The sequence below is a fragment of the Neomonachus schauinslandi genome, chromosome 1 (assembly GCF_002201575.2).
Source record: "Neomonachus schauinslandi chromosome 1, ASM220157v2, whole genome shotgun sequence".
Taxonomy (NCBI): domain Eukaryota; kingdom Metazoa; phylum Chordata; class Mammalia; order Carnivora; family Phocidae; genus Neomonachus; species Neomonachus schauinslandi.
Window position 1 is genome coordinate 204,015,962 of NC_058403.1, and position 72,089 is coordinate 204,088,050.

General features: G+C 39.4%; 3 protein-coding genes and 1 pseudogene across 3 annotated transcripts; 2 read left to right on the forward strand and 2 right to left on the reverse strand.

Annotated features, from left to right (window-relative positions):
* Nucleotides 1-5,974: 5,974 nt before the first annotated feature.
* On the forward strand, nt 5,975-6,904 carry LOC110574518 (olfactory receptor 7A10-like). Its single transcript, XM_021683212.2, has one exon. It carries the CDS (start codon nt 6,071-6,073, stop codon nt 6,902-6,904), a length of 834 nt encoding a protein of 277 aa, XP_021538887.1. The 5' UTR covers nt 5,975-6,070.
* Nucleotides 6,905-35,472: 28,568 nt separating this feature from the next.
* Nucleotides 35,473-40,366, reverse strand: LOC110574519 (annotated as a pseudogene).
* Nucleotides 40,367-54,677: 14,311 nt separating this feature from the next.
* On the forward strand, nt 54,678-55,640 carry LOC110574520 (olfactory receptor 7C1-like). The gene has a single exon (XM_021683214.1). It carries the CDS (start codon nt 54,678-54,680, stop codon nt 55,638-55,640), a length of 963 nt encoding a protein of 320 aa, XP_021538889.1.
* Nucleotides 55,641-65,436: 9,796 nt separating this feature from the next.
* LOC110574521 (olfactory receptor-like protein OLF4) lies at nt 65,437-66,390 on the reverse strand. Its single transcript, XM_021683215.1, has one exon. The coding sequence runs from the start codon at nt 66,388-66,390 to the stop codon at nt 65,437-65,439; it is 954 nt and encodes a 317-aa protein (XP_021538890.1).
* Between the last annotated feature and the right edge of the window lie 5,699 nt (nt 66,391-72,089).

Below are 72,089 nucleotides of genomic sequence, written 5' to 3' on the forward strand. Positions count from 1 at the left end.
GGAGACCTTTTTTGGTGTCATAATGAGCTTAGGAAATGTGGAACTTAGATGGTCACTATAGTCCCTGTGGATGGAACACCAACTCTGTGCCAGGGAATTTCCTGTGAGCTCTAAAATATTACTAACCTCTCAGACCGAATCCTTAGATGGCATTTCTCCAGTTTACAGATAAGGGAACAAAGGCTTGAAAGGTTCATTTTCTGTCATGAGGGAAAAGTGACACCTGTAAACTTGTTTGACCACCTAAGGTCAGATCTGAGGTGGGTGGGGGGTTCTGGGAGAAGAAGAACACACCTGACTCTGACACTGGACCACAGCCTTAACACACAAGGCAACATCAATGACTGGGATCTAGTTACAAACGCAGAATCTCTGGGCCACCCCAGATATGCCAAATTAGCAGCAACACTTCCCATGCTATGACAGTCAAAAATTTCTCCAGATATTTTCAAATGTCCTCTGGAGGCAAAATCATCCCTGGTTGAGAATCCCTGGCTTATCTTGTTGCATTCAAGTCAAAGCACATCAGTTCATAATGACCCAGTTCATAATTCTGGGTCGATCACTCAACCCTTCCAAGTCACATTTCTACAAATGTGCAATGAGGCTCATCATTTTATGGTCATCATAGAATGTCTTTTGCACAAAATAAATGAGGCCATCCATATAAGATTCTAAGCTTAGCCCATGGTCCCTTAAGTGGTCTAAATGCATTGCTTATACTCCCAACTCTTTTAAAAGTGAAGGACTAAATGTCAACTTTTAACCTGTATTAAAATCACTAAGCTCTTAATTGATTTGTCAAAGGAATTATGAACAAAAGGATTGTTGTACCCATGGTTTTATAGCAAAGGAACACACTCTTGCTTGTTGAAGAAGGACGAGCAATTTTCTAGAGCTATCAGGAGTTGTGCTCCCACCGGGAGTCAACGTTTTGGAGACCCAAGGGGCATGGTCAAGACAGGTTCCTCAGTCTTAGATTTGGAAAAAAACTTTCACTCAGGGCTGTGGAAAGTTTCAGTGTTAGAGCTCTGGAAGCCAGGCAAGTTCAGGGAGGTGTAATAAGCATTGGATGCACTTGAATTCTAACCTGGTCTCTTGGGAACAAGAATGTACAGGAAAAAATTCTATTCTGTCCAGATAAGTTCCCATGAGGAGATGTACTCAAGGGTTGGAGTAATAATGGGAAAAGTGCCTAATGAACAGGGACAGGGAACAGATAATAGCAAACATAAGGAGCTGTAAATATCTCTTATGCAGCCCCTGGACATATTCAACCTTGAGCTTGAGGAGATATGGTTTTTGCATTTGGATTCCTACATCTGCTGGGGGACCCATGCTTCACGCCTTCCTGCTGTCTTGTCTGGAAACAGAGCTTTGGTCTCCATCATCAACTATCCAGGGGGATTCAGACCTCCACATGGAGACCTTCCTCTCAGAGACCCCATCCCGGTGAGTCTCAAAGCTCAGCAGGTATTTCAGGAAAGGTTCAGAGAAAATGGAAGAAGAAAGTTTTTACCTGAGGTCACCTGACAGCCTATCCAGCCTAGCTTGGAGCCAAGTGATCATTGTGTTTGTTGGTGTGGTGAACTCATTCATTTCTAGTCAATTTATTTAATATGTTAAAAAAAGAAATCAGAGAAAGGCAATTATCATATGATCTCACTGATACGAGGAATTTGAGGAACAAGATAGAGGATCATGGGGGAAGGGAGGGAAGAATGAAACAAGATGAAACCAGAGAGGGAAACAAACCATAAGAGACTCTTAATCTCGGGAAACAAACTGAGGGTTGCTGGAGGGGACGGGGGTGGGAAGGATGGTGGGGCTGGGTGATGGACATTGGGGAGGGCATGTGCTATGGTGAGCGCTGTGAATTGTGTAAGACTGAAGAATCACAGACTGGTACCCCTGAAACAAATAATACATTATATGTTAATAAAAAAAAAGAAATGTCTGTGAACTTAGCAATACAAGGATTACTGTAGATAATTAGGTGGTGGGAATAAAGTCCAGTTGGATGAGACTAAAGAAGGAATGGGAGGCATTCTCTTTAGGAAAATGTGAACACCTCCAAGGAGATTTGCAGTAAGGGGGAATATGACAATAGACTATTAGGGATGGAGGTGGGTGCAGAGCAGTGAGGGCATTTACGAAATACTTTTACTGGGCTCCTAGGTGGCTCAGTCAGTAAGCTTCCAGCTCTTGGTTTTGACTCAGGTCATGATCTCTGGTTCCAGGGATCAAATCCTGTGCCAGGTCTCTGTTCAGTGGGGGGTCTGTTTGGGATTCTTTTTTTTACCTTTCCCTCTACTCCTCCCCTTGATTGCACTCTCTCTCTGTCCATCTCTCAAATAAATGAGTAAATCTTTAAAAAAATAAAAATAAAAAATATTTAGGATGGGGTATATTGGACCAAATTTGTATTCATTAAAAAGATCCAGTCCAATGGAGGCAGGCACTACTTGCAACTGCTGTTCTTGAGACATACATTTCACAGAATCCTCTCTCACATTAGGTATTCACTTAAAAAGTTTATTTAAAACATAAACAGGCTTATTCTAAAGGGCTTTATTTTGCACTCATTTCATTACCTGGAGGCAGAATATATTCTGGGGTTTATTAGCCATTTACTTTATCTATGGCAAATTATCTGTGCAAGTTCTTTGCTCTATATCCTGGGGTATGAGGGTTCTTATTCTTGTTTTTGTTTGTGTGTTGTTCTTGCTGAATCATTTTTTTCTTTCTTTCTTTCTTCTTTTTTTTTTTTTGATTGCATTCTTTCAACCAAATAATTACAAATGTTTAAGCCAAATTTGCCATTTGCTGTTTAATTCTTGTATGTATGTGCAGATCTATTTGGTAGCTAGTGTGAGAGATTATAAATTCTGAGTGGTCAAATCTATCAGTCAGTCATATGGCTCAAAGAGGAAAACCATGAAATGATTTACTATGCACCCTGGCTGCATATGACGCACTCTGATATTTTCTATTGTGCGTTATTTATTCTACTGTATTATATTCTTGCAAAACCACAGTCTGACCCCACAAATGTTTCCAATCTCAGAATAGGGAAAACATTTCTCTCCCAGGTCCTCCATTCCTGTGCTAGTAGCTTCCTGCTTCTGTTCTCTCTCTCAACACTGAGCACAGATTCTCTCATTCCTTCATGAAAATTTATTTACTCCTATTGTTCCCAACCAAAATATGTCTGGGGTAAAGGGTAGGAGTCTGTATAACATGCCCCAGTGCACTCTCAGTCTAGCAGGGAAATATACATGGAATTAAATAAAAGTTACAAAGTGATAATCCCTGCATCTAAATTATTGCAAGAGAAATTGTCCTTTTTCTGGGGGAATTTCTGGGGCAAAAACAAATTCATGAAGGAGATGACTCTTTGCAGTCTGAAAGAGGCGATGGGATTTTGAAGATAGAGAGGAGGTGAATAATCCCAAATAGATCAGGGCAGCAGGTGTACGGCGGCTCAGCCTGGAGACTGGGGCTTCAGGTGAAGCTACAACTCAGGTTCAATGTTTGTGAGATCGATGTGTGTGAGGCAGCATGAGTGGGAAGCTGGTGGGTGGATCAGGGGAGGCCAGCCAAGAGCTGGAAGCTATGGAATTTGGGGTTCAGGCTCCAGTGGGGAGTCACCTGGAAAGGGTTAAGGTGGAGAGTTGGACAGTAACTTAACTGCAACATAGAAAGAGCTCTCTGGGTAAATGTGAATATTGGCTAGAGGGCGCTCCCCTGTAGTAGGTGTAGAGATGACAAGGGACTGAAATAAGGCTGTGGAACTGGGGACCCAAGAGGCTGGGAAGCGATGGGGACATTGAAAGAAGAAAAATTAGCCAGATCTCATCACCAGTGATAAGCATTCATTATCAACAGGTGGGAACTAGGCTAAGGTCTTTCCATATATTCACTAAATCTGTCAACCACGTTAGGAGGATGGACACCTCAAGACCTCCTATTTGGGGGAGGATATTAACATTTAGGACAGTTTGGTTGGCCCTCCAAATTCAAATAGCAAATATACATAGATCCAAAATTCAAAACCCAAGTTTCTGATTATAAAACTTTTGCATTTTACATCGTTTAGAAAAGTTTTTTTTTTTTAAGCAAATAATCTTTTAAAACCCCCCACTTTTGTTGTAATGTGTGTATTTCTTTTTGTGAATTGTGGGTGTCTTCCCTTTACTTGTTATTCTGGTGGGATGTTCAATGGGTCAGATGTCTTGATAACGTAAAGACATCCCTACTTTTTCTTTTGGAGAAATTGCTTCTTGCTGCTTTATTGTTCTGGGCATCAAGGTGCTGTAACTGGGGTTGGAGTGTTCCCAGAACCAAGGATGTTTGCTCCTCCTCACCATCTCTAGGGGCCACCTGAGCCTATTAGATCTTTCTCCCTCTTTTTCTTCCTCAAAGATTTTGGAACTGATTTTTTGTTTCTTTAACTACTGGACACGAAATGATCCTATTAAAATGGAGACCCATGATTACATGCTCATAGGAGACTTAGCTCCTGGAATTTGGATGACGTTTTACATTTTTTGGGGAAAGACAGTCTGATATCAGCAGCTTGCCTTGTATCCCTGTTTGCTTTATTATTGTGGCTGGAGGCGAGAATAGTGATTTTTCAACCAATAAATGAACAAATGAAAAGCAGAATGGTGAAGGGGAGTGGGAGATATGGCTTCCAGTTAAGGAATGAATGAGTCACAGGAATAAAAGGCACAGCCTAGGGAATATAGTCAGTGATATTATATGACGTTGTGTGGTGACAGATGGGAGCTCCACAGGTGTAATGTTTAAACTTGCTGAATCACTGTGTTGTACACCCAAAACTGATGTAACATTGTGAGTCAACCACACTCAAATTTTTTTAAAAATTAATTTTGAAAAAAGCAAGTCTTTTCTGAGAGCCTTTGCAGGGTTGTTCCCTCTGATGGGCACACACTTCCTCAGATAACCTTGTGTCTCCTTCTGTCTCTTCCTGAGGCCTCTGTGTAAATGTGTGCTGGTTTCACTCATATGTGGAATATAAGAAACAGCACACTGGGGCGCCTGGGTGACTCAGATGGTTAAGCGTCTGCCTTCAGCTCAGGTCATGATCCCAGGGTCCTGGGATCGAGTCCCGCATTGGGCTCTCTGCTCCTTGGGAGCCTGCTTCTCCGTCTGCCTCTCTCTCTCTCTCTGTCTCTCATGAATAAATAAATAAAAAAATCTAAAAAAAAAAAAAAAAGAAACAGTGCATTGGATCATAGGGGAAGGGAGGGAAACCTGAATGGGAAGTCGTCAGAAAGGGAGAAAAACCATGAGAGACTCTTGACTCTAGGAAACAAACTTAGGGTTGCTGGAGGGGAGGTGGGTGGGGGGATGGGGTAATTGGTGATGGGTATTAAGGAGGGCATGTGTTGTGATGAGCACTGGGTGTTATACGCAACTGATAAATTATTGAACACTACATCTGAAACTAATAAGTTGGCTAATTGAATTTAAATAAAAAAATGTGTGCTGGCCTACCCAAGCAACCAGTAAAAAATAACACCTCCATGCACTCTTTCCATTTACTGGCTTTTTCTTCATAGCACAGGTCACCTTCTGATATTCTATCTGATCTTTTATCTGCTTATCTTCTCTCTCACTAAACTGTGCAGACTTGTTTCCTGACACCTATATTCTTTGCCTGCAGGTTAGTCAGTACTCAAGTTTATTCCTCAAACGTGTGACAGAATTTCTCATTAAAAGTATAGAATACATGAGTACTTGGGGGGAAAGACCATGTGTGGGATGCCCATTCCTATTCAGAGCTGGGATGGGGGTTCCTGACAGGGGACAATTTCTATAGAAAACTATGGATATTGACTTTGTGAATGTAAAATAAAAATAGAATTTCAATGATACTTGTAATGTTCATTACTGAGAAAATTAGTCATGTTATTTTTTGTTTCCTGGTAGTCATCTCCACCATGTTGAACCAGGAAATGATTCAGGAATTTCAGAGTTTCTTCTTCTGGGATTATCAGAGAAACCGGAATTGCAGCCAGTCATTTTTGGGCTTTTCCTCTCCATGTACCTGATCGCTGTGTTTGGAAACCTGCTCATCATCCTGGCCATCAGCTCAGACTCCCATCTCCACACCCCCATGTACTTCTTCCTCTCCAACCTGTCCTTTGTAGACATCTGCTTCACCTCCACCACAGTCCCCAAGGTGCTGTGGAGCATCCTGGCTCAGAGCAAAGTCATAACCTATTCAGGCTGCCTCACGCAGATGTACTTTTTCATACTCTTTGCTGGATTCGATGACTTTCTCCTGACTGTAATGGCCTATGACAGGTTTGTGGCCATCTGTCACCCCCTGCACTACACGGTTATCATGAAACCTTCCTACTGTGTACTGCTCGTTCTGGTGGTCTGGGTGATGAGTGTCCTGAATTCCTTATTAGAAAGCTTGACAGTGTTGCGGCTGTCCTTTTGTACAGAGGTGGAAATCTCCCACTTTTTCTGTGAGATCAATCAGGTGGTCCAACTTGCCTGTTCTGACACCTTTCTTAATACCATGGTGATGTATTTTGCAACTGTGCTGCTGGGTGGTGGTCCCCTCGCTGGGATCCTTTACTCTTATTCTAAGATTGTTTCCTCCATACTTGGGATCTCATCAGCTCAGGGCAAGTACAAAGCGTTTTCCACCTGTGCATCTCACCTCTCAGTTGTCTCCTTATTTTATTGCACAATCCTGGGAGTGTACCTTAGCTCTGCTGCTCCCCAGAGCTCCCACTCAGGTGCAGTAGCCTCGGTGATGTACACGGTGGTCACACCCATGCTGAACCCCTTCATCTACAGCCTGAGGAACAGAGACATAAAGAGAGCTCTGAAAAGAATCATTGGGGTTCCAGTGATGTGAGGGCCCATCATCCTGGGGCTGAAGAAGGGTCCACGATTGCAGGCTCACAGCCTCAGAGCCAGGAACTGCTATTTTTCGATCTTACTACGAAAGTGGAATCTGCACCATCTATTTATTTCCTGGAATTTCCAATTGTTTGAATTCAACTTTTCCACACATTTAAGTAACTCACTTTTTAACCTTCTGTTCTATCTGATGTAGACAGTATTCCACTTTGTCTGTTTTCATATGTTCCAATGTTTTCCCCAAACTTCAATTACAAGTGCCTGGAAATTTCTGTATCTTACATGGGGCAAGTTCAATTTCTTCAAACTAATTTCATTTCTTTTTTTTTTCCAGCAACAGCAGATATACTACAATTTTTATTTATTTTTATTTTTTATTTTTTTAAAATTTTATTTTATTATGTTATGTTAGTCACCATATAATACATCATTAGTTTTTGATGTGATGATCCATGATCCATTGTTTTCGTATAACACCCAGTGCTCCATGCAGTACGTGCCCTCCTTAATACCCATCACCGGGCTAATTTCATTTCAAATGACATACCATGCCGAGTAAATTTTCCCTAGATTCCCCAAAAGAATAATCATGAGCTGTATTCTTCATATGGAAGAAACTACCTTGGCCACTAAGCCCTTCACATAACTTTTTTGTAGAGGAAAATATAAAACCCCAGTTTTCACCTTGATTCTGTCAGTCTTTTTACATATCTATCCTCACTCCTCTTCCTGAGAATATGGACTCTAACACTGTTCCCTTTAAGTCTCAGGCTACTGACAGGGATGCTCAGGCTAGGAAAACCTGGACACTCCCCTGCACCCTTGTGCTTGTGGACATTCCCACAGATGCTTCCCGGACCCGAGCCTCTGCTGTGGCTGCACCTGCCCTTGGGTTCTTATTGTGATTGCAAGACATACCTCAGCAATGCCCATCAGAGAACTCTAACAAAACCAGGTTTATTCCTCACATGTCCTGGAGGGCACAGCCAGAAAGTGCAGAGGGTCAGAGATTCAGAACAAGAGAGAGAAAGCCAGAACTGGGGGCCCTGCCTTTATTGAGGTTCATGGGCAGAGTGGCTAGTGGTTCCTAGCTTCACTCTTTATTGACCAGTTTAAAACATGAGTGAAATTCTGGCAGGGAAAGGGAAAGCAGGGTCACTACTGGTTCAGTATCGAGGTTACCCAGATCTTTCTGAAGAGATACTTCATGGGGGTGCCTGGGTGGCTCAGTCGTTAAGCGTCTGCCTTCGGCTCAGGTCATGATCCTAGAGTCCTGGGATCGAGCCCCACGTCGGGCTCCCTGCTCTGCAGGAAGCCTGCTTCTCCCACTCCCCCTGCTTGTGTTCCCTCTCTCACTGTGTCTCTCTCTGTCAAATAAATAAATAAAATCTTAAAAAAAAAAAAAAGAGATACTTCGTGGCTGGGACAGCCTGACTGCTTATCTGGTAATTGTCACACACCTGACAATATGTTTATTCAACATGGTTGTCCTTGAAATGCATGCTTTAGAAATCAAAAGCTTCATGTCAGTCACTTTCTCTACAAATATGCTATTGTGCTTTATAACTAGTCTCCTTGTTTTATTCTATTATTCACCTAGGTGTCCAGAAAGCCTACCATAGACACTGGCAAACACTGATTAGCAAACATATATTTCCCAGTGGAGTCTACATGGAAAGACAAATTTGAATAAACAGATTGACTTGATATGTTCTTAGTGTCAGAGATGACCACAAATATGTGGATGCATTTTTTGGGGAGTAAATACTCAGTAGTGGGATCCCTAGATCATAGAGTAGGTCTATTTTCAATTTTTAGGAACCTCCACTCTGTTTTCTGAGTGGCTGCACCAGTTTGCTTTCCTATCAATAGTACAAAAGCGTTCCCCTTTCTCCACATCCTTGCCCACATCTGTTGTTTCCTGTGCTGTAGATTTTAGTCATTCTGACAGGTCTGAGGTGATATCTCATTGTGATTTTGATTTACATTTCCCTGATGATGAATGTTGTTGAGTGTTTTTCATGTGTCTTTTGGTCATCTGGATGTCTTATATATCATTTGAAAGTATCTTCTTCCATTAAGTAGGTTGTCTTTTTGTTTTGTTGACTGTTTCTTTTGCTGTGCAGGAACTTTTTATTTTGATGTAGCCATTTGCAACATGGATGGATCTAGAAGGTATAATGCTAAGTGAAATAAGTCAAATACCATATGATTTCACTCACATGTGGGATTTAAGAAACAAAACAAAGGAAAAAAGAGGCAAACAAACAAACAAAAAAAACCAGAGGAAAACATATCTTCAATATGGAGAATAAAGTGGTGTTTGCCAGAGGGGAGGTGGGCAGGGGGATGGATGAAATAGGTGAAGGGGTTTAAGGGTACACTTATCAAGGGGCTTATGGGTGGCTCAGTTGGTTTGGCATCTGATTCTTGGTTTCGGCTCAAGTCATGATATCAGGGTTGTGAGCTCAAGCCCCGCATCAAGCTCCTCCTAAACATGGAGTCAGCTTCAGATCCTCTCTCCCTCTGCCCCTCCCCATACTGCCCTTCTCTCAAATAAATAAATAAATAAATAAACAAACAAACAAATACAACCTTAATAAAAAAAAGAGTACACTTATCGTGATGACCAATGAGCAATCTATAGAATTCCTGAATCACTATATTGTACACCTGAAGCTAATATAACACTGTATGCTAATTATACTGGCATTAAAAAAGTAAAAATATTTAAGAACTGTGAGGGTGCAACATTTCAAGCCACCAGCTTTATTACTATCCAAAATATTTCCTTTTCATGGTGTGCATCTATTTATTGAAGCATAGATAATTGGTGTCCACAACTGAGGGGGTTTATTCTTTGAGGTGAAGGATTGCTTAGTGTCTTCTATGTTTTATCACAGAGTTATATTCCTGTTTCTACTTGAAAATTTCCACTGCTACCTGCTAATATGACTCTCTCTATCTTGTTCCACGAAATAACTCCCTTTTCCTAATATTTGTCTCAAATGCTAAGGGATGGTGAATGAACAATATCGACATTAGCCATTTCATACCTCCTTCCTGCTCAGAAATCTCTTCCACCTGCATGATCAGAGGGTGCTTCACAGGAGAGCTGGATGTCCTGCTGATCATGTGGTTCAGGATCACCAGTTCTTCTGCACAAATGTGCATGTCCTTCAAACACTCTGTTACCCAGAAGGGAGCCCACATATAGTCACTTGTTCATAAAGTCATTGGAAGTAAACTTGAATAACAGAATGATCATGACTGCTCTCCTTAAGGTCAAATAAGCCACAAGTAAAAAGGAGCACAAGTTGTAATTGTCTAAGGTCTGTTCACTTGATTATTGTGTCAGTCAGTTCTTGCTGTATAACAGACTGTCCTTCTCAAATGGGATATCATAATACCTTTACAATCAAATGGAATTATATGCTGGGACTTGTTTCTGATCTCCCCTGGGCTTCTCATGGATCTGGAGTCAGGTGTGAATCTCTACACACTTTTTCTAAGGCTGAACCATAGTGTTGTGTATGACTGTAGTGCTCTTTGGTCTCAGCAACTTTATGGGCTCTTATTACTACATTTCCAAATGTAGGCTAATCTTCTATTTATAAAAAATTGGTTTATCATGTGAATTACCTAAATTTAATTCCATTGTTCATACATCCATATTAACACTTGACTTTCTTGCCCATTAGAAGTGCTATCTCCCATCCCTCTTAAGTGAGAGTCAGCTACCTGTGCTCCAGATCCTACCCATAGGCATGTACCATTAGGTTTGTTCCACTGAATTAAATCATTAATGTAAAATTATACACAATAACCTGCATATGTAAGCTGCATACACTTTGGCGAATTAAAGGACCTACACAAAAATGAATAGTACATAGTTCAAGTTTCTATTTGTGTATGATTTAAGCCTATACATAAGTGTTAACTGCTTTGTTAGGTAATTACTAAAAATTTAAGCTTTCTGAGCATCATATTCCTTATTTCTGAAGGTAATGTGGGATTCTAAACATAACTTCACATGAACATTGTGAACATCACTGTGGTTGTTAGCTTGCTGGATTAACTAATGAATACATTTACTTATGATCCTAGAAAGAAAAGTAAACGTTCAAATCAGTCATGCAGGGGAGATTGTTGAGGATTAACTAGTGGAGATGGAAGAGTGGTGATGGGTGGCAGAGAGTGGTCCCAATAAGAGTAGGACACAAGTCCAAGAATCTTTGCGAATAAAGGGAATAGAGATAGAGGGTATTAGCCAGGAGGGATAAGCAGTCAAGGGAGGGCATTCCTTTTATTCTTTTAAGCCAGGGAAAATTTGAGTATGTTCCCATATTGGTGAGAAAGATCCAGACCAATGGATCATAAGATGTACATTTCACAGTCCTTTTCTTTGCTGGACATTCAAATCAATTTTTTAAAAAAATTTAATATGTGAAAGGGGTATATGAAAAAAGCTTTACATTGCAATTATTTCCTTACTGGCCAGGATGAATATATTTGTGAGTTTCTAAGACATTTGCTTTCTCTATTGTAAATTGTCAGTGTCAGTTTTGTGCTTTGTTTGTTGGGTTTGGATTGTTTGTATTCCTGTTGTTGATTGCATTTTTCAAACATAAGAATTGGAGTTTTCCCATCAACTTTGCTATTTGACCTTCAGTTCCTTTATGTATGTGTATGTATTTGAGGGTAGTAGGAAAGTTAATACATTCTTGTGCTCAAACCTATCATTTGGTCATATTTTTCTCCCCCTTCTTGCATGTTTAAGTGTAGAAAGTTCTTCTGCATCTTTTGAATAAATAAATCACCATTTACACATATTTCCAACCTATCTTCACATTTCTTTTATTCCTTATTGTACCTTTTGGCCTTTTGTGATTAGATCTATTTCTCAAAGTCTCGTCACTGGCAGCCCTCATTTGAAAGGTATTCTTTATCATTTGACTAACATTCACCTTTTCTTCCTAAACAAATATGAAGTAATATATCTCTATATGAGATGAAAGCATCACTTTAGATAATGCTGCCTACTCACTTTTTTGTTATATTCTTTTATTTCTAATTTTTGTTTTTTTAAATTAATCTGTAGGCCCAATGTGGGGGTCAAACTTACAAGCCCAAAATTAGGAGCTGTGCTTCTACTGACTGAGCCAGGCAGGCACCCCTGTTTCCAAGTTTTTAGCACTTTAATCTTGAATTAGTGACCCAGGTTGATGTCATTACATTAATACTATTTTATGCCTGTCTAGAAACTTAGTTTTAGATTGTCATTGTGTTTCAGACTGTTGTTTGAGATAGCTCCATGCCTAACCTATTCTTACTCCTACTGCTATCCTTTGTTCCATAAGCTCTTAGTTTCTTTTATTTATTTATTTATTATTATTTTTAAGGTTTTATTTATTTTTTGACAGAGAGAGAGACAGTGAGAGAGGAAACACAAGCAGGAGGAGTGGGAGAGGGAGAACAGGCTTCCCGCTGAGCAGGGAGCCCGATGCGGGGCTCTATCCCAGGACCCTGGGATCATGACCTGAGCCGAAGGCAGATGATTAACGACTGAGCCACCCAGGTGCCCCTTAGTTTCTTTTTTTTTTTTTTTGTAGTGTTCCATGATTCATTGTTTGTGCATAACACCCAGTGCTCCATACAGAATGTGCCCTCCTCAATACCCATCAGCAGGCTAACCCATCCTCCCACCACCCTCCCCTCTAGAACCCTCAGTTTGTTTTTCAGAATCCATCGTCTCTCATGGTTCATCTACCCCTCCGATTTCCCCCCCTTCATTCTTCCCCTCCTGCTACCTTCTTCTTCTTCTTCTTTTTTTTTTTCTTAACATATATTGCATTTTTGTTTCAGAGGTACAGATCTGAGATTCAACAGTCTTGCACAATTCACAGCGCCTACCAGAGCACATACCCTCCCCAGTGTCTATCACCCAGTCAGACCATCCCTCCCACCCGCCCCCCACTCCAGCAACCCTCAGTTTGTTTCCTGCGATTAAGAATTCCTCATATCAGTGAGGTCATATGATACATGTCTTTCTCTGTTTGACTTATTTCGCTCAACATAATACCCTCCAGTTCCATCCAAGTCGTTGCAAATGGCAAGATCTCATTCCTTTTGATGGCTGCATAATATTCCATTGTATATATATACCACATCTTCTTTATCCATTCATCTGTTGATGGACATCTTGGCTCTTTCCACAGTTTGGCTATTGTGGACATTGCTGCTATAAACATCGGGGTGCACGTACCCTTTCGGATCCCTACTTTTGTATCTTTGGGGTAAATACCCAGTAGTGCAATTGCTGGATCATATGGTAGCTCTATTTTCAACTTTTTTGAGGAACCTCCATAAGGTTTTCCAGAGTGGCTGCACCAGCTTGCATTCCCACCAACAGTGTAGGAGGGTTCCCCTTTCTCCACATCCCCGCCAACATCTGTCGTTTCCTGACTTGTTAATTTTAGCCGTTCTGACTGGAGTGAGGTGGTATCTCATTGAGGTTTTGATTTGGATTTCCCTGACGCTGAGCGATATTGAGCACTTTTTCATGTGTCTGTTGGCCATTTGGATGTCTTCTTTGGAAAAATGTCTGTTCATGTCTTCTGCCCATTTCTTGATTGGATTCTTTGTTCTTTGGGTGTTGAGTTTGATGAGTTCTTTATAGATTTTGGATACTAGCCCTTTTCTGATATGTCATTTGCAAATATCTTCTCCCATTTTATCGGCTGTCTTTTGGTTTTGTTGACTGTTTCCTATGCTTTGCAAAAGCTTTTTATCTTGGTGAAGTCCCAATAGTTCATTTTTGCCCTTGCTTCCCTTGCCTTTGGCGATGTTTCTAGGAAGAAGTTGCTTTGGCTGAGGTCAAAGAGGTTGTTGCCTGTGTTCTCCTTTAGGATTTTGATGGACTCCTGTCTCACATTGAGGTCTTTCAACCATTTGGAGTCTATTTTTGTGTGTGGTGTAAGGAAATGGTCCAGTTTCATTCTTCTGCATGTGGCTATCCAATTTTCCCAACACCATTTGTTGAAGAGACTGTCTTTTTTCCATTGGACATTCTTTCCTGCTTTGTCAAAGATGAGTTGATCATAGAGTTGAGGGTCCATTTCTGGGCTCTCTATTCTGTTCCATTGATCTACGTGTCTGTTTTTGTGCCAGTACCATACTGTCTTGATGATGACAGCTTTGTAATAGAGCTGGAAGTCTGGAATTGTGATTCCGCCAGCTTTGCTTTTCTTTTTCAACATTCCTCTGGCTATGCAGGGTCTTTTCTGGTTCCATACAAATTTTAGGATTACTTGTTCCATTTCTTTGAAAAAAGTGGATGGTATTTTGATGGGGATTGCATTAAATGTGTAGATTGCTCTAGGTAGCATTGACATCTTCACAATATTTGTTCTTCCAATCCATGAGCATGGAACGTTTTTCCATTTCTTTGTGTCTTCCTCAATTTCTTTCATGAGTATTTTATAGTTTTCTGAGTACAGATCCTTTGCCTCTTTGGTTAGATTTATTCCTGGGTATCTTATGGTTTTGGGTGCAATTGTAAATGGGATCGACTCCTTAATTGCTCTTTCTTCTGTCTTGTTGTTGGTGTATAGGAATGCCACTGACTTCTGTGCATTGATTTTATATCCTGCCACTTGACTGAATTCCTGTATGAGTTCTAGCAGTTTTGGGGTGGAGTCTTTGGGGTTTTCCACATAAAGTATCATATCATCTGCAAAGAGTGAGAGTTTGACTTCTTCTTTGCCGATTTGGATGCCTTTGATTTCTTTTTGTTGTCTGATTGCTGTGGCTAGGACTTCCAATACTATGTTGAATAGCAGTGGTGATAGTGGACATCCCTGCCGCGTTCCTGACCTTAGGGGGAAAGCTCTCAGTTTTTCCCCATTGAGAATGATATTCGCTGTAGGTTTTTCATAGATGGCTTTTATGATATTGAGGTCTGTACCCTCTATGCCTATAGTCTGAAGAGTTTTGATCAAGAAAGGATGCTGTACTTTGTCAAAAGCTTTTTCTGCCTCTATTGAGAGGATCATCTGATTCTTGTTCTTTCTTTTGTTAATGTATTGTATCACATTGATTGATTTGCGGATGTTGAACCAACCTTGCAGCCCAGGGATAAATCCCACTTGGTCATGGTGAATAATCCTTTTAATGTACTGTTGGATCCTATTGGCTAGTATTTTGGTGAGAATTTTTGCATCCATGTTCATCAGGGATATTGGTCTGTAATTCTCCTTTTTGATGGGGTCTTTGCCTGGTTTGGGGATCACCCCTTAGTTTCTTTTAAAACTTACATTTCTAGGAGTGCCTGGGTGGCTCAGTTGGTTGAGAGTGTGACTCCTTATTTCAGCTCAGGTCATGATATGATGTCAGGGTCATGAGATAGAGCCCTGAGTCGGGTTTTGGGCTGATTGTGGAGCTTGTTTGAGGTTGTCATTCTGCCTCTCCATCTGTCCCTCTTCCACCTAGCTTCTGTACTCTCTCTTTCTCTCAAAAAATACTATGTTTCTATATTATGTGCACACAAATATTCATACACTTAAAAATATTTTATGTATTTTATGTATTTATTTGAGAGAGAGAGACAGAGACAGAGAACGTGTGAGACCACAAGCAGAGTGGAGGGGCAGAGGGAGAGGGATAAACAGACTCCCCACTGAGGAGGGAGTTAGACAGGCGGCTGGATCCCAGCACCCCGGGATTCTGACCTGATCCTAAGATAGACACTTAACTGACTGAGCTACCCACATTTTCCTATTCATACACTTTTATACAAATTCATGAATAGAATCTTATGCATTGTAAATGGTCTTTAGGCTCTGGTGCTGTCTTTTTTTTTACAGCTTGTCTCCCTCGATAATACCTTACAGACTTGCCTCCATCGACTAGTATAATGCTAATTCATTATAATGCTAATTCATTATTTCAGCATAATATTTCAAGGTGTGGCTGGGTCTTTTACACTTTTGATGATTTTTCATATTCTTTCTCATTAAATTGCTATTTTATCAATCAAACAAAAATATTTTGAGATTGAGTTAAAATGCTGTTTCTCCACTGGGGGCTTTTTTGTCCTCCAGGGGACATCGAGCAATGTTCAGAGGCATTTTAGGCTGTCAGATAGGAGAGGTGTCACTAGAGGCCAGGGATGCTCTAGACATCCTACATTGCCCAGGACAAACCCCAGCACAGAGACTGATCTGGGCCTGAATATCAATAGTGCTGAGGTTGAGAAACCCTGAGGTAAATAATACATATCTATATTTTTAATACTTACAGCTGTTTTCAGATTATTTTCCCAAAATGTGATAGCACCTCACATTTCTGTGATGAAAATTAAAGAACACCACTTTGCTACCTGTTTAAGAGTTCCAATCCCAATTGAAGTGACAGCCTTTTAAGATTTTTAATGGGCTGATGGGTGTGGAAGGGATTTCTTGTTGCTTTCATAAACAGTGAGTTTGAGCAAATTCATATATTTGATCACCATTTTGATTTGCCCATTCTTATTATATCCCCGTATATTATATGTCCATTTTCTATAATTGTCAGCATTTCAAATGATTTTTACAGATTTTTGTTTCTCTATTGAATTCTATGGAGATATTTTAGCCATAAAAAATGTTTCATTGGGCGCCTGGGTGGCTCAGTTGGTTGAGCGACTGCCTTCAGCTCAGGTAATGATCCTGGAGTCCCGGGATTGAGTCCCGCATCAGGCTCCCTGCTTAGCAGGGGGTCTGCTTCTCCCTCTGACCCTCTTCCCTCTCGTGCTCTCTGTCTCTCATTCTCTCTCTCTCAAATAAATAAATAAAATCTTTTAAAAAAATGTTTCATTTATTTAATTTAAATTTAATTAGCCAAAGTACAGTACATCATTAGTTTTTGATATAATGTTCAATGATTCATTAGTTGAGTATATCACCCAGTGCTCATCATATCATGTGCCCTTCTTAATGCCCATCACCCAGATACCCCATCCTCCCACTCCCCTCCCTTTACATAACTCTCTGATTTCTTACCATTCCATTTTCCTCCACTACCCCAATGTCCTCTGCACTATTCCTTATGTTCCACATATGAGTGAAACCATATGATAATTGTGTTTCTCTGATTGACTTATATCACTTAGCATAATCCCCTCCAATTCCATCCATGTTGATGTAAATGGTAGATATTCATCCTTTCTAATGGCTGAGTAATATTTCATTGTATATAGGAACCATACCTTCTAAACCATTCATCCGTTGAAGGACATCTCAGCTCCTTCCACAGTTTGGTTATTGTGAACACTTCTGCTATGAACACTGGGGTGAATGTGCTCCTTCTTTTCACTACATCTGTATCTTTGGGGTAAATACCCAGTAGTGCAATTGCTGGGTCATAGGGTAGCTCTATTTTCAACATCTTGAGGAACCTTCATACTGTTTTCCAGAGTGGCTGTACCAGCTTTCATTCCCACCAACAGTGTAAGAGTGTTCCCCTTTCTCCACATCCTCACCAGGATTTGTTGCTCCCTGTCTTGTTATTTTTTCCATTCTGACTGGTATAAGGTGGTATCTCATTGAGGTTTTAATTTGTATTTCCCTGATGCCAAGTGATTTGAGTTTTTCATGTGTCTATTGGTCATTTGTATATCTTCTTTGGAGAATGGTCTCTTCATGCTTTCTACCCATTTATTGACCAGATTCTTTGTTTTTTGGGTGTTGAGTTTGAGAAGTGCTTTATAGATCTTGGATACAAGCCCTTTATCTGAAATGTCATTTGCAAGAATCTTCTCCCATTACATAGGTTGCCTTTTAGTTTTGTTGATTGTTTCCTTTGCTGTGCAAAAGCTTTTAATCTTGATGAAGTCCCAAAAGGTCATTTTTCTTGTTTCCCTTGCCTTTAGAGATGCATCTTGAAAAAAGTTGCTTTGTCCAAGGTCAAATAAGTTTCTGCCTTTGTTCTCCTCTGGGATTTTCATGGATTTCTGTCTCACACTGAGGTCTTTCAACAATTTTGAGTTTATCTTTGGGTATGGTGTAAGAGAATGGTCCAGCTTCATTCTTCTGCATGTGGATATCCAATTTTCCCAGCACCATTTATTGAAGTGTCTGTCTCTTTTCCATTGGACATTCTTTCCTGCTTTGTTTAAGATTAGTTGACCATAGAATTGAGGTTCCATATCTGGGCTCTCTCTTCTGTTCCATTGATCTATGTGTCTGTTTTTGTGCCAATACCATGTTGTCTTGATCACAGCTTCGTAATATAGCTTGAAGTCTGGAATTGTAATGCCACCAGCTTTGGTTCTTTTCAATTTCCCCCTGGTGATTTGGGGTCTTTTCTGATTCCATACAAATTTTAGGATTGTTTGTTCCAGGTCTGTGAAAAATGCCCATGGTATTTCAATAGGGATGACAATGAAAGTGTAGATTGCTGTGGGCAGCATAGACATTTTCACAATAGTTATTCTTCCAATCCATGAGCATGGAATGTTTTTCCATCTCTTTGTGTCTTCCTCCATTTATTTCATAAATGTTCTGTAGTTTCTAGAGTATAGATCCTTTACCTGTTTGGTTAGGTTTATTACTAGGTATATATGGTTTTTGTGTAATTGTAAATGGGATTCATTCCTTAATTTCTCTTTCTTTAGTCACATTGTTTGTGTATAGAAATGCAGCTGGGTTTTTTTTTTAATCAAGATGATGGAGGAGTAGGGGACCATATTCTACTGGTTCCCTGAATTGAACTGATATCTACCAGACCACTCTGAACACCCATGAAATCAGCCTGAGATGTAAGAAGATAGATCTGGATCTCTACAAACAGAATATCATAGGCGGTTGGTTTCGAGGTATGAAGTGGGGAGCTGTGACTCCGTGGGGAGATATTGGAAGATAAACGGAAGGGGAAGGGAGCCTTTGGGATCCTGCACCACAGGTGCGCAATAGCCTCCCACACTGGGGATAGGGCACAGACTTGCAGACCAGTAGCAGTGGGGAAAGGACTTTAGGGCAGCCCTGGCCTGAAACCTGGAGCAGTGGGGCCATGCATGTGAACTGGGGGCAGATGGGTGTTTTAGAAGCACAAAGGGCAGAGACATGCCCCGACTTGGAGGTGAGGACTGGGAGTGCTGCTGAGGGGCTCACAACCCCAAATGCTGCAGTTTTTAGCAGCACAGACAGAAATGGAGGTAATGTGGCCTGGAGAGCTCACTGAAGAACAGATTGTGATCTCTCTGCTCTGAGGCAGAGGGTTGGAAATGGTCTCTTCTGCTGACTCTCGGAAGAGATGCAGAAAGTCACCAGGGAGAGCCACCAGAGAACAAAAGCCCCCCAAATCTGGTTTTCACTGAGCCCATTCCCCACCCCCACCAGGGGGGCAGGGCAATGCTGACCAAACAGGGTTGCCTGAGTAACAGCCTGGCAGGCCCCTCTTCCAGAAGACAGGCTAAGAAAACAAGAGGCCAGCAACCCTAAGTTCCCTAGAAAACAGGTGTATCTTGCTTGGATTATGGTCAATAATTTGGACTCTATACATTCCCTCAACCACCCCTCAACAGAACAAGTAGGAGGAGGAACCCCCAAAATAGGAAAGACTCAGAGACTGTGACTTCTGCCACAAATTTACAAATGGATACAGATATAACCAAGATGTGGGAAATGGACTACAAGGTAACAGTTATAAGAAAATAGTTAGAATGGAGAAATTGATTAATGGCAACATAGAGTCTCTAAGGGCAGAAATGAAAGCTGAATTGGCAGAACTTAAAAATGCTATCAATGAGATCCAATCTAATCTAGATACTCTAACAGCTAGGTTAAGCAAGGCAGAGGAAAGAATTAGTGATCTAGAAGACCAATGGATGGAAAAGAAGGAAAAAGATGAGGCCTGGGAGAAACAGCTGAAAATCCATGAAAACAGAATTAGAGAAATAAGTGACGCCATGAAATGTTCCAATGTCAGAATTATTAGGATCCCGGAGGGGGTGGGGAGAGAGAGAGGACTAGAAGATATATTTGAGCAAACTGTAGCTAAGAACTTCCCTAATCTGGGGAATGAAACAAACATGCGTGTCCTAGGGGCAGAAAGGACCCTTCTCAAGATCAAGGAGAACAGACCAAGGCCCCAGCATGTAAGAGTAAAACTTGCAAATCTTAGAACCAAGGAAGCCATCTTAAGGGCAGTTAGGGGGAAGAGATTCCTTACATACAGAGGATGGAACATTAGAATAACGTCAGACCTATCCACAGAGACCAGGAAAGCCAGAAAGGGCTGGCAAGACATATTCAGGGTATTAAATGAGAAGAATATGCAGCCAAGAATACTTTATCCTGCAAGGTTTCATTTAGAATGGATGGAGAAATGCAGAGCTTCCAAGACTGGCAGAAACTAAGAGAATATGTGACCACTTAGCTGGTCTTGCAAGAAATATTAAGGGGGTTCTATAAGAGGAGAAACACCCCAAGAGTGATATAGAACAGAATTTTACAGAGATTATCTATAGCAACAAGGACTTCACAGGGAACATGATGACAATTAATTCATATCTTTCAGTAATCACTCTCAATGTGAATGGCCTAAATACTCCCATAAAATGGCACAGGGTTGCAGATTGCATAAAAGACAGGACCCATCCATATGCTGTCTACAAGAGACTCATTTTGAACCTAAAGATACATCCAGACTGAAAGTGAAGGGATGGAGATCTATCTTCCATGTCAACGGAACTCAAAAGAAAGCTGGGGTAGCAATTCTTATATCAGACAAATTAGATTTCAAGCTAAAGACTATGGTTAGAGACACAGAAAGACACTATCATTCTTAAAGGGTCTATCCAACAAGATCTAACAACTGTAAATATCTACGTCCCCAACATGGGAGCAGCCATCTACATAAGCCAACTGTTAACCAAAATAAAGAGTCATATTGATAACAATATGTTAATTGTAGGAGACCTCAATACTCCATTCTCAGCAATAGACAGATCATCTAAGCAGAAAATCAACAAAGAAACAGGGGCTTTGAATGACACACTGGACCAGATGGACCTCATAGATATATACAGAACATTTCATCCTAAAACAACAGAATACTCATTCTTCTCGAGTGCACATGGAACTTTCTCCAGAATAGACCACATACTGGGTCACAAATCAGGTCTCAACCGATACCAAAAGATTGAGATTATTCCCTGCATATTCTCAGACCACAATGCTTTAAAACTGGAACTCAATCACAAGAAAAAATTTGGCAGAAATTCAAACATTTGGAAGCTAAAGACCACTCTGCTCAAGAATGTTTGGGTCAACCAGGAAATCAAAGATCTTAAACAATTCATGGAAACCAGTGAGAACGAAAACACATCGGTCCCAAACCTATGGGATACTACAAAGGCGGTCCTAAGGGGGAAATACATAGCCATCCAAGCCTCACTCAAAAAAATAGAAAAATCCCAAATTCACCAACTAACTTTATGCCTTAAAGAACTGGAAAAAAAGCAACAAACGATGCCTAAGCCACAAATTAGAAGAGAAATAACTAAGATTAGAGCAGAGATCAATGAATTAGAAACCAGAAACACAGTAGATCAGATCAATGAAACTTAGAAGTTGGTTCTTTGAAAGAATTAATAAGATCAATAAACCACTGGCCAGACTTATCCAAAAGAAGAGAGAAAGGACCCAAAGTAATAAAATTATGAATGAAAGGGGAGAGATAATGACTAACACCAAGGAAATAGAAACAATTATTAGAAATTATTATGAACAACTATATGCCAATAAACTGAGCAACCTGGAAGAAATGGATGCCTTCCTGGAAACCTATAAACTCCCAAGACTGAAACAGGAAGAAATTAACAACATGAATAGGCCAATAACCAGTAACGAGATTGAAGCAGTGATCAAAAACCTCCCAAAAAACAAGAGTCCAGGGCCTGATGGATTCCCTGGGGAATTCTACCAAACATTCAAAGAAGAAATAATACCTATTCTACTGAAGCTGTTTCAAAAAATAGAAACAAAAGGAAAACTTCCAAACTCATTCTATGAGGCCAGCATTACCTTAATCCCCAAAGCAGGCAAAGACCCCATCAAAAAGGAGAATTTCAGACCGATATCCCTGATGAATATGGATTCCAAAATCCTCAACAAAATCCCAGCTAATAGGATCCAACAATACATTAAAAGGATCATCCACCACAACCAAGAGTGATTTATCCCCGGGATGCAAGGGTGGTTCAACATTTGCAAACCAATCAGTGTGATAGAACACATTAATAAGAGGAGAGAGAACCATATGGTACTTTCAATTGATGCAGAAAAAGCATTTGACAAAATACAGCATCCTTTCCTGATTAAAACTCTTCAGAGTATAAGGATAGAAGGAACATTCCTCAAGTTTATAAAATCCATTTATGAAAAACCCATAGCAAATATCATTCTCAATGTGGAAAAGCTGAGAGCCTTTCCCTTAAGATCAGGAACACGACAAGGATGCCCACTCTCACCACTATTGTTCCATATAGTACTAGAAGTCCTAGCAACAGCAATCAGACAACAAAAAGAAATAAAATGTATTCAAATTGGCAAAGAAGAAGTCAAACTCTCTCTCTTCACAGATAACATGATACTTTATGTGCAAAACCCAAGAGACTCCACCCCCAAATTACTAGAACTCATACAGCAATTCAGTAACGTGGCAGGATACAAAATCAATGCACAGAAATCAGTTGCTTTCTTATACACTAACAATGCAACTATAGAAAGAGAAATTAGAGAAATGATTCTATTTACAATAGCACCAAAAACCATAAGATACTTCGGAATAAACCTAACCAAAGAGGTAAAGGATCTATACTCTAGGAACTACAGAACACTCATGAAAGAAATTGAAGAAGACACAAAAAGATGGAAAAACATTCCATGCTCATGGATTGGAAGAATAAACCTGGTGAAAATGTCTATGCTGCCCAGAGCAATCAATACCTTCAACGACATCCCAATCAAAATTCCAATGACACTTTTCAAAGTGCTGGAACAAACAATCCTAAAATTTGTATGGAATCAGAAAAGACCCCGAATCGCCAAGGAGATGCTGAAAAAGAAAAACAAAGCTGGGGTCATCACATTGCCCGATTTCAAACTATATTACAAAGCAGTGATCACCAAGGCAGCATAGTACTGGCACAAAAACAGACACATAGATGAATGGAACAGAATAGGGAGTCCAGATATGGACCCTCAACTCTATGTCAAATAATCTTCGACAAAGCAGGAAAAAATGTGCAATGGAAAAAAGACAGTTTCTTCAATAAATGGTGTTGGGAAAATTGGCCAGCTATATACAGAAGAATGAAACTCAATCATTCTCTAACACCATATACAAAGATAAACTCAAAATGGATGAAAGACCTCAATGTGAGACAGGAATCCATCAAAACCCTAGAGGAGGACATAGACAGTAACTTCTTCGACATCAGCCACAGCAGCTTCTTTCATGACACCTCTCCAAAGGCAAGGGAAACAAAAGTGAAAATGAACTTTTGGGACTTCATCAAGATAAAAAGCTTCTGCACAGCAAAGGAAACAGTCAACAAACAGTCAACAAAACAAAGAGGCAACTCACAGAATGGGAGAAGATATTTGCAAATGACACTACAGACAAAGCACTGATATCCAAGATATATAAAGAACTTCTCAAACTCAACACCCAAAAAACAAATAATCAAGTCAATAAATGGGCAGAAGATATGAACAGACACTTCTCCAAAGGAGACATACAAATGGCTAACAGACAGATGAAAAAATGTTCATCATCATTAGCCATCAGGGAAATTCAAATCAAAACCACATTGAGATACCACCTTACACCAGTTAGAATGGCAAAAATGGACAAGGCAAGAAACAACAAATGTTGGAAAGGTTGTGGAGAAAGGGGAACCCTCTTACACTGTTGGTGGGAATGCAAGTTGGTACAGCCACTTTGGAAAACAGTGTGGAGGTTCCTCAAAAAATTAAAAATAGAGCTACCCTATGACCCAGCAATTGCACTCCTGGGTATTTACCCCAAAGATACAGGTGTAGTGAAAAGAAGGGCCATATGCACCAATGTTCATAGCAGCAATGTCTACAATAGCCAAACTGTGGAAAGAGCTGAGATGCCCTTCAACAGATGAATGGATAAAGAAGATGTGGTCCATATATACAATGGACTATTACTCAGCCATCTAGAAAAGATGAATACCCAACTTTTCCATCAACATGGATGGGATTGGAGGAGATTATGCTAAGTGAAATAAGTCAAACAGAGAAAGTCAATTATCATATGGTTTCACTTATTTGTGGAACATAAGGAATAACATGGAGGACATTAGGAGAAGGAAGGGAAAAATGAAGGGGGGGAAATCGGAGGGAGAGATGAATCATGAGAAACTATGGACTCTGAAAAACAAACTGAGGGTTCTAGAGGGGAGGGGGTGGGAGGATGGGTTAGCTCAGTGATGGGTATTAAGGAGGGCATGTATTGCATGGAGCACTGGGTGTTATAGGCAAACAATGAATCATGCAACACTACATCAAAAACTAATGATGTACTGTATGGTGACTAACATAACATAATAAAAAGAAAAGAAAAAAATAAACAATTCATTAAAATACAATGACATACAATAAAGTAAACAGATTTAAAATGCAAAATTTGCTGACATAATCATACAAAAATTAAGAGTACATACTGCATTGTCCATTTATATATAATTCAAGAAAGTGCACAAAGGCTTTAAAGATTTATTATACAATTGTAAAAAATGTAATCAACCTGGAACTTCTGTTTCATTATATCTAATTCAGGTGGATATTGTTAGGAATAAATACAGTATTTGAAAATATTTGGTGAGTCCAAGAAGTCATTCATGGGTAAGGAGCATATGTACATATATGTATGTGTGCATTTGTCCATTACTTCATACAAAAACACTCTTACACATTTGTGTACAACACTGACTCAATAATCCCATCTTTTATGTTGAAACGAAATTTGAAAGAAATTTGGAGAGGATAGAAATCAAAAGAGTAAATATTTGAAAAAGCATGAAATTAAAAGAATATACATATTTTGACAAAAAGATATAAAGTGGAATGGGCAAACTTAATTTTAGTAATGAATTAATTTTTTTAATCTCAATTCACAGAGGGCTCAAAGTCAGAATTTATATTTTTTTAAAAAAGAATTTTATTTAAATCTAAAGTCATGGGGTACCTGGCTGGCTCAGGGGAGCAAGCAACTCCCTTTTAAAAAAAATTTTATTTTTAAGTAATCTCTACTTACAACGTGGGGCTCAAACCCACAATCCTGAGATCAAGAGTGGTGCATTCAACCAACTAGCCAGCCAGGCAGCCTGAGCATGCAACTCTTGATCTCTGGGTCATGAGTTCAAGCCCCAAATTGGGAGTTGATTTCTTTAAAAGTAAATAAATAACCAGCTCCTAGTTTTGCTGATCTGTTCTGCTTTTTTTTTTTTTTTATTTCTATATCATTGATTTCTGCTCTAATCTTTATTATTTCTCTTCTCCTTCTGGATTTAGGCTTTATTTGCTGTTTCTTTTCTAGCTCCTTTAGATGTAAGGTTAGATTGTGACATAGATTGGAAGAACAAATAGTGTTAAAATGTCTATGCTACCCAAAGCAATCTACACATTCAATGCAATCCCTATGAAAACTAACTAACTAACTAACAAAGTAACTCACATTTATATTTTAGAAATGGAGAATTCACTTTTTAAAAAATTTTTTATTGTTATGTTAATCCCCATACATTACATCATTAGTTTTAGATGTAGTGTTCCATGATTCATTGTTTGTGCATAACACCCAGTACTCCATGCAGAACATGCCCTCTTTAATACCCATCACCAGGCTAACCCATCCTCCCTCCCCCCTCCCCTCTAGAACCCTCAGTTTGTTTTTCAGAGTCCATCGTCTCTCATGGTTCATCTACCCCTCCAATTTCCCCCCCTTCATTCTTCCCCTCCTGAGAATTCACTTTTTGAATTCCATTTCAACAATGGAGCAGAAGCTCCACTTTATTATTTTTTTATGGTTAAAATTGGATTTCAACACAAAATGCCCTTACCCAAAAGAAGAGAAATGAATTAATTGAGAGACTAAAATTCACTTTCTCCAAAACGATTTTATTGGGTAAATGTCTATACTACATTCTTATTTCTGCTGTAACAAATTACTGCACTACATCCTTCAAAAAACAAACTTATGCTCTTACAATGAATTGTGGATCACTACATTAAGAACTAATGATGTATTGTATGGTGACTAACATAACATAATAAAATAAAAGAAAAGAAAAGAAAAATCATGGGCACATACTGTATGATTCCATTTTCATAGAACTCAAGGTGCACAGTAAGCTCTAACTACTTCATTATGCAATTGTTAGGGTGTAATCCCTCCAGCCTTCATTTTCTTCTGAAGGCAATGTGGAATCATAAACATAACCTCAAAGGATGTTGTAAGGCAAGATGAAATGTGTGGAAATACTTTGTTGGGTCCAAAGACTGTTCAAGACTAAGAGTTATGTGTATGTAAATGTATATATATTCATGTACATTCTTATTTCAAGAAAACATACTGACATGCATGGATGTACATGCACAAGGCTCATACCACTCATTATAACTCATTATAACCTATATTGTGTTGAAATAAAGCTTTAGAGAAACTTGGAGGGTAAAGAAATGAAAAGAATGAACATTTGCTTTCACGTGGAATGCTAGGAATGTAGAAATTTAGACAAAAACATTTAGAGAACAGGTGGCCCTAATTTTCACAACAGATCACTTTTCTTACCTAAGTGCCCAGAGGCCTCAAAGATGGAACCACATTGACATTATGCAAGGAGAACTCCTCTGTACCAGCTAGTAGGACTGAATATCTCCAAACTGACTAGAGTTTTCTTCTACTTAAGGTAGCATTTCTACACAAAATGCCCTTACCCAAAGAAGATAAGTGAATGATTTGAGAGGTTTAAATTCGATTTCTTCAAAGAAAATTTTATTGGAGAAATGTCTTTGTCACTTTGTTATTGCTACTATCACCAAGTACCACACTGAGGGTTTACTAGAAACAGAATTATACTCTTCCAGTCCTGGAGGTCAACACCAAAAATGAGTCTCTTTGGGCTAAAATCAAGATGTTTCTGCAGGACACAGAGTGTGAATTCCTACCTAGTTACGTGATTCTGGGTCACTATTTATCCTCCACAAAAATGCATGTCCTTCCAAACTCTTCTTGGTACCTGAAAAGGATCCTCATTAGAGTCACACTTTTTGTTGAAGATTGATTGATTGATTGATTGATTGATTGATTATGTTATGTTAACCACCATACATTACATCATTAGTTTTTTTTTATGTTATGTTAATCACCATACATTACATCATTAGTTTTTGATGTAGTGTTCCATGATTCATTGTTTGCATGTAACACCCAGTGCTCCATGCAGAACGTGCCCTCTTTAATACCCATCACCAGGCTAACCCATCCTCCCACCCCCTCTCCTCTATAACCCTCAGTTTGTTTTTCAGAGTCCATAGTTTCTTATGGTTCGTCTCCCCCTTCGAATTCCCCCCTCCATTCTTCCCCTCCTGCTATCTTCTTCTTCTTTTTTTTAACATATAATGTATTATTTGTTTCAGAGGTACAGATCTGAGATTCAACAGTCTTGCACAATTCACAGCGCTCACCATAGCACACACCCTCCCCAATGTCTATCACCCAGCCACCCCATCCCTCCCACCCCCTCCCACTCCAGCAACCCTCAGTTTGTTTCCTGAGATTAAGAATTCCTCATATCAGTGAGATCATATGATACATGTCTTTCTCTGATTGACTTATTTCGCTCAGCATAATGCCCTCCAGTTCCATCCATGTCGTTGCAAATGGCAAGATGTCATTCCTTTTGATGGCTGCATAATATTCCATTGTATGTATATACCACATCTTCTTTATTCATTCATCTGTCGATGGACATCTTGGCTCTTTCCATGGTTTGGCTATTGTGGACATTGCTGCTATAAACATCGGGGTGCCCATACCCCTTTGGATCCCTACATTTGTATCTTTTGGGTAAATACCCAGTAGTGCAATTGCTGGATCATATGGTAGCTCTATTTTCAACTTTTTGAGGAACGTCTATACTGTTTTCCAGAGTTGTCTATTTCAGTGAGGGGGGTGTTAAAGTCCTCCACTATTATTGTATTGTTGTCGATGTGCTTCTTTGCTTTTGTTATTAATTGGCTTATATAATTGGCTGCTCCCATGTTAGGGGCATAGATATTTACAATTGTTAGATCTTCTTTTGGATAGACCCTTTAAGTAGGATCTAGTGTCCTTCCTCAACTCTTGTTACAGTCTTTGGTTTAAAATCTAATTAGTCTGATATAAGGATTGCCACCCCAGCTTTCTTTTGGTGTCCATTAGCATGGTAAATGGTTTTCCACCCCTTCACTTTCCATCTGGGGGTGTCTTTGGGTCTAAAATGAGTCTCTTGCAGACAGCATATCGATGGGTTTTGTTTTTTAATCCAATCTGATAGCCTGTGTCTTTTGATTGGGGCATTGAGCCCATTTACATTCAGGGTAACTATTGAAAGATAGGAATTTAGTGCCATTGTGTTGCCTGTAAGTTGACTGTTACTGTATATTGTCTGTGTTCCTTTCTGGACTGTGTTGCTTTTAGGCTCTCTCTTTGTGTAGATGACCCCTTTCAAGATTTCTTGTAGGGCTGGTTTCGTGTTTGCAAATTCCTTTAGTTTTTGTTTGTCCTGGAAGTTTTTTATCTCTCCTTCTCTTTTCAAAGACAGCCTAGCTGGATATAGTATTCTTGGCTGCAAATTTTTCTCATTTAGTGCTCTGAATATATCATACCAGTCCTTTCTGGCCTGCCAGGTCTCTGTGGATAGGCCTATTGTCAATCTAATGTTTCTACCATTGTAGGTTACATATCTCTTCTCCCGAGCTGCTTTCAGGATTTTCTCTTTGTCTATGAGACTCGTAAGTTTTACTATTAGATGTCGGGGTGTTGACCTATGTTTATTGATTTTGAGAGGGGTTCTCTGTGCTTCCTGGATTTTGATGCCTGTTTCCTTCCCCAAATTAGGGAAGTTTTCTGCTATAATTTGCTCCAATATACCTTCTGCCCCCCTCTCTCTTTCTTCTTCTTCTGGGATCCCAATTATTCTAATGTTGTTTTGTCTTATGGTATCGCTTATCTCTCGAATTCTGCCCTTGTGGTCCAGTAGTTGTTTCTCTCTCTTTTTCTCAGCTTCTTTATTTTCCATCATTTGGTCTTCTATATCACTGGTTCTCTCTTCTGCCTCATTTATCCTAGCAGTTAGCGCCCCCAGTTTTGATTGCACCTCATTAATAGCCTTTTTGCTTTTGACTTGGTTAGATTTTAGTTCTTTTATTTCTCCAGAAAGGGTTTCTCTAATAACTTCCATGCTTTTTTCAAGCCCAGCTTGTATCTTTAAAATCATGATTCTGAACTCTAGTTCTGACAAGGTACTAATGTCCATATTGAGTAGGTCCCTGGCAGTCAGTACTGCCTCTTGTTCTTTTTGTTGAGATGAGTTTTTCCATCTTGTCATTGTGTCCAGAGGAAAATAGATGAATGAGAGAACAAAATGCTAACAGGGTAACAACGTCCCCAGAAAATATACCCTAAAAAAATCAGAAAAGACCTGAAACCGGGGGAAAAGAAAGGGAAAGAAAGAAAAAAGAAAAAGATAAAAACAAACAAAAACAGAACAAAACAAAAAGAATATGATCAAATATGATCAGGCTGGTGCATAGATCAGTGCCACACACTAGATATTGGGTGTATTTTGGTCTGTTAGAAGAAAGTGCCTCCCAAAATTTTAAAGAAAGAAAAACTTATATATGTACAAAAATAAGGGTTAATAGGATGAGAGGATGGAATATGACTGTAAAGATGAAAATTATAAAAAAATTTTATAAAAGGAATTGATAAGAAGTTGATTGAAAAAAGAAAGAAGAGGATTGAAAAAAGAAAGAAGAGGATTAAAAAAAGAAAAAAGGGAGAGAATGTGATCAGGCAGGAGACTAGAACAAAGCCATACACTAGAGATTTAGGGTATATTTTGATCTGTTAGAAGAAACTATCTCAAAATTTTAAAGAGAGAACAACTTATATATATGCCAAAAATAAGGGTAACTACTATGAAGGGATAGAATATGACTCTAAAAATGAAAAATAAAAATTTTTTTAAAAAGGGATTGATAAGATGTTGGTTGAAAAGGGGAAAAATAAAAATTAAAAAAAAAAGACAGTTAAAAAAATTAACTTTGAAAGACTAAAGAATCATGGTAAAAAAGCCATGAATTCTTTTTTTTTTTTTTTAAGATTTTATTTATTTATTAGAGAGCAAGCGAGAGAGAAACATCATGAGAAGGGAGAGGGTCAGAGGGAGAAGCAGGCTCCCTGCTGAGCCCAGAGCCCATTGTGGGACTCAATCCCAGGACTCCAGTATCATGACCTGAGCCGAAGGCAGTTGCTTAACCAACTGAGCCACCCAGGCACCTAAAAAAGCCATGAATTCTATGTGCATTATTCCCCTAGCGCTGGAGTTCTGCCATTCTCATTGATCGGTAAACTTGGTCTTGGCTGGCTGTTCCGGCTGATCTTCTGGGGGAGGGGCCTGTTGCCGTGGTTCCCAAATGTCTTTGCCAGAGGCGGAATTGCCCTGCCCTTGCCTGTCCGGGCTAAGTAATGCCTTGGGTTTGCTCTGGGGAGCTTTTGTTCCCTGCAAGCTTTCAGTACAGCTTTGGAGGACGAGAGTGAAATTGGCGGCCTCCCAATCTCTGCCCGGAGGAGCCAAGAACTTGGGCCCTGCTTCTCAGTGCGCCCCCAGAGAAAAGCAGTCAATCACTCCTGCCTCCTCGGTCTCTGGCCGCACTCCGTACTCACCCAGCTGTGACCCAGCATTTCTATCTCTGGCACCCGACCCCGTGTGAGTCTCCAAGCCCAGCAGATCCCTGTGGTGCGCTCCCGTGCCGCTCCTCCTGGGGGAAAAAAGGGGTCTCCCCAGTTCTGCCGCTTGTTGGGTCCCTGCTGGAGGAGCAGTGGCCCGACTGTGCCCCGGATCACGGTTTATGGCAACTCGGGGCTGAGAGCCCACTCCTCAGCTCCGTCTCTGCAGCCGGCTTTCCCACTCCAATACCTGGGAGCTCTGCCACACTCAGGCACCCCCAGTCTTTCTGTGACCCCGAGGGTCCTGAGACCACACTGTCCCGCGAGGTTTCCATTCCCCGCTTAGCCACTGGAGCGAAGTCCCTCAGTGGAGCCGACTTCTAAAAGTTCTGATTTTGTGCTCCGTGGCTCTATCACCTGCCAGAAGTGGCGGACAGAGGCCCCCTCCCCTGGCATCTGTCCTCCCAAATATCGCCTCGGATTCACTTCTCTGCACGTCCTACCTTCCAGAAAGTGGTCGCTTTTCTGTTCAGAGAGTTGTTGCTATTCTTTCCTTCAATCTCCTGTTGAGTTTGTAGGTGTTCAGAATGGTTTGATCCCTATCCAGCTGAATTCCTGGGACCAGATGAAATCCAGGTCTCCTATTCCTCTGCCATCTTGCTCCTTACCCCCACATGGCCCCCAATACAAAGAATTATCTAGCACAGATGTCAACAGTGGAGAGGTTGAGAAACTCTTCTAGACCAGAACTTCTCCAACATTAATGTGTGTTTGAATCACTTGAGGATCCTGTTCAAATTCAGATCTGATTTGGGAGGTTGTAGGTGAGGTTCAGAGATCCTGTAATTGTAACTGTTTCCCAGTTGATACTGATGTCATCAGTCCTGGTTTGTGGACCACTCTTTGAGTATTAAGACTGTGTTTCAGTGTTTGAGTCAGGGATAATTACTGTTAGACCTTCTCTACCAAGAATCCTCATGCTCACCTCAGGTCTGACCTTAGGTGGTCACATGATGGACTCAGTAGGCAAGCTTGTGCAGGCTCAGGTTCATGGGTGCATCTTGAGTATTTCTCCCATTAACTGTGCTTCCTCTGGGTGGGATGATGCCAGATGGAAGAGATGTATAGGTCAAGGTATGAGGAAAGGGTGTGGATCTTCCATGCCTTCTCCAGGTATGCCACTCTACCAGTTCACCAACCTGAAACCTCTCCGCCATTTTGGGTTTCATGGAAGCTTCATGATATAGACATGATTAATTAAATCATTGGCCATTGGTGATTAGAATCCATCTCCAGCCCCTCTCCCATCCCAGGAGGTCAGGTTGTGGGAAGTAAAGTTCCAGTTCTCTAATCACATGGCTGGTCCTCCTGGCAAGCCGCCCTTCTCCATAGATACTTTCCCAAATTCACCCCCCTAACTTAGAAAAAACATCTTTATGGCTTTCATCACTTAGGAAATTTGACATTTTAGAAGCTCTGTGCCAGAAATGGAGCTGAAGACCAAATGTGTGTATGTATGTGTGTGTGTATATATATATTATATACACCCACACACACAATAAAATATATATATAAAATATATATTATATATATTTTAACTGTAAATCACAGTATCACATTTATAACTGTAGTACTGAAAGAAGCTTTGATTGGAATTCTGTCACAGTGCATCTAGTTCTCAAACTCTGGCACAGTGGTTCTCAATAAGACATGATTTTGCCCCTGGGGATATTTGGCCATGTCTGGAGGGATGCTGCTTAACATTTATAATCCCTGAGACAGCACCCAACATAAATATTTATCCAGCCCCAAATATCAACAGTGAGAAGGTGAGAAATATGATTCTAGACCAGCATTTCTCTACCTTCACTGCAAATGCAAATCACAAAAGTTTGTAGTTAAAATGAAAATTCTGATTCATCAGGTCTCATATGGGCCCAGGGACTCTGCATTTCTAAGAAGCTCCCACGTGGTGTTGATGCTGCAGGTCTTGGTGTAAGGGGCACAGTTTGAGAGCAAGGTTGTGTTCCTGTGTTAGAGTCATATGTAGGTAGTTTTTGTTCTTCTCCACCAGGAATGTTCTGTGTTTGTAATTTTGGACGAAAAGGTTTCCACATAACTCTATAGGTGTTGATAAATTCCCTGTTCAAGTCTTTTATATAAAGGATCTTGAATGACATCAAATAAATTATATGAGAAAAAAACTTTGTAGTAGGCAGAATAAGGACTTCCAAAAGATGTCCACATCCTAATCCAAAGAATTTTTGAACACTTTTGTTTATAAAGCAAGGAGAATGCAGCTAGTTGGTGGAATAAGGCTGCTAATCACTGATCTCGATATAAAAAGATTAGCCTGGATCATCCAGAAGGACTAATGTCATAACAATGGTCCTCTAAATGTGGAAGAGGAAGGACAAAGAATTGGAATCTGAGAGACATTTTCAGATTCTGTGCTGCAGGCTTGAAGATTGAAGGAGGGCCATGAGACAAGAAAGGCAGGTAGCCACTGAAAACTGAAATAGGAAAGGGAGTGAATTCTCCTCTGGTGTATCCAGAAGGATCGCAGCCCTGAAGACCTCTTAATTGTAGCCCAAAGAGACCCATTTTATGTTTCTGACTTTCTAGAAACTTAGGATAAATCTTTGTTTTAAGGCACTCCTGTTGTCATATGTTAGAGCTGGAATTGAATACAGACATTTGTTCACAAAATATTGTTTGTAGGAATGGAGTTTGAGCCTTTCAACTCATTCAGTGAACTTCCCTTGGGTTAAGGCATTTGGTATTGAAATCCCACCTTAACTGGGAGGAGATAATTAGTTTTAGTTTGGAGATATTCTGCCTCATTAACTGGACAATGATTTCCCATTGCATAAATATAAATGTGGTTTTGACTCTGAGGACTTTGAAGATTTGAGGTCAAATACAATTCCTTATCAAAATTAAGAAAATCTTTGTGTCAAAACTCTACATCTTTTCTATTTTATGTTGATTGAAATGTTTCTTCTTGTCATTTGTATCCCCTCTAACTTTCAGGTTTTCTTTCAACACAGTAGATGAGATTTAAATAAGTCTCTGTGTGTCTACATAAATGTGTGTGAATGTGTTTATTTGAGGGAAAGATGTATACAAATGTACACACACATAAACATACTCACACTCTTATCCTTGAATATTTCCCTTGGACTCAACAATGTGCTTCTATACATTTATTTCTGATGACTATAATAAAGACAGACTTCATTAGGGTTCCTTCCAGGTAACCAAGAGAGGCTGGAAGGTCATGCCTCTTTGCACAAAAGATGTGACCTGAAGCACATGACTGGACAGAAATTCAATCTCTCTAATGAGTCATTCTCTGATCCTGAGGATATATATTGATGATATACAATGGATGATATTGATATTGTTCAATCATTGCCTATTTCATGGTTATGACAAAATTTAGAAAAGCAGATATTTCATTTAGAGAAGAGGAAAGAGTCCTATTTGTATGTAGCAGAAAGAGATAGATGATTCAATAAAAGTACCATAAGCATGCCATCCAATTCTTCACTTCAATGGGGAAAACCCAACTCTTCTACATGGACATCAATCTCCTAATTCAGTGAGTGGATGGACAGCATAAAATTAAATATTTTGCTCAGTAATACAAAGTATACTTTCAATTTTTCCTCAACATATTTAAGATCTTTCCTGGTTCAAAGGCCATATGAAGTTAATCTATTTATTCTTTTCTTCTTTTGTTTTGGTTTTGTTATTTATTTATTTATTTATTTATATTTAAAATCAATTAGCCAAGTTATAGCACATCATTAGTTTTTGATATAATGTTCAATGATTCACTAGCTGAGTATAATATATTTATTCTAGTACATGTATCTGTGTGGACTCCACTTGGAGACATGTACTTGGTAATCATATTGCCAATTATTGTGGTAGACACAGGTGCATAGGGGGACATGATCATAATAAGGAGAATGAAACTCAGTGACTACCTATAGGATAAACTATAAGTTAGTCTACATTGTCAGGAAGAGCAGTGAGGGCTGTGATGTACAAAGTAGTGATGTACACAAAATTGAATAATTGGGGTCTCATACTTTCTTTCATTGTAAAATTACATAAATGGTTTTGGTTACCAAAAGTAGTTTTTCTATATGAATATAATGACTCATGACTATCCTTTTAGTAATACAAGAGAAAAATTACTTGGGATGATATTTGTTGTTTGAGTAGAAAGTATTCTTATGAAATCATGGTGCCCCATGACATAAATGGGAATTTCCAAATATATTTGATAAAAGGTGGGAAAAACTTTGAGAAAGTAGGAAATGGACAAAAGGAAACCTGTCTGTATATCAGACAAACAGAAGCTCAATAAAGTGAGTTACTTAAATGTATGGAGAAGTTGAATTCAAACAAATGGAAATTCCAGGAAATAAATAGAAGGAACAGATTCTACTTCCATAATCTGATCAAAGAACAGCAGTTCCTGGCTCTGAGGCTGTGAGTCCTGCAAACATGGGCAATTCTTCATCCCCAGGACGATGGCCCTTACATCACTGGAACCCCAATGATTCCTTTCAGAGCCCTCTTTAGGTCTCTCTTCCTCAGGCTGGGGTTCAGCATGGGTGTGACCATCATCTACATCACCGAGTCTTCTGCAACTCTATGGGAGCTAAGGTACATTCCTAGGCCTGTACAATAAAATAAGGAGAAAACTGAGAGGTGAGACACACAGATGGAAAATGCTTTATACTTGCCCCGAGCTGATGAGAACTCACATATGGAGGAAACTATTTTAGAGTAAGAGTAAAGGATGCCAGCTAGGGGAGCACCACCCAGCAACACAATTGCAAAATACATTACCATGTCATTACGAATAGTGTCAGAACAGGCATGCCCAACTACCTGATTGAGTTCACAAAAAAATTGGGGATTTCCATGCCTGTACAGAAGGACGGCCATAACACCATTAAGGTCTGTAACAAAGAATTGAGAACACTGATGACCCAGGACCAGAACAAGCAGTCCACAGAGTTGGGGGTTCATGATGACCTTATAGTGCAGGGGGTGACAGATGGCCATGAAGCAGTCATAGGCCTTTGTGGACAGGATAAAAATCATCCAGCTCTGCACAGAGTAGGAAAAAATACATCTGGCTGATGCAGCCTGCATAGTTAATGACCTTGCTATGAGTCTGGAAGTTCCACACCTTCTTCAGGATGGTAGTGGAAGAGAAACAGATGTCTACAAAGGACAGGTTGGTGAGGAACAAGTACATGGGGGTGTGGAGATGGGAGTCAGAGCTGCTGGGCAGGATAATGAGCAGATTCCCAAACACAATGATTAAGTATATGGAGAAGAAAAGCTCAAATAATAGGCACTACAGTTCTGGGTCCTCTGAAAATCCCTGAAGAAGAAACTCTGAAATTCCTGTATCGTTGGGTAGTACCATGTGTTGGAGATGACCACTAGGAAAGAAAAAAATAACATGATAAATTTTCAAGAAAATGGACTGTTTACTTATTTATTGTTTTTTAATCTTTATTCTTTTTTCATTTTTTAAAGTTTTTTTATTTAAAAACCAGTTAGTTAACTGTGTAATAGCAGTTTCTGGTGGACAATATAGATTCAACACATCCATACAACACCCAGTGCTCATCAGGACAAGTGCACTCCTTCATCCTGATCACCTGTTTCTTCCATCCCTTCACCCTCTTCCCTTCTGGCAACCGTTAGTTTGTTCTGTGTAATTAAGAATCTGTTTCTTGATTTGTCTCTCTCTCTCTCCCCCGCCCATTCCTTTGTTTTGTTTCTTAATTTCCACACATGCGTGAAATCATATGGCATTTATCTTCCTCTAAGCGACTTATTTCCCTTAGCACAATAGTCTCTAGCTCTAAGCACGTCATTGTAAAAGGCAAGATTTCATTATTTTTGATGGCTGAATAATATTCCACCGGATATACATACCACTTCTTTATCCATTCATCAGTCTATAGACATTTGGGTAATTTTCATAGTCTGGCTATTGTAGACAATGCTGCTATAAACTTTGGAGTGCTTGTGTCCCTTTGTATTAGTATTTTTGTATTTTCTGGGTAAATACATAGAAGTGCAATTGTAGGATTATAGGGTCATTCTATTTTTAACTTTTTGAGGAACCTCCATACTGTTTTCCAGAGCACCTGCACCAGTTTGCATTCCCACCAACAATGCAAGAGGGTTCCCCTTTCTCCACATCCTTGCCAACACCTGTTTCCTGTTTTGTTAATTTTATCTGTTCTGACTGGTGTGAGGTGATATCTCATTGTAGTTTTGATTTGTATTTCCCTGATGATGAGTGATGTTGAGCATCTTTTCATTTGTCTGTTAGTCATCTGTATGTCTTCTTTGGAAAAATGTCTATTCATGTCTTCTGCCCATTTGTTAACTGGATTATTTGTTTTTTTGTGTGTTGAGTTTGATAAGTTCTTTATAGATTTTGGATACTAACCCTTTATCAGATATATCATTTGTGAATATCTTTTCCCATTCCATAGGCTGTACTACTAGGTATTTACCCAAATGATACAAAAATACTAATTCAAAGGGATACATGTACTCCAAAGCTTATAGCAGCAATATCTACAATAGCTAAAGTATGGAGAGAGCCCAAATGTCCATCCAGTGATGAATGGATAAAGAAGATGTACACACACACACACACACACAATGGAATAATCCTCAGCCATCAAAAGGAATCAAATGTTGCCATTTGAAATGATGTGGATGGTGCTAGAGTGTATTGTTGAAAATGAAATAAGTCAGTCAGAGAAAGACAAATACCATATGATTTTACTCATGTGTGGAATTTAGGAAAGAAAACAAAGAACATAGTGGGAGAAAAAAAAAAAAAGAGAGGCAAACCAGGAAACAGACTCTTATTTATAGAGAACAAACTGAGAGTTGCTGGAGGGAGATGGGTGTGGGGATGGGTAAAAAATATGGGGATTAAGGAGTGCACGTGTGGTGATGAGCACCAGGTATTGTATGGAAGTGTTGAATCACTAAATTCTACACCTGAAACTAATATTGCACTGTATGTTAACTAACTGTAATTTAAATAAAAACTTGGAGAGAAAAAAAAGAGAAGTCTATAGAATCCAATGATGGAGAAAGAAGATATATTTAAAAAGAAGTCATATACCATGTCGGATAGTGACAAGTGCCATGAAGGAAAAAAAAGTCGGTATAAAAAAGAGTGGGTGGGAGGGTGGCAAGTTTTTATAGGAGTTCAGGAAAACTTGCAAAGAAGGTGACATTTTAACAGAGGCTTCCAGAAAGACTGAGAAGGAGGCAGGAGGATATCTGGGGGAGGTGTGTGCCCTGCAGGGAAAACAGAGCAAAGGCCCTGCAGAAGGCGCTTACTTCAGATACGCATATCTCAAAATGAAGTCAGTGTGGTGAGGCAATGAGCAAGAGGGAGAGTGATGAGAGGTAGTGGCAGAGAATGTTGAGGACCGAGGTGGCTTTCCTGCCTCTGATGGACTTCAAGACAAAAGAGTCTTTCCTTCACATGGTGTTTTTTGCATCTTATTAATTGTGTTCCAAGGTATTCTGTGAATACAGATAGATCCCTTCCTTACTTCCATCTGTTGGTGAACATTCTGCATCTCAGGGTCACATATTGGACTATATAAGCTCAGGTACCATTGCCCTGATAACTGTTCATGCCACAGACACACACAGTGCACTCTGACCTCCTGGCACTGCGTTACTATCATGCTTTTCTCGCTCTCAGCCACAATAATGTTGAAAGAAATGGTACAAGGCAAGCTGTCAACATCAGTTACCTTTACCCTGAAGAATGTGTAAATAGTATTTAAATTCTAGTTAGTAAACCTCCCTGGGAACAGGGAAACACAGAGCTCCATTTTAATAGGATCATCTTCTGTCTTGTATTTAAAGAAACATAAAAAAAAAAAAAAACAACCTAAAAAAAAAAAAAAATAGTTCCAAAACACAGAGAGGAAGGAAATGGACACAAAGGGTAGAGGAGATATAATAAGCTCAGGTGGTCCCTGAGAGACTGTCATGAGCAGAAGCTTCCCTTGTTCTGGCAGCATTCCAGCCCCAGTTCACATCCCCTGATGCCCAGAATAATTAACAAAGAAGATAAAACACAATGTATCCAAACAAGAAAGGAGTGGTATTTTAGAGATGTCAGGATATTTTGCTGATTGAATATCCTCTAGATAAATGTGCAAAGGGAATAAACCTGCAATTCACAACAGAAAATATACAATGTATGACAACAAGAGGATTTTTAAAGATGAAATAATAAAAGACTTTTGTGAATTATTTTATTTTTTATTTTTTTATTAAGTTCAATTAACCAACATATGGTACATCGTTAGTTTTTGATGTAGTGTTCAATGATTCATTCATTGCATATAACACCCAGTGCACATCAGAATGATTTTAAATGCAAAATTTGGGGGATCAGAAAACTAAGTTTTGAATGTCAGATCTATTACATATAAGCTCTTTGAACTTGGGAGAGACAGCCAATCCATTCTAAATGTGAATATCTATACTCAAATAGTGGGGATAGAAGCATCCACCCTCCTAGGGTGGCAGACAGCATTAGTCAGTATAAGTAAAAAGCTTACGGTATAGTTCTTCCTGTGAGTAAATGAGTGATTATCACTGGTGAGGAGATTTGGCTGGTTTTTTTCTTCTACCTCACAAATGTCTCCATAGTTTCCACACCTCTTGTTAATGAAGTATTACAAAGTAAAGCTAGTTATCATACCACTTTTTGCATATTAAACACAATTTTTTATGTGAATACTCAGTATGAGAGAAGGTTCTGAGAAATGTGTGTCTCAGGAACTGCTGTTGCAAGGGAAAAGCTCTCTGCCTGGGTCTGTGCCTTTCTATAAATACAGAACACGCTCAAAACCACCACATCTTAAAAAGTTCACCACACATACCTCCAAGCCAAATACTATGTTTTCCTGCTCCTCTTAGCTGCAAAACCTTGGATATGTTCTAATTTCACTGGAACCACATTAGGTCCCCCATTCCCTTCCCCCATCTCATCCAACTGCACTTCTACTCCCACCAGGTACCGTCAACAATGATGCCTGTATTGTTGAGGCCAATGGACACTTCTCTTTTGAACGCATTGCATAAATAGTTATAAATGAGTCTACCTAGTCTCAGGAGACCTCAGGAAATGTTCTCAGTTTCCATTCTCTCTGATCCTTTCCTGAAATGCCTGCTGAGCTCTCAGACTCACCTGGGTGGGGTCTATAAGATGAAAGTCTGTGTGTAGAGGTCCCAATTCCTCCTTGGATGGCTGATGATAGAGACCAAAACTCTGTTCCCAGACAGGACAGCAAGAAGTAGTGAAGTCGGGTCCCCCAACCAGACAGAGGAACACAAAAATAACAACCATGTCCAGGCCAGTCGGAGGTTTCATATGCTGAAGTTCTGCAACAGAGGAGATATTTACAGCTCTTTCTGTCTGCTCATTAGGCTACTTTTCCACGTTACTTCCACTTCACAGCACTTCATTCCCAGTGGGCCACTGATATGGACAGAAAGGAAACTTCTCCTGCTGATACTCTGTTGCTGGGAGACCAGATTAGAAGTCAAGTGAGTCCAGTTTTGTATTCCTCATTCTCATAAACTTGCCTGACTTCCGGAGTTCTAACCTCCTTGTTCTTTACTTTAACCTTGAGATGATATTGAATCTATTTATTGGAGGGTTTACTTCACCATTTATAGCTTTGTGGTGATGTTAATAAATAAGCCATGTGATTCTCTTTATGTGAGGTTTTGAAAGAAAATTCTAAGTACTCACCCTAGAGTCTGAAATAAATTCTGTGTTTGAGTCTTCAAAGTGAAGGCCACTGAGTTGACATCAAATATACCTCTGAAAAAGATTTTTAGTTGCAAAATAATGTCCCCCAAATATTTCTAAATATTAATCTACAGAATCTTTGGATAAGTCCTATGTCATGGCAAGGAATAATTAAAGTTGTAAATGATATTAACATTGCTAGTCAGCTGACCCTCGGGTAAAGTTTTTCTGATTATCCAGGTGGGCTCAATAGATCAGAAGGGTTCTTCAAATGTGGAAGAGAGGGGCAGAAGACTTGGAGTCAGAGAGAGATTTCGAGATGCCCTGTTGCTGGCTTTGAAGATAAAGGGAGGGGACATGAACCAGGGAGTACAGGTGGCTTTAAAGCTGGAATGGGCAAGAAAACATTCACCCCAGACCTCCAGAATGAACTCTTCTCTGCAGACAGTGATTTTAGCCCAGGGAGACCTATTTCAGACTTACTTACAGAACTATCAGAAAATAAATTGATTTTGTTTAAATCAGCAGCTTGGTAATTTGTTGCCACCACAATAAAAATCTAATCCAGACGTTTATCCAATAATGCTTTGTTCAAGGGAAATGAAATTCAGCCTTGGGTCTTACTCATTTATATTCTCTTGGATAAGGATATTCGGTGTTGAAATCCCACTTTAAGTAGAAAAAGAATTCTGAAGTCATTTTGGAGTTGTTCAGCCCCAATAGCTGGTACAGAAAATCTCCCATGCCATGAGCCTTTCTGACTTGCGGACACTAAGGTAGAAAAATTGAATCATTAAGGCCCCTTATTCTATCTTAAATTTTGGGTCCAAATTATTATATACCTCTACTTTCAGGTTAAGCCAAATGTTCATTCTTTTCATTCTTATCTTCTCACACTTCCTCTCAAATTTACTTGTGACATGAAAGATCACCTAATAATGAGTCTGTGTTTGTGTGCATATTAGTGCCCATGTTTACTTGAAAGAAAAATGCGTATAGGAGGGAGGGGCAAGATGGGAGGAGTAGGGGAATCCATTTGAACTGGTCCCTGAATTTAGCTGGATAACTACCAAACCATTTGGAACACCCACGAAATCAGCCTGAGATGTAAGAATATATATCTGGATCTCTACAAGCAGAAAAACACTGCATGTCCCGAGGTAGGAACAGAGGAGTTGTGAAATCTGTGGGCAAATATTGGAAGATAAGCAGAAAGGGGAGGGAGCTGCCATAAGTTGGTGCCTGGAAAGTGATATAACACTGGAGTGCAAAAATGTCTTGCACTGGGACCAGGCAAAACCTCACAGAGTGATATTGGCCAGGAAAGGGCTTTAGAACAGCACTCAAACAGGACCCAGGAGCTTCAGGGGTGCGTGTGTGAACCCGGAACCGCTCATGGTTTTAGAAGCACAAAGGGCAGAGACAAGCCTGGGCTCCTGGGCTGACCACTGAGAACGTGGCCATGGGCCAATGCTGCTCCCAGGAGGCTGTGGTTTTCAGCGGCACTTATAGAAACTAAGACTCTGTGTTCTGGAGGGTTCAGAGAAGAGCAGACTGTGATTTCTCTGCTCTGGGACAGAGGTCTGGGTGCAGCCATTTCTTTCTTTCTTTCTTTCTTTCTTTCTTTTTTTTTTGCTCTGACCCTCAGAAAAGGCACAGAAAGCTGCCAGAGAACAAAAGCTCAAAAAACTGGTTTCCACGAAACCCAGCCCCCTAATAGAGGGCTGGGCAACTCCGCCCAAGCAGGGTTGCCTGAGAAACAATGAGGCAGTCCCCTCCCCCAGAAGACAGGCTGGAAGAACAAGATGGCAACAACCCTAGGGTCCCCATAAGACTGTAAAGCCCCGACACCAGGGGAAAATAGTATATTGAGCTCCAAGCGTTGCCTCACGGCTTGTGTATTTTTCAGAAACAACTCTTTTTTTTTTCTTTTTATGCTTTCTTTTATGCTTCTTCTCTGTTTTTTCTTTTTAACTTTTTTCTCATTTCAACAGATGTTTAATATATCATATTTCATAGTAGCTTTTTAACTTATACTCTTTCACACCTATATTTTTTATATAGATATATGTTTCAACATAGTCCTTTTTTCCCTATTCAATATTACCTTTATATATATATACCAGTTTTATTTTCCCTGTAACTCTGGGAAGTAGTGTTCTCTAACAGACAGAACGAAATACACCCAGGAAGAATTAAAACACCCTACCTTACCCACACTGAGAGATCATAGCCACTCCTCCCCTCACCCCTCCGTTTTTCTTTTTCTCTTTTTTTTTATTTTTAAAATTTTTTTAATTTTATAAATTTTATTCTTGGCTTTCATTTTGGCTTTGTTTTTTCAATGGGGGCTTCCAACAGCTCTGGAATTTCCTAGGGTGCATCTTGCCTGGGTCATAATTGATATTTTGGACTCTGTACATTCCCTCAACCACACCTCAACTAGGAGAAGGAACTCCCAACAAAGAAAAGAACCAGAGACAATGGCCTCTGCCACAGAACTAATGGATATGGATATAAGCAAGATGCCAGATATAGACTTCATGGTAAAAATTATGAAGTCAATAGCTAGGCTTGAGAAAATGTTTAGCAGCAATATAGAATCTCTAAAGGCAGAAATGAGAACTAATCAGGCTGAACTTAAAAATTCTATGAATGAGATGCAGTCTAAACTTGATACTCTAACAGCTAGGATAAATGAGGCAGAAGAATGAATTAGTGATCTAGAAGATAAGCTGATAGAAAGGAAGGAAGCCCAGGAGGCTAGGAATAAACAACTAGAAGCCCATGAGATAGGATTAGAGAGATCAATGATACAATGAAACACTCCAATGTCAGAATTATTGGGATCCCCGAGGGAGTGGAGAGAGAGAGAGATCTAGAAGATATATCTGAGCAAATCATTGCTGAGAACTTCCTTAATATGGGGAAGGAAATAAGCATTTGTGTCCAAGGGGCAGAGAGGACTCCTCCCAAATTTAATAAAAATAGACCATCAACCTGGCATGTAATAGTAAAACTCGATAATCTAAGAGCCAAGGAAGCTACCCTGAGAGCAGCTAGGAGGGAGAGATTTCTTAAGTATGGAGGGAGGAACATCTGAATAAGGTGAGACCTGTCCCAGAGACCCAGCAAGCCAGAAAGGGCTGGCAAGACATATTCAGGGTACTAAAGGAGAAGAACATGCAGCCAAGAATACTTTATCCAGCAGGGCTGTCATTCAGAATATATGGAGAGACAAAGAGCTTCTAGAACTGGCAGAAACTGAAAGAATATGTGGCCACAAAGCCAGCCCTGCAAATAATATTAAGGGGGATTTCATAAAAGAAAGAAGACTGCAAGGGTAATATAGACCAAAAAGTTACAAAGACGATCTATAGAAACAGGGAATGTACAGGCAATAGGAAGGCACTAAAGACATATCTTTCAGTAGTTACTCTCAATATGAATGGCCTAAATGCTCCCATGAAACAGCCAGAGTTGCAATTTGGATACAAAAACAGGACTCATCCATATGCTGTCTACAAGAGACTCATATTGAACTTAAAGACACCTCCAGACTGAAAGTGAGGGGATGGAGATCAATTTATCATGCCAATGGACCTCAAAAGAAAGCCGGGGTAGCAAGTCTCATATCAGACAAATTAGATTTTAAACCAAAGACTGTAGTAAGAGATGTAGAAGGACACTCTATCATACTTAAAGGGTCTATCCAACAAGAAAATCTAACAGTTGTGAATATCTATGCCCCCAATATGGGAGCAGCCAACTACATAAGCCAACTGTTAACCAAAATAAAGAATCATATCAACAATAATACATTAAAGTAGGAGATCTTAACACTCCACTCTCAGCATTAGACAGATCATCTAAGCAGAAGATCAACAAAGAAACAAGAGCTTTGAATAACACATTGGACCAGATGGACTTCGTAGATATATACAGAACATTCCACCCTAAAACAACAGAATACTCATTCTTCTCAAGCGCACATGGAATTTTCTCCAGAATAGACCACATATTGGGTCACAAATCAGGTCTCAACTGGTACCAAAAGATTGAGATTATTCCCTGAATGTTATCATACCACAACGCTTTGAAACTGGAACTGAATCACAGGAAAAAATTTGGAAGGAATTCAAACACTTGGAAGTTAAAAGCATCCTGCTAAAGAATTATTGGGTCAATTAGGAAATTAAAGGAGAACTTAAACAATTCATGGAAACTAATGAGAATGAAAACACTTCAGCCCCAAACTTATGGGATATTGCAAAGGCAGTCCTAAGAGGGAAATACATAGCCATTCAAGCCTCTCTCATAAGCTAGAAAAATCCCAAATGCACAAGCTAACCTTACACCTAAAGGAGCTGGAGAAAGAGCAGCAAATAAAACCTAAACCAAGCAGGAGAAGAGAAATAATAAAGATTAGAGCAGAGTTCAATGAAATAGAAACCAGAAAAACAGTAGAGCAAATCAATGAAACTATAAGCTGGTTCTTTGAAAGAATTAATAAGATTGATAAACCACTGGTCAGACTTATCCAAAAGAAAAGAGAAAGGATCCAAATTAAGAAAATCATGAATGAAAGGGGAGAGATCATGACTAACACCAAGGAAATGGAAACAGTAATTAGAAATGATTGCCAGTAACTATATGCCAACAAATTAAGCAACCTGGAAGAAATGGATGCCTTCCTGGAAACTTATAAACCACCAAGACTGAAACAGGAAGAAACAGACAATCTGAATAGAATAATAACCAGTAATGAAATTGAAGCGGTAATCGAAAACCTCCCACAAAACAAGAGTCTAGGGCCAGATGGCTTCCCAGGGGAATTCTACCAAACATTTAAAGAAGAAATCATACCCATTCTTCTGAAGCTGTTTCAAAAAATAGAAACAGAAGGAAACCATCCAAACTCATTCAATGAGGCCACCATTACCCTGATACCAAAACCAGGCAAAGACCCCATCAAAAAGGAGAATTATAGACCAAAATCCCTGAAGAACATGGATGCCAAAATACTCAACAAGATCCTAGCCAATAGGATCCAACAGTACACTAAAGGGATTATCCATCACGACAGTGGGATTTATTCCTGGGATGCATCTGCAAATCAATCAATGGGATAGAACACATTAATAAGAGAAGAGACAAGAACCAATGATCCTTTCAACTGATGCAGAAAAAGCATTTGATAAAATATAGCATCCTTTCCTGATTAAAACTCTTCAGAGTGTAGGGATAGAGGGAACATTCCTCAAGTTCATAAAAACCATCTATGAAAAGCCCACAGCAAATATCATTCTCAATGGGGAAAAGCTGAGAGCCTTTCCCTTAAGATCAGGAACACGTCAAGGATACCCACTCTTGCCACTATTGTTCAACATAGTACTAGAAGTCCTAGCAACAGCAATCAGACAACAAAAACAAATAAAAGGTATTCAAATTGGCAGAGAAGAAGTCAAACTCTCTCTTCGCAGACGACATGATACTTTATGTGGAAAACCCAAAAGACTCCACCCCCAAATTACTAGAACTCATCCAGCAATTCAGTAACATGGCAGGATACAAAATCAATGCACAAAAATAAGTAGCCTTCCTATACACTAACAATGCAACTGTAGAAAGAGAAATTAGGGAATCGATTCCATTTATAATAGCACCAAAAACCATAAGATACCTTGGAATAAACTTAACCAAAGAGGTAAAGGATCTATACTCTAGAAACTCCAGAACACTTATGAAAGAAATTGAAGAAGACACAAAAAGATGGAAAAACATTCCATGCTCATGGATTGGAAGAATAAACATTGTTAAAATGTCTATGCTGCCCAGAGCAATAAATACTTTCAATGCCATCCCAATCAAAATACCAATGACATTTTTCAAAGTGCTGGAACCAACAATCCTAAAATTTCTATGGAACCAGAAAAGACCCTGAATCACCAAGGAAATGTTGAAAAAGAAAAACAAAGCTAAGGGCAACATGTTTCCTGATATCATGCTATATTACAAAGCTGTGATCACCAAGACAGCATGGTATTGGCACAAAAACAGACACATAGATCAAGGAACAGAATAGAGAGCCCAGAAATGGACCCTCAACTCTATGGTCAAATAATCTTCAACAAAGCAGGAAAAAATATCCAATGGAAAAAAGACAGTCTCTTCAATAAATGGTGCTGGGAAAATTGGACAGCTATATACAGAAGAATGAAACTCGACCATTCTTTTACACCGTACACAAAGATAAACACAAAATGGATGGAAGACCTCAATGTGAGATAGGAATCCATCCAAATCCTAGAGGAGAACATAGGCAGTAACCTCTTTGGCATTGGCTACAGCAACTTCTTTCAAGACATGACTCCATGAGAGTATGGACTCTGAGAAACAAACAGGGTTTTAGAGGGGAGAGGGGTGGGGGGATGGGTTAGCCTGGTGATGGGTACTAAGGAGGGCATGTACTGCATGGAGCACTGGGTGTTATATGAAACAATGAATCATGGATCACTACATCAAAAACTAATGATGTATTGTATGGTGACTAACATAACATAATTAAAAAAAAAAAAAAGACGTGCCTCCAAAGGCAAGGGAAACAAAAGCGAATTGAACTTTTGGGACTTCATCAAGAGAAAAAGCTTCTGCACAGCAAACATTCAAGAAAACAAAGAAGCAACACACGCAACAGGAGAATATATTTGCAAATGACACTACAGATGAAGGGCTGGTATCCAAGATATATAAAGAGTGTTTCAAACTCATCACCCAAAAAACAAATAATCAAGTCAAAAAATGGGCAGAAGACACGAACAGACACTTCTCCAAAGAAGACATACAAATGACTAACAGACACATGAAAATATATTCAACATCATTAGCCATCAGGGAAATTAAAATCAAAACCACAATAAGATACCACCTTACACCAGTTAGAATGGCAAAAATTGACAAGGCAAGAAACAACAAATGTTGCAGAGGATGTGGAGAAAGGGGAACCCTCTTACACTGTTGGTGGGAGTGCAAGTTGGTATAACCACTTTGGAAAACAGTGTGGAGTTTCCTCAAAAAGTTAAAAATAGAGCTACCCTATGACCCAGCAATTGCACTACTGGGTATTTACCCCAAAGATACAGATGTAGTGAAAACAAGGGCCACATGCACTCCAATGTTCATAGCAGCAATGTCCACAATAGCCAAACTGTGGAAGGAGCCAAGATGCCCTTCAGCAGATGAATGGATAAAGATGTGGTCCATATATACAATGGCATATTACTCAGCCATCAGAAAGGATGAATACCCACTATCTTCATCGAAATGGATGGAACTGGAGGGGATTATGCTAAGTTAAATAAGTCAAGCAGAGAAAGTCAATTATCATATGGTTTCACTTATATGTGGAATATAAGGAATAGCATGGAGGACATTAGGAGAAAGAAGGGAAAAAGGAAGGGGGAGAAATCAGATGGCAAGGGAAACCATGAGACTATGGACTTAAGGAAACAAACTGAGGGTTTTAGACAGGAGGGGAGTGGGGGGATGGGTGAGCCTAGTGATGGGTATTAAGGAGGGCATATATTGCGTGGAGCACTTGGTGTTATACATAAACCATGAATCATGGAACACAACATGAAAAACTAATGATGTACTGTATGGTGACTAACATAACATAATAAATAAATAAATAAATAAGTAAATAAATAAATGAATTCTTAAAAAAGAAGAAAAGGAGAAAGGACACAACTACATAAATCAGAAATGAGAAAGGAGTAGTAACAACTGATGTCACAGAAATAAAAAGAACTATAACAGGATACTAAAAAAAAATTATATGCCAACAAATTGGACAACCTAGAAGAAATGGATAAAGTCCTAGAATCATACAATCTCCCAAAACAGAACCAGGAAGAAATAGAAAGTTTGAACTGACCTAAGTAACAAAATTGAATTGGTAATCATAATACCACCCAAGAGTACAAGTTCCATACCAGATGGATTCACAGGTGGTCTACCAGACATTGAAAGAAAAATAATAATGAAGGGTTAATACCTATTCTCCTCAAAATATTCCACAACACAGAAAAGGAAGGAAAGCTTCCAAATACATTGTAAGGCCAGGCTTACCCTGATACCAGAACCAGACAAAGACATCACAGAAAAAGAGAACCACAGACCAATATCCTTGATAAAGATAGATACATAAGTTCTCAACAAAATATTAGCAAACCACATACAACAATATAGTAAAAAGAAATCATTCACCATGATCAGATGGGATTTATTTCAGGGATGCAAGGATGTTTCAATATTTGCAAATCAATCAGTGTCATACACCACATCAACAAAATGAAGGTTAAAACTCATGATTATCTCAATAGATGCAGAAAGAGCATTTGGCAAGAATCAACATTCATTCCTGACAAACTCTCTCAACAAAGTAGGGATAGATGGAACATATCTCAACATAATAAAGGTCATATATGAAAAACCCACAGCTAACATCATACTCAATGGTGAAAAACTGAGAGCTTTTCCTCCAATGTCAGGACCAAGACAAAGATGCCCACTCTCACCACTTTTATTCAACCTAGTGCTGGAAATCCTAGCCATAGCAATCAGACAAGAAAAAGGAATATGGGGCATCCATATTGGGAAAAAATGTTTAATTGTCACTATTTGGAGATGACGTGATTTTATGCATAGAAAATCCTAAAGACTATCAAAATCTACTAGAAGTCATAAACAAATTCAGTAAAGTGCAAGATACAAAATCAATGCCCAGAAATTAGTAACATTTTTATGCCCTAAAAATGAAGTAGGTGAAAGAAAAAAAAAGTTTTGAATAAAAATAAAAAAAAACCCATTTACAATTGCACCAAAAAGAATAAAATACTTAGGAATAAATTTAACCAAAGAGGTAAAAGACCTGTACTTCAAAAACTCTAAATAGGGCGCCTGGGTGGCTCAGTCATTAAGCATCTGCCTTCGGCTCAGGTCATGATCCCAGGGTCCTGGGATCGAGTCCCACATCAGGCTCCCTGCTCTGTGGGAAGCCTGCTTCTCCCTCTCCCACTCCCCCTGCTTGTGTTCCTGCTCTCGCTATGTCTCTCTCAGTCAAATAAATAAATAAAATCTTTAAAACAAAACAAAACAAAACCCCTCTAAAACACTGATGAAAGGAATTGAAGATGACACAAACAGATGGAAAGAAATAACATGCTCATGGATTGGAAGAATTAATATTGTGAAAATGTCAATATTACCCAAAGCAATCTACAGATTTAATGCAATCTCTATCAAAATACCAAGAGTGGTTTTCACAAAACTAGAATATATAACACTAAGATTCATGTGGAACCACAGAAGACCCTGAATAGTCAAGCAATCCTGAGAAAGTAGAACAGAACTGGAGTTATCACAATGCCAGATTTCAAGGTATAGTACAAAGCTGTAGTAATCAAAACAGTATGGTACTGGCACAAAAATAGACACATACGTCAATGGAGCAGACTAGAGACCCCAGAAATAAACCTGTGATTATATGGTCAATTAATCTATGACAAAAGAGGCAATAATACAGGGACAAGACAATCTTCTTAATAAATGTTGCTGGGAAAACTAGACAGCTACATGTAAAAGATTGAAACTGGAACATTCTCTAATTACATACACAAAAATAAACTCAAAATGGATTAAAGACCTAAATGTGAGACCTGAAACCATAAAAATCCTAGAGAGAACACAGGCAGTAATTTCTCCGACATCAGCTGTAACAACATTTTTCTAGAAAAGTCTCCTAAGCTTAGGGAAACAAAAGCAGAAACAAACTATTGGGACAACATCAAAATTAAAAGCTTTTACACAGTAAAGGAAATAATAACACAAAAGGACAACCTACTGAATGGGAGAAGATATTTGCAAATGATATATCTGATAAGGGGTTAATATCTAAAATACACAGGGAACTCCTACAACTCAACAACAAAAAACCCCACATAATCTAATTAAAAATGAGCAGGGACTCTTGAGTAAATATTTTTTTAATACAGACCTACAGATAGCCAACAGACACATGAAAATGTGCTCAACATCATCAGGGAAATGCAAATGGAAACCACAATTAGATACCACCTCACACCTGTCAGAATGGCTAAAATAAAAAACAGAAGAATCAACAATTGTTGGTGAGGATGTGGAGAAAAAGGAAACCTTACACACTGTTGGAATGAATGCAAACTGGTATAGCCACTGTGGAAAACAGTATAAAGTTTCCTCAAAACTTAAAAATAGAAGCTACCATATGATCCAATAATTCCACTACCATTATCAAAGAAAACAAAACACTAACTTGACAAAATATATGCACCCCTATGTTTACTTCTTCATTATTTACAATAACTAAGATATGGAAGCAGCCTAAGTATCTATCATAGACAAATGGATAAGGAAAATGTGGTACACACTCACACACACACACACACACACACACGCACGAGTATTTCTCAGCCATAAAAAAAAAAGATGAGATCCTGCCATTTGATACAACATTTATGGACCTAGAAGATATTATGCTAAGTGAATTAAATCAGACTGAGTAAGACAATTACCATGCAATTCCACTCATAAGTGGAATCTAAAAAAATGAATGAGCAAAAAGCAGAATCAGACCTATAAATACAGAGAACAAACTGATGGTTTCTAGAGAAGAGGAGTGTGGCGGGATGGGCAGAGTGGGTGGAGGGGAGAGGAAAGTACAGATTCCTGTTATGGGATGGATAAGTTATGAGAATAAAAGGCACAGTGTAAGGAATACAGTCAATTATATTGTAAGAGTTATGTATCAGGACAGATGGTAGCATAGTGTATAAACTTGTCAAATCACTATGTTGTACACCTAAAATTAATGTAACATTGTGTGTCAACTATACTCAAATAAACAAACAAAAAAAAACCCCACAAAAAACACACAAAGTACTCATTCCCATTGGAAAGGAATGCTCTGAGTAGCCTACCTGAGTATATAGCAAGAAATTTGATGTGATGAATTTACCCCAGATGAAAGATGTGATGTGAATGATGTGAATGAATTTAAAGATGTGCATAAATTTACCCCAAATGAAAAACTTGAATAATTGGATTTGGGGAACATGTATAAAGGAAACTCTAGCTCTGTATCCAAAAAATTTACCATCCACCAGGTACAATGATACAGGCATTTTCTTCAGAATCTGTCTGAAGTTTTTTTTTTTTTTTTAATTTTATTATGTTATGTTAGTCACCATACAATACATCATTGGTTTTTGATGTGGTGATCCACGATCCATTGTTTTCATATAACACCCAGTGCTCCATGCACTACATGCCCTCCTTAATACCCATCACTGGGCTAACCAATCCCCCCTCCCTCCTCCCCTTTAAAACCCTGTTTGTTTCTCAGAGTCCATAGTCTCTCATGGTTCATCTCTCCTTCCAATTCCCACCCCCCATTTTTCCCTTCCTTCTCCTAATGTCCTCCATGCTATTCCTTATGTTCCACAGATAAGTGAAACCATATGATAATTGACTTTCTCTGCTTCACTTATTTCACTTAGCATAATCTCCTCCAGTCCCATCCATGTTGATGTAAAAGTTGGGTATTCATCCTTTCTGATGGCTGAGTAATATTCCATTGTATATATGTACCACATCTTCTTTATCCATTCATCTGTTGAAGGGCATCTCGGCTCTTTCCACAGTTTGGCTATTGCGGACATTGTTGCTATGAACATTGGGGTGCATATGGCCCTTCTTTTCACTCCATCTGTGTCTTTGAAGTTTTCAAAATAGAAGTCAGAATGAAGTTCCAGGGAGGATCCTAGTTGGGATGGATGTGGTCAGGTGACATACTATATCTCTGAGTCAGACACTGGAGAAGCAGCTCAGAGGCTCACAGCATGATTTTTTTTTATTATGTTATGTTAATCACCATATATTACGTCATTAGTTTTTGATGTAGTGTTCCATGATTCATTGTTTGCGTATAACACTCAGTGCTCCATGCAGAACGTGCCCTCTTTAATACCCATCACCAGGCTAACCCATCCCCCTCCCCCCTCCCCTCTAGAACCCTCAGTTTGTTTCTCAAAGTCCATTGTCTCTCATGGTTCATCTCCCCCTCCGATTTCCCCCCCTTTATTCTTCCCCTCCTGCTATCTTCTTCTTCTTCTTCTTTTTTTAAACATATAATGTTGTATTTGTTTCAGAGGTACAGGTCTGTGATTCAACAGTCTTACAGCGTGATCTTTTTGATGTGCCTGCATGAGTGGTTATATACATTGGAGAAATGTCCATTCCAGGGGTGATGGACCCATTGGTAGAAAGACAATATGCACCTGGGGACTGAAGTGGCAGAAAATTTTCCTTTATTTATGGTCCCTTGGCTTTAGGAGAGCTTAATTGCTTAGAGAATTGAGCAACATGAAGTGAATTTATTTAGTAAGGAGTTCTGAAATTCAGTCCCTGAATCCCCTTCTGCAGGGGTCACCTGCTGCTCATCAGCCACAGGCTAAGAGCATTCTCTCCGTGCCTCTCTGAGATGTCCAACCACTCCAAAGAACCAGTGCCTGACCCCCAATTTTTGTCCTTTCTGCATCAATCATTCTTGGAAGGAAGGACCTGTAGAGTCATTGAGTGAGGCATCGGGGGAAGCCAGAGCAGTCCAGTAAGTACTCTGGGAAAATGGTGTGAAGGGAAGGAGAGCTTTTATTAACCATGTCTTCTGGGGAAATAGGTTGATGAGTTAGTGAAATGGGATTGATTCCAAATTTTGTACATTTCATGTCTGAAGAGGATTCTTGCTCCTCATTCCTTCTCAGCTCTTCTTTCTTCTGTTCTCAGAGCATCATTGCAGGGACCCTGTCCTCCTGCAGCAAGAACTGACCCTCCCTCATGTCTGCTCACCTCTTGGGTTCTGCTTTATTCCAATGTTAGCCTTTCCTCTTATTTGTGAAGCACTGCCTGAGGCAGCCCTGCAGAGTGTGAAGAGCCTTGACTTGGAGTCATGAAATGTGCAGGACTTGGAATCCTAGTATTAAAAACAAAACATGCCCAAGTATACCATCAACATATTATGTGGTGCTTATTTACTTCTAAATATGATATTTAAAGAAATTCTACTCAAAAATGAAAGAAAGAAGGCACAATGGCTGGCAGATGTTCCAATGTCAAAGAACAGTGTCACAAAATGAACATGCAAAATAATGTAATCTGGTCATGTAAGCAATGCAAAGCATTGTGAAAGTTATTGATATTTGTTTTGAAAAACTAAATATAGGATTCATGCACAGTGTTCAGAACAATTAAGACCAATGTATGAAAATTATTAACTCCACCTACATGGCATGAAAACACCCTAATTATCAACTTCCCATTTTGGCCTACATATGAAGTAAGGTTGTTTGAGGGAAGGTGTAGAGGAAAATAAAAATTAGGAGATAAAAGATGAAGGACTGAAACCCACAGATGATCTAGACCAGGACTATTCAGTCATGAATGAGCAGGGGAAACCACCGTGATCTTGTCACAATGTGTATTTGGATTCAGCAAGTCTGAATGTGGCCTGGGACTCTGCATTCAAAGAAGCTCTGGGCGATGTTTTTCCTGCTGGTCCACGGACCACACTCTGAGTAGCTGGGCTATAAAGGAAACGACTGCTCTGGAACTAGGCCTACATTTCCAGACGGTAGTGGCAGCCAAGGGAAGGATGGAGGCATTTCAAATTCCCCAACTGAGGCAAAAGCAGGGTAGTACTTTATTAGCCCATTCACTGGAAATTAAAGACAATCACATTTCTGTGCTGTCACTGTGGTGGTCATTGAATGCTGATTTTTTCCTTGTTCCTTCTAGTTATATCACCCATATGGAATCAGGAAATCAAACACATGCTTCGCAATTTCTCCTCTTGGGATTTTCAGCAAAGTCGGAGATTCAGTGCCTGCTCTTTGGGCTGTTCCTGTGCATATACTTGGTCGCATTCACTGGGAACCTGCTCATCATCCTGGCCATCTGCTCAGACTCCCAACTCCACATACCCATGTACTTCTTCCTCTCCAACCTGTCCTTTGCTGACATCTGTTTCACCTCCACCACTGTCCCCAAGATGCTGCTGAACATCCAGACTCAGAGAAAAGTTATCACCTATGCAGGCTGCCTCAGCCAGACATTTTTTTTCTTTGTGTTTGGATGCGTGGACAATTTACTCCTGACCGTGATGGCCTATGACCGCTTTGTGGCCATCTGTCACCCTCTGCACTACTCAGTCATCATGAACCCCCAGTTCTGTGGGATGCTGGCCTTGGGATCCTGGTGCATAAGTGTCATGGGCTCTCTGCTCGAGACCTTGACCCTTTTGAAGCTGTCCTTCTGCACAAACATGGAAATTCCACACTTTTTTTGCCATCTTCCTGAAGTCCTGAAGCTCGCTTGTTCTGACACCTTCATCAATAACTTAGTGGTATATTTTGTGACTATTGTCCTAGGTATTTTTCCTCTCTCTGGGATCCTCTTTTCTTATTCTCAGATTTTCTCCTCCATCCTGAGAATTTCATCAGCCAGGGGCAAGTACAAAGCCTTTTCCACGTGTGGGTCTCACCTCTCGGTGGTCTCCTTGTTCTATGGCACAGGGCTTGGGGTCTACCTCAGTTCTGCAGCAACTTCATCCTCCAGGACGAGTCTGGTGGCCTCGGTGATGTACACCATTGTCACCCCCATGCTGAACCCCTTCATCTACAGCTTGAGGAACAAGGAAGTGAAGGGGGCCCTGAGCAGGCTCCTTGGCAGGGTGGTGACTCTCAGCGTCAGAACCATTATAGGACTCTCTTGAGTAGCTGGGCACACAATATGGAGGCCCAGAGCGCCTGGCTTCCTTCACCCAATATTTTTATTTTTTCCCCAGGTGTACATATTTTAAAGCAGTTCTCTCCTTGGGTCTTCCTTGTTTTCTCTGTTTTCCTTCAGGGTATATCTTGGGTTCCCCTTTTCACTTTATAACCAGTCGCTTTACTTGGTATGTATACAAGCTGGTATTTTCTCAGTAATTTTCAGTAATGGTTTGGATTTCTTAAAAAAAAAAAACAACTTAAATCCCACGTATTTAATATCTATCTTCAGAGTGATGGGATGTGTGCCTATTCTGGAAACGTCCCGAAAACTCATTTGCAGAGATGTTTTCTCGGGTCACATAAATAAAATCAACTCAAAGATTTGACTCCCCCTCCTTTTTATCCTGATCTGATTCACTTTCCTTCCAGTGACATCAGCTTTACTAAATTTCTCTATTCAGGGGCTCCTGGGTGGCTTAGTTGTTAAGCGTCTGCCTTCGGCTCAGGTCATGATCCTGGGGTCCTCGGATCGAGCCCCACATCAGGCTCCCTGCTTGGTGGGAAGACTGCTTCTCACTCCCCCTGCTTGGGTTCCCTCTCTCACTGTGTCTCTCCCTGTCAAATAAATCAATAAAATCTTTAAAAAAATAAATTTCTCTATTCATCCACATTATAGATTCCTTGAATTTCAGAACTGTCTCTTACCTATCTTTGAAATTGCAGTGCCTAGTACAGTTCTCAGGATGGAGTTTATGCTCAGTGAATATTTGTTGAGTGGAAAACAGATGGGTGGGTTGTTAAATACAGTCAGGACCAGAAAATAAAAATGTATTGATTTAATGAAAGCTTTCAAGTAGAAAAGAAATTTGGTGGGTTCTTTTCTTTGTTTTTAGTAGGCTCCATGCCCAGTGCAGATCCTAAGGCGGAGATTGAACTCACAACCCTGAGATCAAGACCTGAGCCGAGATCAAGAGTTGGATGATTAGCCCAGTGAGTAACCCAGGCACCCCTTCTTATTGATTTTGATTCCACTTTTATAATATAATAGCTTTTTATTTTATAGGATTTGTGTTTTCTCATTCTCCTGTCTTGAAACCAATTTAGGCTTAAGCTAATTTCACAATTTTATAAAATTAGTTTCAGAGGTAGAATTTAATGATTCATCAGTTGCATATAATACTCAGTGCTCATTACATCAAGTGCTTTCCTTAATGCCCATCACCCAATTATCTCTTCCCCCCACTGACCTCCCCTCCAGCAACCCTCAGTTTGTTTCCTAGAGTTCAGCATCTCTTAGGGGTTGCCTCCCTGTCAATTTTCATCTTTTTTTAAAAAAGATTTTATTTACTTATTTGTCAGAGAGAGAGAGCACATGTAGGTAGAGAGGCAGGCAGAGGGAGAAGAAGAAGCAGGCTCCCCGCTGAGCAGAGGGAATTTTCATCTTATTTTATTTTTCCTTCCCTTCCCCTATGTTCATCTGTTTTGTTTCTTAAATTCCACATATGAATGAAATCATATGATATTTGTCTTTCTCTGACTGACTTATTTCACTTAAACATATGACACAATATATTTATTCCTACTATTCCCAACCAAACTACATCTGGGGGTAAAGGGTGGGAGTATGTATAACAGGCCACATGCACTCACATTCAAGCAGGGAAACATACATAGAATTTGAAAAATGTACACAGTGGTAACCCCTACATCTATATCATTGCAAGAGAAAGTGTCCTTTTTCTGTGGGAATGTTAAAAAATAAACAAACAAACAAACAAAAACAAAGATTCATGAAGGTAATCACTCCTTATAGGCTGAAAGAGGTGATGGGATAGTGGAGATAGACAGGAGGTGAATCAGCCCAAATAGACCAGTGGGTGACTCCTAGCAGAGGGCAGCAGGTGTATGGAGGCTCTGAGCCTTAGGACTGTGGCTTCAGGTGAAGCTACAATGCAAGTTCACTGTGAAATCAATGTGTGTGAGGCTGCGGGAGTGAGAAGCTGGTGGGTCGATTAGGGGAGGCAAGCCAAGGGTTGGAAGCTATGGAATTTGGGGTTCAGTCTCCAGCAGGGAGTCACCAGGAAGGGGTTATGTTGGGGAATTGGACAGTATATTAAATGCAATAAAGATCTCTCTAGGTAAATGTGAATATTGGCTAGAGGGTGCCAGCCTTTGGTAGGTGTAGAGATGACAAGGGATTGAAAGAAGGCTGTGGAACTGGGGACCCAGAGGTGGCTAAGTGTTGAGGACATTGGAGAGAAGAAAAAACTCAGCCAAATCTCATCACCAGTGATAAGCACTCATTATCAAGAGGAGGAAACTATGATAAGGTCATTCCATATATTCACTAAATCTGTCAACCACGTTAGGAGGATTGACAGTTCTAGCCCTACTATTTGAGAGAATATACTAACATTTAGAATAGTTTGGTTGGCTCTCCAAGTACAAATAGCAAACATGCTTAGGTCCAAAATTGAAAACATGACTTCCTTATTATAAAAGTTTTGCATTTTATATCATTTAGAAAAGTTCTTTTAGCAAATAATCTTAAAATCCTCCACTTTTGTCAAACTGTGTGTTATTTCCTTTTGTGAATTGTGGGTGTCTTCCTTTTGCTTGTTATTCTGGTGGGATGTTCAATCAGTCAGATGTCTTGATAATGTACTGTTTCTTTTGGACAAATTGCTCTTTGCTGCTTTATTGTTCTGGGCATCAAGGTGTTGTAACTGGGGTTGGAGTGTTGCCAGAACCAAGGACGTTTGCTCCTCCTCACCATTTCTAGGGGCCACCTGAGCTTATTAGATCTTTCTCCCCACTTTTCTTCCACAAAGATTTTCGAACTGATTTTTTGTTTCTTTAAAAACAGGATACAAAATGATAGTATTAAAATGGAGGCCCATGATTACATGCTTATAGGAGACTTAACTCCTAGAATTTGGATGCAATTTTACATTTTTAGGGGAGAAAATATGATGTCGACAGCTTGCCTTGTATCACTGTTTGGGTAATTATTTTGTTTGACTGTAAGAATAGCTCGGTACTGGTTTTTAAAACAGTAAATGAACAAGTGAAAAGCAGAATGGTGAAGGGGAGTGGGAGATAGAGGCTTCCAGTTAAGGAATGAATGAGTCACAGGAATAAAAGGCACAGCCTTGGGAATATAGTCAATGGTATCATCATAGCATGTGTGGTGACAGATGGCAGCTCAACACATTGTGAGAATGGCATAATGTTTAAACTTGTTGAATCACTGTGTTGTACACTCAAAAGTAATGTAACATTGTGTGTTAATCACACTCAAATTTAAAAAAATTATTTAAAAAAATCTTTTCTCAGAGTCTTTTTATTTACTTATTTATTTAAATTCATTTAATTAACATATAATGTATTATTGGTTTCAGAGGTAGAGGTCAGTGATTCATCAGTCTTCTATAATACCCAGTGCTCATTATAGCACATACACTCCCCAATGTCCATCACCTGGTTAGCCCATCCCCCCACCTGCTTTCCCTCCAGCAACCCTTAGTTTGTTTCCTATGATTAAGAGTCTCTTATGATTTGTCTCCCTCTCTGGTTTCGTCTTGTTTTATGTTTTCCTCTCTTCCCCTGTTTTCCTCTGTTTTGTTTCTTAAATTCCATGTATCCATGAGATCATATGATAATTGTCTTTCTCTGATTGACTTATTTCACTTAGCATAATACCACCTAGTTCCATCCACGTCATTGCAAATGGCAAGATTTCATTTTTTGATGGCTGAGTAGTATTCCAGTGTGTGTGTGTGTGTGTGTGTGTGTGTGTGTGTAATACTATATCTCACATATTCTTTATCCATTCATCTATCGATGGACATCTGGGCTCTCCACATAGTTTGGTTATTGTGGACAATGCTGCTGTAAACATTGTGATGCATGTGCCCCTTTGAATGACTACATTTGTATCTTTGGGGTATATACCCAGTAGTGGGTATATGGGGTAGCTCTATTTTCAATTTTTCGAGGAACCTCTGTATTATTTTCCTGAGTGGCTGCACCAGCTTGCATTCTCACCAACAGTCTAAAAGGGTTCCCTGTTCTCCACATTCTTGCCAACATCTGTTGTTTCCTGACTTGTTAATTTTAGCCATTGTGACCCATGTGAGGTGGTATCTCATTGTGGTTTTGATTTGGGTTTCCCTGATGCCCAGTGATGTGAAGCATTTTTTCATGTGTCTGTTGGCCACTTTTATGTCTTCTTTGAAGAAGTCCCCATCCTTATCCCTCTGCTCCCCCTTGCTCTCTCTCTCTCAAAAAAATAAACAAATCTTTCAAAATAAATGACTATAATGAAGATCCTGTTCAGGTACTGAGTAGAGTTTAGAATGACATGCATTTTTGTGGAGAAAAAATGTTGACCCAGAATCGTGTATCTAGGCAGGAGGAATTCATGCTCTCTGTTTCTTGCAGAGTCATCTTGATTTTAGCCCAGTGAGACTTATTTTTGGTTTTGACTTCCAGGACTGCAAGAGCATAAATTTGTTTGTTTCTTTTTTTCTTTCTTTTCTTTTTTTAAAGATTTTTTTTTTAAAGATTTTATTTATTTATTTGAGAGAGAGAGAATGAGAGACAGAGAGCATGAGAGGGAGGAGGGTCAGAGGGAGAAGCAGACTCCCTGCCGAGCAGGGAGCCCAATGCGGGACTCGATCCCGGGACTCCAGGATCATGACCTGAGCCGAAGGCAGTCACTTAACCAACTGAGCCACCCAGGCACCCCTCTTTTCTTAAAGATTTTATTTATTTCTTTGACAGAGAGAGGAAACACAAGCAGTGGGAGTGGGAGAGGGAGAAGCAGGCTTCCTGCTGAACAGGGAGCCCAGTGCAGGGCTCAATCCCAGGACCCCGGGATCATGACCTGAGCCAAAGGCAGGGCTTAATGACTGAGCCACCCAGGCGCTCCTAAATTTGTTTCTTTTAAACCCTCAGTGTGGTAATTGGTGATAGCACTAATAGGAAATTAGGCAATGACATTTTTCCCATAAAATTTTATTTGAAGAAAATGAATTTAAATCCCTCAATTCATTTACTTACCTTCTTTGGGTAAGGGCATTTTTTTAACTTTTTTTTTTTTATTCTTGTGTTGATCCCCTACATTACATCATTAGTTTTAGATGTAGTGTTCCATGATTCGTTGTTTGTGCATAACACCCAGTGCTCCATGCAGAATGTGCCCTCCTCAATACCCACCACCAGGCTAACCCATCCTCCCAGCCCCCTCCCCTCTAGAACCCTCAGTTTGTTTTTCAGAGTCCATCATCTCTCATGGTTCGTCTACCCCTCCGATTTCCCCCGCTTCATTCTTCCCCTCCTGCTACCTTCTTCTTCTTCTTTTTTTTTTCTTAACATATATTGCATTATTTGTTTCAGAGGTACAGATCTGAGATTCAACAGTCTTGCACAATTCACAGTGCTTACCAGAGCACATACCCTCCCCAGTGTCTATCACCCAGTCACCCCATCCCTCCCACCCCACCCCCCACTCCAGCAACCCTCAGTTTGTTTCCTGCGATTAAGAATTCCTCATATCAGTGAGATCATATGATACATGTCTTTCTCTGTTTGACTTATTTCGCTCAACATAATACCCTCCAGTTCCATCCACGTCGTTGCAAATGGCAAGATCCCATTCCTTTTGATGGCTGCATAATATTCCATGGTATATATATACCACATCTTCTTTATCCATTCATCTGTCGATGGACATCTTGGCTCTTTCCACAGTTTGGCTATTGTGGACATTGCTGCTATAAACATTGGGGTGCACGTACCCTTTCGGATCCCTACTTTTGTATCTTTGGGGTAAATAGTAGTGCAATTGCTGGATCATATGGTAGCTCTATTTTCAACTTTTTGAGGAACCTCCATACGGTTTTCCAGAGTGGCTGCACCAACTTGCATTCCCACCAACAGTGTAGGAGGGTTCCCCTTTCTCCGCATCCCCGCCAACATCTGTCGTTTCCTGACTTGTTAATTTTAGCCATTCTGACTGGTGTAAGGTAGTATCTCATTGAGGTTTTGATTTGGATTTCCCTGATGCTGAGCGATATTGAGCACTTTTTCATGTGTCTGTTGGCCATTTGGATGTCTTCTTTGGAAAAATGTCTGTTCATGTCTTATGCCCATTTCTGGATTGGATCATTTGTTCTTCGGGTGTTGAGTTTAAGAAGTTCTTTATAGATTTTGGATACTAGCCCTTTATCTGATATGTCATTTGCAAATATCTTCTCCCATTCTGTCGGTTGTCTTTTGGTTTTGTTGACTGTTTCTTTTGCTGTGAAAAAGCTTTTTATCTTAATGAGGTTCCAACAGTTCATTTTTGCCCTTGCTTCCCTTGCCTTTGGCGATGTTTCTAGGAAGAAGTTGCTGCAGCTGAGGTCAAAGAGGTTGCTGCCTGCATTCTCCTCAAGGATTTTGATGGACTCCTGTCTCACATTGAGGTCTTTCAACCATTTGGAGTCTATTTTTGTGTGTGGTGTAAGGAAATGGTCCAGTTTCATTCGTCTGCATGTGGCTATCCAATTTTCCCAACACCATTTGTTGAAGAGACTGTCTTTTTTCCATTGGACATTCTTTCCTGCTTTGTCAAAGATGAGTTGACCATAGAGTTGAGGGTCCATTTCTGGGCTCTCTATTCTGTTCCATTGATCTATGTGTCTGTTTTTGTGCCAGTACCATGCTGTCTTGATGATGACAGCTTTGTAATAGAGCTGGAAGTCCGGAATTGTGATGCCGCCGGCTTTGCTTTTCTTTTTCAACATTCCTCTGGCTATGCGGGGTCTTTTCTGGTTCCATACAAATTTTAGGATTATTTGGTCCATTTCTTTGAAAAAAGTGGATGGTATTTTGATGGGGATTGCATTGAATGTGTAGATTGCTCTAGGTAGCATTGACATCTTCACAATATTTGTTCTTCCAATCCATGAGCATGGAACGTTTTTCCATTTCTTTGTGTCTTCCTCAATTTCTTTCATGAGTATTTTATAGTTTTCTGAGTACAGATCCTTTGTCTCTTTGGTTAGATTTATTCCTAGGTATCTTATGGTTTTGGGTGCAATTGTAAATGGGATTGACTCCTTAATATCTCTTTCTTCTGTCTTGTTGTTGGTGTATAGGAATGCCACTGATTTCTGTGCATTGATTTTATATCCTGCCACTTGACTGAATTCCTGTATGAGTTCTAGCAGTTTTGGGGTGGAGTCTTTGGGGTTTTCCACATAAAGTATCATATCATCTGCAAAGCGTGAGAGTTTGCCTTCTTCTTTAGAGCATTTTTTTTGTTGTTGAAATGCTACCTCAAGTAGAAGAAAAATCTAAAGTCATTTTAGAGATATTCAGCCCTATGGCTAGTACAGAGGAGTTCTCCTTGCATAAATGTCAATATGGTTTTGTCTTTGAGCCCTCTGGCATTAAGATAGGAGATATAATGCATTCTGAAAATTAAGGCCACCTGTTCTACTCTAAATTTTTTGTCTTGATTTCAACATTACTAGTTATTTTATGTGAACACAAACATTTATTCTTTTCATTTCTTTACCCTCCAAGTTTCTCTCAAGCTTTCTTTCAACACAATAGATGAGTTATAATGAGTTATAATGAGGGTTATGAGCTTTATGCATGTAATCCATGCATGTGAGTGTGTTTTCTTGAAATAAAATGCACATGAATATACATACATTTACATACACCAACTCTTGGTGTTGAACATTCTTTGTACTGCAAAGTATTTCCACACATTCCATCTCTCCTCACAACATCCTTTCAAGTTTTTTCATGATTCCACATTTCCTTCGGAAGAAAATGAAGGCTGGAGAGGTTATATCCTAACAATTGCATAACAAAGCGGTTAGAATTCACTGTGCACCTTCTTGAGTTCTTTGGAAATGGAATCATTCAGTATGTACCCATGAGTTGTCAACACCTGACTAAGGACTCATTTGGAGTCCTGCAGAGTACAGAACAACTCCCTAACCTGCAATCCTCTTTGATAACAAATACATTGTAGTAAGCCATTTAGTTTTAGGAGGCTTTCTATGCAGCAACAGCTAACTGATATAATAAATCAGAAAGACCTGAGGGCATTTATAATTATCTGGTCCTTTTTATTCTAGGCATTTATTCTGATAATTGAAGGTAGCATTCATGATTACTGTGTTCTTCAAGTTTATTTCACACAACTGTATTAAAAATGAGTCCACTGAAGCCCCTTTGAGGTAATATGGAAGGGTGGGAAGGACATGCATGTGTGCATAAAACTTGTGATTCTGAGTCACATATTGGAAAGGAATCCAAGCTTGCTGGTGAGTCATCCTGTGATTATGAGGATGATATATAATGGGTGATAATGATATTGTTCATTTGCTACACCTTTAGAGATTAGGGCAAAATTTCAAATAGTGGGGGATATTTTGTTTAGAGAAATGGAAGGAATCATATTTGTATGTAGCACTGGAAATGTTCACCCAGAAACCAGAACATAATTTAATAAAACTCTAAACAAATAAGTGAAACCATATGACAACTGACTTTCTCTGCTTGACTTATTTCACTTAGCATAATCTCCTCCAGTCCCATCCATGTTGATGTAAAAGTTGGGTATTCATCATTTCTGATGGCTGAGGAAGGGAAAAATGAAGGGGGGGAAATCAGAGGGGGAGACGAACCATGAGAGACTATGGACTCTGAGAAACAAACTGAGGGTCTTAGAGGGGAGGGGGATGGGGGGATGGGTTAGCCCTGTGATGGGTATTAAGGAGGACAAGTATTGCATGGAGCACTGGGTGTTATATGCAAACAATGAATCATGGAACACTACATCAAAAACTAATGATGTACTGTATGGGGACTAACATAACATAATAAAATAAAATTAAATTAAAAAAAAGAAAGTATCCCCCCAAAATAAAAAATAAAACCCTAAACATGCCACCAGGGTTCATATTAATAAATACACCTTACAGAAGGACCTTGATATTCCATAATTCAATAGGTAGAGGAAGTGCCTGAGAAAGAAATATTTTGCATAGCAATAAATGTATGATTTAATATTTTGCTTCATCATCCTTAAAGCAAGTTTGACTCTAAAGCCATATTATGTTAATGTAGTTTTTCCACATTTGTCTTTCTGAGTAGATTCCACTTGGAGATATGTATTTTATTATCATTTTTTTGCCGGTCACTATGGGAGGCGGTGGACACAAGCTGTGTAACAGGATCCTAATATGTAGAAAAATCCCCATGATCAGCTATAACCACTGGTACGTCAAAGTCTGCATTCTCAGGAAGAGCAGTTAAGGTAGCAATATGCAAAGGAATGATGTTCACAAAAGTGAAGCATAGTGGTCTCATATTTTTCTCTTTTATAAACTTATATAAATAACTATGGTTGTCAAGATAGATTTTCCATAGGAGTAGTACTCAGTCAAACAAAATAAAAATACTCACTAAGATATATTTCATTTGAGAAGAAATTATTCTTAGCAGATCCATGTAGTTCTTTGAAGTAGTCGAGAATTTCCAAATAGTTTACATCCAAGGTTAGGAATAACATTGAGAGAGTACACAAATGACTAACAGAAAATCTCTTGGGTGTCAGAGATATCACAAAGCTTAATAAAGTGAATTACATACATTATACAGAGAGGTCAAAACCAAAAAGATAGAAATTCTAGAAAATAAATTAGGAAAACAAGTTCTACTTCCATGATCTGCATAAATAAATCACAACTTTTGTCTAAGGCCTCAGGCCCTGCCAATACGGGCACCTCTTCAGCCCAGGACGGTTGACCCTTTTACAGCTGTCATCCCAGAGAATCTCATCAGAACCTTCTTTATGTCTTTATTTCTCAGGCTGTAGATGAAGGGGTTCAGCATGGGTGTGACCACTGTGTACATAACAGAGGCTACTGCACTTGAGTGGGAGCTCTGGGTAGCAGCAGAGCTAAGGTACACTCCTAGGCCCGTACAATAAAATAAGGAGACAACTGAGAAGTGAGATGCACAGGTGGAAAATGCTTTATACTTGCCCTGAGCTGATGAGATCCCAAGTATGGAAGAAACTATCTTAGAATAAGAGTAAAGGACCCCAACCAGGGGAGCACCCCCCAGCAGCACAACTGCAAAATACACCACTATGTTATTAAGAAAGGTGTCAGAGCAGGCAAGTTGGATCATCTGATTGAGTTCACAGAAGAAGTGGGGAATTTCCACCTTTCTACAGAAGGATACTTGCAAGACCATTAAGCTTTCTAACAAGGAATGCAGGATGCTCATGATCCAGGACACCAGAACCAACAGTCCACAGAGCCTGGGTTTCATGAGGACCATGTAGTGCAGGGGGTGACAGATGGCCACAAAGCGGTCATAAGCCATCACAGTCAGGAGAAAGATGTCTAATCCTGTAAACAGTATGAAAAAATACATTTGCACAATGCAGCCTAAGTAAGTTATGACTTTGCTCTGAGTCTGGATGTTCCACAGCATCTTGGGGATGGTGGCGGAGGTGAAACAGATGTCTACAAAAGACAGATTGGCAAGGAAGAAGTACATGGGGGTGTGGAGGTGAGAGTCAGAGCTGACAGCTAGGATGATGAGCATGTTTCCAAACACGGTGATCAGGTACATGGAGAGGAAAAGCCCAAATATGAGGGGCTGCAGTTCTGGATCCTCTGAAAATCCCAGAAGAAGAAACTCTGAAATTCCTGTATCATTTCCTTGTTCCATGTGGTGGAGGTGACTATCAGTACAGGGAAACTAACATGAATAATTTTAACACAAATGGACATTTCTCGTAATGTTCAAATGATAAAATTTATATTTGTCCAGTCAAGTTACTAATATCAATATTTTGTGAATGGATCTGGGCCCCTTTACAGGATCCCTATTTCCTCTCTTATTAGGAATTTTCAGCACAACGTCAGATGTTCCCCAAAAGGTCAGTTATTGTACAGTTTGAATAAGAAAGTATTTAATGTACTTTAGGGATATATAGAGTGTCAACCATGTTTCAGAAATTTCTACTCATAAAGTAGAGGGTGCTGAAAAGCAATAGTCCCTACAATTCAATGATGATGGTAGGACGGAAGCATATACAAAGATTAAATAATCATGAGATGGGGACAGATGCTATGAAAAAACAGAAGCTGTTTAAGGGAGAGAGTGAATGGGGTGTTATGTTGGGTGTCCAGTCAAGATTGGCTAAGAAGGTGATTTTTGAACAGAGACCTCATGGAAGAGAGGGTGGATGGTGGGAGGTCTTCCTGGCAGATGGAACAGCCAGTGCAAAGGCTCTGAGGAAGTGCTTCTGTCAGAAAATCAAGGGTCAGAAGGGAGCCAGTGTGTTGAGGGGAATGGACAATGTTGAGGGAGTGATGAGAGGAGTTGGCAGTGAATTTCATAGAACTATGTGGCCTCATAGCTGCTTCAAATTCAAGGCACAGGGAGTTCCTTGTCCACACTATGTACCTCTTGCACTTTATGATCTGGTTGCAATACGGTCTGGTCCATTGAACATCCCTCCTCAGTATCATCTGTTGATTAAGTTTGGGCTGTGTATTATAAGAGTCACCTTGTAATGGAAAAGCCCACGTATCCTGGCTCTCAGGACTGCTCTCACTCATCAAGGTGCCCACACGCACGTGCACACCCACACACACCCACACACAAGTGTAAACATACACAGAACACAGCACACCATGTCCTCCTGGTGTGTGTTACTCTATGTCCTTCTCACCCTACCCCCCCGCTTTCCCTAACACACTGTTTATGATATGAATGCATACATATCATATTACCCTTCCCATAAGGAATGTAGAAATAGTATCCAGAAATTCCTATTCATAGCTTTCCAGGGACAAATCATCTTGGGGTTCCATTTTGGAATGGCCACTTTTGACCTGTGTGTAAAGAAACATAAATAATTGTGTTCAATAAGTAGATAGATAGATAGATAGATAGATAGATAGATAGATAGATAGATAGATGATAGATAGATAGATAAAGAAGGAGGAGGAAAGGAGGGGAGAAATGATATGGACATGAAGAATAAATTGATCTAATCAGCTCAGTTGCCCTGAGAGACTGAGGAAGAAAAGCTTCTTTGCTGCTCGTGGCATCCCATCCTGGCTTTATCCCATTTATACCCTGCAAAAATAATAAAAGAGCAAAAATAAATTGTCCAAAAGACAAAAGTAGTGACATCTTTATGGTGTGAAACACCTTACAGATTGAACATCACAAGAGAAAAATGAGTAAAAAGAATAAACCAACACTTCACAAAATTTGATGTTTTTATTATCAGATAGCATAAGACTTATTTTTCCTGTGCCTTTTCCATATTTATTTGACCAATTGGTTTTTATTTGGTCCAATAGAGAATGGGGCAAGCCCCTTTATCACTTTTCATATGTGACATCTTTTTGTGTTTACTTGTCATTCTTAGACTTTGGGTTTTATTCACTTTCTTGACAAGTCCCAGGACCACATCTACATCTATTGGTTCTGTTCCTTGTCCAACGTGCAAAGGCCTCACCAGACTCTGTAAAATCCTACACACCCCATGGCAACCTATCCTCTTTCTCTGAATACTCTTCATGCAACTTATCCAAGGACATTATCTCATACTCACATTTATCTCACAGCATGATTGTCTGTCACTCTTTTTTATTGTTATGTTAATTCCCATACATTACATCATTAGTTTTAGATGTAGTGTTCCATGATTCATTGTTTGTGCATAACACCCAGTGCTCCATGCAGAATGTGCCCTCCTCAATACCCATCACCAGGCTAACCCATCCTCCCACCCCCCTCCCCTCTAGAACCTTCAGTTTGTTTTTCAGAGTCCATCGTCTCTCATGGTTCGTCTACCCCTCCGATTTCCCCCCCTTCATTCTTCCCCTCCTGCTACCTTCTTCTTCTTCTTTTTTTTTTTTTAACATATATTGCATTATTTGTTTCAGAGGTACAGATCTGAGATTCAACAGTCTTGCACAATTCACAGCGCTTACCAGAGCACATACCCTCCCCAATGTCTATCACCCAGTCACCCCATCCCTCCCACCCCACCCCCCACTCCAGCAACCCTCAGTTTGTTTCCTGCGATTAAGAATTCCTCATATCAGTGAGGTCATATGATACGTGTCTTTCTCTGTTTGGATTGTCTGTCACTCTTACGTAAGGACCAAAGGAGCAAGAACTTCACCTGTGCTGTTCATCTTTTTCTTTATGGATGTGGATGTATATGCACTTATATAGGAACAAATTCAAGAAAATGAGACATTATGAAATTCAAAGTATGCCAGAGGAGATAAAACCAGGTTAAAGAGAGCAGTTTCAGTACAACAGTATCCAACAGTATTGAAGGGAGTTTTGAGAACTAACTGAAACATGATCTACAGAGCAGTAATCCCACAAAATCAACATGGACAAATAATAAAATTCCCCAAAACCTTGAAATAGAAGAGTATTACACATAAAGTTCTTAGAAATTTCTGGCACATAGCAGATGCTCTTCTAGTATATGTTGAATGAATCAGGAATTAGGCCTCATTATGTATGGCCATTAATACATGACAACGCTGCATTTGAATTTAGTTGGCAAATATTGGATTGCTGAATGGAAGTAGGCACAAATAGTTTTCTGTGTAGAAGGAAGTGCAGTGGTTCCTTATCTCACACATCTCACAAAAATCAGAAGGTGTAAACCTTAGTTTAGGAGTAACTATTCCATTCTAGATATACATCTAGAAATTACATATAAAAATCACAGGAGGGCAAACCATTATAATTAAGGCAAATACTCAGAATTAGGAAGATAGATATATTTTTAAAAAATTTAAGACTATACTATGGCCAAATATATCTAACTAAAAGTCACATAACATAATAAAAAATTATAATTAAAAATAAAAGTCAATAGAGAAACTGTGGTTTACAACAATTATTTGAAATGCTGAAAATATAGAAAATTAGGCATATAATATGTCGACACATAATGATAATAGACAAATTAACATGGTGATCAAATATAGGAATCTTTGCTCAAGCTCACTAATAGTTTAAAAAAGTCCACAGAAATCTCTTTCATACCCATCACCTGGAAAAAACACTCAAAGGGGTGTCACATTGATTGGGATGGCAAGTTTTGAAAATTAGCAAAGGGATACTTTCTAATTTTGTTGTCAGAATTGTGACATGTTACAGCATCTTGGGGAGGCTTTGAAGACAGTTACAAATATAAAAATACAGATGTTCTTTGGGGTGCCTGGCTGGTTCAGTCTGTATTGCATGGGACTCTTGAGCTTAGGGTTATAAATTCAAGTCCCATGTTGGGTGTAGAGATTACTTTAAAAATATTTTTAAAAATACAGATATTCTTTAACCCAGGGTTTCTCAGTCTCTGCACTATGGACATTCGGAGCCAGAGCCTTCTCTGTGGTGAGATGTATCCTGTGCATTGTAGGATGTTTAGAGCGTCCCTGGCCTCCAGCACCCCTCCCCAGTGTGACAGCCTAAAATGTCTTCAAACATTATATTCGATATGATGGAATTATACACAGCAATAAAAAAGAATGTACTAGTTCTACCCAAAGCAATGCATAAATATCATGGACAAAATTATAAGTAAAAAAGCCAGATACAAAGAGTACATTCTAATGCTTCCATTTAAATGGAGTTGAAGAAGCAGCAAAATTAATTTAGCATAATGGCACCTTCTAAGTGTTAGAAATGTTTTATATCTTGATTTCTGTGGTGGTTACACAGATGTAAACATACTTAAAAATTCATTGAGCTCTACACTGAAGATTTGTTTAGTTCACTGTATGTAAAATTATATCCCAATATAAAATAAAATTGAGATGTACAAAAAAAAAACATTACTCAATGTCTGCTGGGGGGACAAAATCACTTTTGTTTGAGAAACATAGTTTTACGTGTTTAAAAATATTTAGATTTTGATATAATAGTAATTTAATGAGAAAAAAAGATATGAAAGACCATCAAAAGTGTAAAGGGCACAGCCACACCATGAAATGTCATGTAAGTGTTGAAATAATGAATCAGGATTACACTGGTTGACTAGAGGGACGTGTAGAAGGTACTCCTGAGTCAGAAGGATGGGGGGAGAGAAGCTAGAAAGATTGTGCCAGAACATAAAGAGTACTTACAATACGCATAGCTGTTTTTTTATACTTTCAAATTGAAAGGGTGTGAATGTGTATGTGTGCATAGCACAGAATAGTTTTAAAAGAAATGAATACTTTGGAAAGAAAAGAGAACAGTAAAATGAAACTGCACTTAGGTGAAGCACAGTGGCTCAAAACAGCTGTCTGAAATGAAATTGAAGGAAGTCCCCAAACCAACTTTGAACAAAGAGATTTAAAAGAGTAATGGGTTTTAGAGGAGAGGGGGTGGGGAATGGGTTAGCCCGGTGATGGGTATTAAGGAGGGCACGTACTGCATGGAGCACTGGGTGTTATACGAAAACAATGAATCATGGAACACTACATCAAAAACTAATGATGTAATCTGTGGTGATTAACATAACTAATAAAATAAAATTTAAAAAAAGTAATAATTAAATGAACTCGACATGGGTCCAAGTCTACATTAGATTGCCAAGGACTCGGGAATAAAAGAGTATGAAAAAGTGTTTTAGGGGCGCCTGGGTGGTTCAGTCATTAAGCATCTGCCTTCAGCTCAAGTCCTGATCCCAGAGTCCTGGGATGGAGCCCCGCATCGGGCTCCCTGCTCAGAGGGAAGCCTGCTTCTCCCTCTCCTACTCCCCCTGCTTGTGTTCCCTCTCTCGCTGTGTCTCTCTCTGTCAAATAAATAAATAAAATCCTTGAAAAAAGTGTTTTAATGTGGAGAGAAAGTGGTATCTAAAGTTTTAGTTTCATGTCACATAAAGAGATATGGGACAAGCATGTTTATGGAAGGTAAAGGTTCTTAGTCAAACATAAAATAGAATCCCTTTCAAGTGATGGCATTTCTATTTTAGAAAGAGATCCAATAATAAAAGTCCAAAAGAACAATAAGGAATACAAAGATGTGAACACTAGTTGAAATATATGTACAAAGGGTGATTTGTGAGCAATAAGTATGCAGAAGGACATTTACTTTCAGTGTTTGGAAAACAGGTATTCACAAGTGAATAATATTAAGGTGACAGATCAATTCTTTCAGAAAAAAAACCTAGAAAAACAGTGGTAGGAATATGACTAACTCACAGAATTTACCACACAAAATTTATACACTCTCATACATTCTGCACAAATATGTTTACACATACATAAAAAGGCAAAATGGCAAGTAGCTAAATTGGTGAAATAAACAGAAAATCTTTGCTTGAAAGAATGCACTAAAAAACAGGAATAAAACCTCTCTGGTTCCACTATGCAAAAACCAAGGACTCCTACAGA

Coding starts and splice junctions, on each gene's coding strand:
- LOC110574518 (XM_021683212.2), top strand. CDS start 6,071: ATGTACCTGATCGCTGTGTTTGGAAACCTGCTCATCATCCTGGCCATC.
- LOC110574520 (XM_021683214.1), top strand. CDS start 54,678: ATGGAATCAGGAAATCAAACACATGCTTCGCAATTTCTCCTCTTGGGA.
- LOC110574521 (XM_021683215.1), bottom strand. CDS start 66,390: ATGGAACAAGGAAATGATACAGGAATTTCAGAGTTTCTTCTTCTGGGA.